The sequence below is a fragment of the Rattus rattus genome, chromosome 1 (assembly GCF_011064425.1).
Source record: "Rattus rattus isolate New Zealand chromosome 1, Rrattus_CSIRO_v1, whole genome shotgun sequence".
In the NCBI taxonomy this organism is placed as follows: Eukaryota; Metazoa; Chordata; class Mammalia; order Rodentia; family Muridae; genus Rattus; species Rattus rattus.
Window position 1 is genome coordinate 212,135,322 of NC_046154.1, and position 72,089 is coordinate 212,207,410.

The 72,089-nt window shown below is 44.1% G+C and overlaps 1 protein-coding gene and 1 pseudogene across 1 annotated transcript; both read right to left on the reverse strand.

Moving 5' to 3' along the window:
- Positions 1-5,203: 5,203 nt before the first annotated feature.
- Positions 5,204-5,399, reverse strand: LOC116890588 (annotated as a pseudogene).
- Positions 5,400-9,071: 3,672 nt separating this feature from the next.
- On the reverse strand, positions 9,072-39,495 carry Fzd6 (frizzled class receptor 6). Its single transcript, XM_032914595.1, has 6 exons — positions 39,294-39,495; positions 19,724-19,920; positions 13,926-14,943; positions 11,922-12,070; positions 10,739-11,167; positions 9,072-9,862 (listed from the first exon to the last, which is right to left on the reverse strand). The coding sequence occupies exons 1-6, from the start codon at positions 39,468-39,470 to the stop codon at positions 9,697-9,699; spliced, it is 2,136 nt and encodes a 711-aa protein (XP_032770486.1). The 5' UTR covers positions 39,471-39,495; the 3' UTR covers positions 9,072-9,696.
- Positions 39,496-72,089: the final 32,594 nt, after the last annotated feature.

Sequence of the window (72,089 nt, forward strand, 5' to 3'; positions counted from 1 at the left end):
GCCTTGTTGGAGGAAGTGTGTCACTGTGGGGTGGGCTTTGAGACCCTCCTCCTGGCTGCCTGGAAGCCCGTCTTTCTTCTGTTTGCCTTCAGAACAATTGGTAGAATTCTCAGCTTCCTCTCTAGCACCGTGTCTGCCTGGATATTGCCATTCTTCTTGCCTTGATGATAGTAGACTGAACCTCTGGACCTGTAAACCAGCCCCAGTTAAATTTTGTCCTTATAAGAGTTGCCTTGGTCACGGTGTCTTTTCACAGCAATGGAAACCCTAAGACAGTGAGTGTTTAAAGAAAAAAAGACACAAAGTTGGGAGGAGTTGGATCAAAACAAATATGATAAAAACATTCTATGAAATCCTAATCCTAAGAACTAATAACAATATTTTTGAGAAAGAAAAGAATTCTACTTTTACCAGTAAGTCCAAGAGAATGAGGACATAGCACCTGGTGTAGTGTTTGTCTTGTGTGTATGAATCACTAGATTCAGTCCCCAGTACAGCATAAACAGCATGGTGGTCACCTCAGCACTGGGGAGAAGGTGGGCGGAGGAACAGAAATTCAATCAGCCTCAACTACATAACAAATTCGAGGTAAGTCTGGGTTACATGAGACCCTGTTTCAAGTGATATTATTAATAATAGGTCTATATTATAAACAATTAATGTTTTCTTTTCCTTCAAATAAGTAAGCTAAGCTGTTGGAGACCCTGGCGACTGGACTTGGATTAACCCATCAGACCTTTCTCTTGGACCTGATGTTCCTGGCTCCGTGAGTAGGGAGATGTTGCCCATGAAGCCTCTGTTGGCAACTGACTGGCCTGTCATCATGGCCCCCTGCTGCCTCAATAATTTCATGGGTGGAATCTTTACTCCAGCTGCAAGGATCACTGAAGCTATAGCTGTTGCTAAAACACAAACTTCTGCTTCAGGAAGATTTCTCTAGCTGCAAGCTTTAGCTTACGTTGGGGATAGAAAACTTCATCTCAGTCATGACCTCCCAGTGGTCCAGCCTGCAATGGGAGACCCTACTCTTGACTGCTTTAGAATTTATAATAGCAGTCCTCAACAGTGTCTGGGACAAAGAAGGGCTACTCTAGCATAAAGCATGTGATTAATGAAACGCAGGCTGTGACTGTGGATCTATTATCCAAGCACAAGTGTGCCATACCTTTCTTCTGGCAATAGTAGAGTTAGTCTGGGAGGCTTCTGTCCCACGCACTAACGCCTGCCCCGCCCCCACATCTTGCCAAGACTTTTACCATTAGGCCCTATACATTCTTCTTTGCCTATTTGTGAAGAGGGCTGAGATGACTGCAGGAAGAAGGGACAAAACCCATAGCTTGTCAGCCCTAGTATGTAAGTAGCAAGAGGGAGGGAGCAGAGGGCCAGTAGGCAGTGGTCTTCAATTTCCCCAACCTAGCCGTGACCCTTTAATACAGTTCCTCATGTTGTGATGACCTCCAACCATAAAATCATTTCTTTGCTACTTCATAATTGTAATTTTTACCAGTTTTGAGTCATAACATAAATATCTGATATGTGACTCCCCCAGGTTGAGAACCATAGCACTAGAGTGTGAGAGCCCCCACATTTCCAGCTCAGGGCTGGAATACTCAAGAGAAGGTTAAGAGTCTTGGTCCCAGACTCAGAGCTGTAACTCGGCCACTGAGTGTAGGCCGAGCCTTGAGCACCCACAGCAAAAACTCCTGGCTTTGAAGGTTTGCAAAGTCTCTATTCCCAGGGCTTGGAGCTAGAACTAATGGATCTGGAAGGCAAGCTTTGTGAGCTGCTGGAACTGTCAGCACTGCCTCTGTCTATCTATGATTTCTGTCCAGACAGAACAGAAAAGGCTTCAGCCAGCATTTGTAACTCGGAGTCTGAGGGCCAATGACCGAGTAGTGATGACTGTCACTGTAGAGGAAACACAGGCCTGCCAGCTCGTTTGTTTTTCTTCACTTTCTATTTGCCCAGAGCCTACCAAGGGGGCAGCTTTAGAAACAGCATGTTGTTGTTTCCCAGAGAGCCAGTCTGAACTGTGGGAGTGAGGAAGAGATGTCAAGTGCCAGCCAGGGTTTGCCAGTGACCAGCTTTGTTTGACAGACCACGGTTGTTTTCATGTAGGCATCTTGAAGGGCAGAAACCACTGGGGGCTGTTGATGCCTAGCTAGAGTGTGGAGTCTACTCGGACTTAAAAATTTTGTGAGTCAGAAACAAATTAACCCGTGATCCCAACACTGAAGAGGCAAAGACAGGAGGATTTCCACAGGTTCAAGGCCAGCCAAGTCCATGTGGTGAGGCTTTATCTAAAACAACAACAACAACAAAATTTAAATAAACACATTATATATAATTATATAATAATATACTTACATTATATATGTGTGCATGGGGTTTAATAGAATCTTCACATAGTTTTTTAAGCTCAGTGTAATTAAAAAATTAGTAGGGGATGCATAAGTCGTGTGCACATCAATAGTGTATGCTGCAAAATAATTTACTTGGAAAACCTTTAAAAGGACATTTTAATTAAAACTTTAAGTAGATTCACCATTACCTCTTTTGTGGTAGAAAATTAGAAATTTTTTCTTTGAAGCATTTTCCAATCTATTTTTCTTCTGGGGATGGAAAATGAAAACCTCAGATTTGGCTCCAAACTTCACTGGTCTCAGCGATCTCTTTCCGTTCTCACCGAGCGTTTACCAGCACACATCTCAATGCCTTCTCAGCTGCCCCTAGCTGGCCTGGCTCCCGCAGCAATGACTCTTGTGAACTTCACTGTGTCGTGTCCCACTGCCAGCCAGCTCTGGGCCCTCAGTCCCTCGTCATTTCAATTAGCCTTTAGACCTTTCCTCGGTCTTTTTATGGACACATCGCTGTTGAAAGTTGATAGCAGTGGGAGTCCTTTGCACATGAAAGATCACAGTGGCTGCTGCTAAGGCTTTTTCCATCTGGAATCACAAGTCTTTGACTTCGACTGTGGGCCGCGAGTTATTAAAGATTATGCTTTCCAAGCAGAAAGGAAGCAGCAGGGCTCCGTGCGGTTATTACAAATTACATCTTTCATTTCCTGGTGGGTGTGTCCACCAACTGTTGCCTTGGCAACGCCGAGCTTTCAGGAGGCAGCTAGTGGACACACCCACCAGCTGAACTAAGGCAGCAGAAAACTGACTTTGATGATGGCTGGAAATTCCAAACTGGTTTTAGTCTGGTTTTACTTGGAAAGTTTAGGTAAGATTTCTTCAGAGCCATGAGTAGTGTGATAGTTATGGGTCCCCGTGGGTGCTCTGGGTACTGAGACTTCATTATATTCTGTGTAATTCTCTTGAGACTGCTTCACCATATCTTGGATGCTTCTGAGAGCAATTGCACACTGTTCATGCAAACTTTATTGCTGCAAATATAAATCCAATGACCATATTATTTTAAGTCAAACTTCTTTAATTAAAAATGCTGTGTAATATCTTTTAGTTTTGTTTACTTATTTGTTGCATAGGCTATTTTGTCTGCATGTATCTGTGCACCATGCATATCCCTGGGATCAGGGATATGCACAAATTTCCCCTGAGATGGCTGTACCATTTGGGTTCTGGGGATCCAGCCTGGGTCCTCTGGAAGATCAACCAGCGCTCTCATGCTATGTAAGTCTTATAAAAGTTAATGTCACTTCTTTCTAAGTTACTGGCTCATTTTTGAGTTAGAGTGACTTCAAAAAACACACACACACCTACTGTTTTCTTTCTAATTAAATCACATTCAAGGTTTCTTCAACACACTTAAAATGGATGTCTTTAAATTTCAAGTTTTCTAAGTACTAAGCCAAGAATAAGAAATGTACACAGATTTTTTTTGCCTTAAATAAATCAATACATGGAAGTTCAGCCATATTTTAAATGATACATTGTGACAAAGAAAGGCTATTGAAGAATTGAAGGTTGTCATTACAGTAATGGGATTTTTCAAACTTTTTATTGATCCTTTGGGAATTTCACATCGTATACCCCAATCCGACTCATTTCTCCATCCCCTCTTACCTACCATCCACCCTTTCAACCTCCCCGCAACCGAGAAGAAATTCTCTCTGTGGAAGCTGTGGTGTGCCGCAGTGTGTCCACAGTGTAGCCTTTTGTCTGCACTTCTTTGCTTGCAGATGTTCATGGCAGTGACTTGTTCTGGTTACAAGGCATCTGGCTACTGCTATTCTGTCAGCACTGGAACCTCACAGGGGCTCTCTGGTAGCCTGCTGTTGCCCTGTCCTGGAGATCCTGTGGTTTTGGATCTGTAGGGCCCGCCCCTTCATGCATGCAGTCCAGCAGTTCATCCACGGGGTAGATGTGCTGCAGTATGTGAGGACAGGGACAGCTCTCCCTCTCCGATGACCTTGGGGCCAGCTCTCCTGCCTTGCCCATGTCACCAGATGGCAGATAAGTAGTAGGGCCAGCTGTCCCATGTTCACGCTCTTGGGGCCAGTTCCACCTGTTCCTGTCCCCAGGGTCAGCTCTATGCACTGCCCAGGCATGGTGCAGGATCCGTTCACCTAAGTGCTGCAGCTGGTGAGGGGCAGGGCCATCTCTCCTACTCCTGTGACCTCAGGGCCAGGTCTCCCACCTGCTGCAGGTATTCATATCCTAAGGCCGTCTCACCTGCAACTCCTGAAATGTGTGTGGTGCACCCCAGTACAGCAGCTGGCTGTTCTCATGTCCCCAGGGCCAGCTCTCCCTCAATGCCTGGGTGAGGAGTGGGGTCAGTTCTGCACAGCTCTCAGATATCAACAAGTCTCTGAGCAGCATCCCAGATCAGAGATGTCTGCCTGGCCTTGGATGGTAACAGACCTCTTCTGCTGCAGGGCCACAGACCCAAACCTGGCCCCGTGGCAGTGCAGGCCAGGACTCCACCACAGTCCTAGGTGACATCATTGGCTCACATCAGGCTGTTTCGTACTACTCTTCAGCCCCCAGTTCTGTCTCACTTCTTCATGCCCACATCCTCCTGTTTCTCTTTGTTTTCCATTTCTCCCCCCACTTGTTCCTCTTTGTGGTGCCTGAGGTCTCTGAGTGTCTGGGGTCATCTCAGAAGTGGTCTCAGGAGTGCTATGTCCCACTCTTGCATTATGGACCTGCATGGCCGGACTGGTGGTTGCTCAGGCTAGCTCCTGTCTGGGCCGCCTGGTGCTGGACTGGTGGTCGTCTTAGGCTCGCTCTTTGCAGGGAACGTTAGACTAGTCACCATTCAGATGTACACAGGTCAGAACACAGGTCAGAATATATATATATATATATATATATATATATATATATATATATATATATATATATATATTTTTTTCCCCTCAGCCTTTCTTCTCTCTGCCACCTACTGATGCTCATGTGACATAGAAGCCACACCGGCAATGCTCTCGGGGCAGAAAGAGACATGCAGATTGATCAAACACCTCACAGGTACATGAAATGCTTTCTGATGACTCACCAAACCTGTTTCCCTCCCATGCACCTTGAACACATCTCTCAGCCCCTCCTGCTGCGAGGTACCTGTCAGGTGGACACATTTCTAACACTTGTAAGATTTGGGGGCTTATTAACCATGGCAGCTAGTTTAAAGTTCACTAGTATGTAGAGAAAACCACATCTAGTAACACTTTATACCCAGCACTGGATTTTGGAAAAAAATGTAAGATAGATCATGGTCAGTCATGCCTGATTTATTATAGAATATGTTGAGTCTTGGGTGACCGCTGCCTGTCTAGTCTAGCATTTTATGCTGCTACTGCTGTTACTAGGAAACTTCCTCATACCCGAGTTGGTTGCATATTCCATTATGCTCTGTGCTTTGGTGTTCTTGGAATCCAAACACAATAGGGGTCAGTCTGAGCTGCTTCGAATAGCTAGCCACAGTCAGCTTGGACCCAAACCAACCGCCCTGTAGCACTTCCCGCACCTATGTATGAGCTTTTACGGCTGTTGCCTTTATAAGCTGCCCCTGGGATGGACCCCAGCATAAGAGAGACACATGTATTACAGGGGTGGGGTAAAAATTTAAGTCTCCAAGACCTCCCTGGGAACTGACATTGTATGGGAGAAAAGAGACATGAACCTAAGTAAGTGACATCCTGGTTGGCAAGTCCAGACACGAATGCCAGGCAGGTTCCCCATCACACGCCAACCAATGGGAACAGGTTAAGTATACAGCAGAGACATGGTCCTAAGGAAGTTCCCTTACGCCTAAGTCCTGATTGGTGGAATAACGTGGCACAGATGTTTGTGGATTTCAGGCTTAAAAGCTCTGTAGGATCCTGGCTCAGGGACTCAGTCAACTCCCAAGTCTGATCTGCAGCCCTGATTGATCAGTTCCCAGGCAAATGCTCAATAAACTATCCCTGTCTGATTAAGATCGGTGTCTGTGTGCGTTGTGGGCTGACTCCTGGACCCCAATAATAGACCACCCCCCTTTTTGAGACAGGATTTCTCTACATAGCTCTGGAACTATGTAGACTAGGCTGGACTTCAACTCCCAGAGATCTGCCCACCTCTGCCTTCTGACTGTTGTGATTAAAAGCATGTGCTTCCTTCATGCATGGCCTGATACACTGTTTTTTTAAAATTACACATGTATGTATTTTATGTGTATGACTGTTTTGCTTGTATGCATGTCTGTGCACCACCTGTGTATTTGGTGCCCACAGAGGACAGAATATGGCATCGGATCCTTGGGACTAGAGTCAGGAAATGATTGTGAATGCTAGGAATTGAACCCAGATACTTCTAACAAGGGCTCCTAACTGCTCGTAATGACTATTCCTGGTTGTCGACTTGACTATATCTGGAATGAACTACAATCCAGAATTGGAAGGCTCACCTGAGATCCTGATCTTGAGGCTGGGAGATACAAGTTTCTGACCTTGATCTTGGTATGGAGATTTTGAGACAAAGTGGCTATGAATTCCATGAGACTAAGGCAAGGAGATCTGAGTTCAAGGTCATCTGGGACAAAGCAAGTCCCAGATCCAGGCATGGTGGTGCACACTTTTAATCTGGGACACACTTGCTGGAGACTTACATAAGGACATTGGAAGAAGGAAGATGCTCTATTCTTCCCCTGCCTGACCTGTGGGACTACAGCTAGATCCTTGGACTTCCATTCACAGCTGCTGCTGACCATTGTTGAGGAGTTGACTACAGACTGTAAGTCATCCTAACAAATCCCTTTACTATATAGAGACTATCCATAAGTTCCGTGACTCTAGAGAACCCCGACTAATACACTGCTTAACTGTCTCCAGCCTCTAGGGTTTGTGGAAGGTCAAGTATGGTGGTGTGTTTCTGTAATCCCAGAGCTCAGGAGGTGTAGGAAGGACAGTGATCCAGAGGTTGGCCTGGAATACACAGTAAAATGTAGGCTGTCTTAGGCCAGTGAACCTGTCTTGAAACAAATTCACAGGGCATAAACAATAACCCTCTTCCTCTAAAAGATTCCCTGTGAGTGAGAACCCAGGACTGCCTTAACCCAGGGCCAGAGTCTGGGCTTTCTCTATCCCACATAGATAGCATGAAGTTTGGGGGTTTTCAGGCAGTTGTGGTTGCAATTCCAAATTTATGGCAGGCATTGGTCCTTTTCTCCTCCTTCCATAACACTGTCCACTTCTCCCCAATGCAATGCTTCATAGCAAATGGTTGCAGACAAGGCAAGCTGCAAACCCTGGGGTTGGTGACGGGAATTCCTCTGCTCCTGGATCAAGCCTGACAAGTCCTCACTTTATTAGCTGTTTAGTATGTGGAAAGCGATCTTGCCTCATTGAGGTTTGTTCAAGTGACCTAATCCACAGCTGGGAGCAGACACAGAGGCCCTGGCTCCCTTTGCCTTATCCAGTTGTAGACAATATGGCTCCAAAACTTACACTTTGGGAAGAAACTGTGACAATATGCAAGTGTTTTCATTGTTTTCTCCTTCCTCTGCTAAAAGGAAGTTTCTGACTTATTACTTATGCCATTATTAATCTGAAAAAAGTTATACTATTATTTGGGTAAGTACTATATATCTTGACACAATACAAGTTTTTATACAAAGAAAATTTTATTGATGAAAAGATCACACAAAAAAGTTCTTGTGTCCAAAGTTTACATTTGTGGAAAAGTCAGTATTTACATTTTCCATACAGTACATGATAACTTTCATTTTAAACTTTAACAGAGGTCCAACAGGCTCAAGGTAGCCAAGAGAACCTTGCTCCAGAGATAATACTTGGGGAGAAACGACATTAAGAAACTCTCTTAGCACTTTAAGTGTCTTTTCACACTGTATTTGCTACACTACACTCTCCCTGACCCACTCTGTCCTCAGAACATTTTCTTTATCAGGTTTAGCTGCAGATAGGAATTTTGTAAACCGTCTAAGAAAGATACAACACAATGTGTCTGTAGCATTCTAAAAACATTTTTTAAGTTTAAATTTTTTAAAAAAGATAAAAGCTGAGTGTGGTGGTTCAAGCCTTTAACCCCAGCACTTGGGAAATGAGTGAGCTGCAGAGGGTGGGTCTCTGTGATCTGCGAAGTCACACTGAGCACCAGACAGCCGAGGAGAGCGACAGTGAGACCCTGTCTCAGGAAATAGAAGAGTAAGACAAAATAAAACAGGCAGGAGCCATTATAAACGGCCATAATTCAATCTTGAGTGGTCATGAAACACTTAAAACAAAAAGGAAATAAACAGAGTGGCCTAATTTGTAAAGAACTAACATCTCACCTGCTAATTTGCAAACATGCAGGAGGAAAGGGACAGTACACTTGGGAGAGACTGTGAGCAAGTTCCTCCATCCAGGGAAGGCAGGAGCGGCTGTGAGAGCTGAGCGCTTCTTACAGTTGACACCTACTCTGTTACTGGAGAGAGGCTGCTGCACAAGCTCCTTAGAATCCAGTGTAATAGCTACCATAGTTGCAAAGTAGCCAAAATATTAATACATCATAAACATATTTGATTCAATTTTCTAGGATTTTCAAAAAAGTTCAAATACTTATGTATCTACATATAAAGGTACAATGATAAGTTTTAAATACTTCAGCAAAGAAAAATCCTGAATTTATATCAAAAGAGTGAAACAGCATAAAATATCTTAAATACTTTAATGAAAGAATCTTCATAAACAGAAGGAAATTCCTAATGCCCTTCCTACCCCCACATTTAAAAAATATTATTAACCTGGACATTCCTTTTTTTTTTTTTTTTTAGGTATAAATGCATTATATTATTTTTGAAATCTGGGCTGTTGTTTCTTTCCAGTTTAACAGTAGACAAAAGGCTGGGCGGTGGTGGCCACACCATTATTCCCAGCACCCGGGAGGCAGAGACAGGCGAATCTCTGGAAGTTTGAGGCTAGCCTGGTCTACAGAGGGAGTTCCAGGACAGCCAGGGCTCACAAAGAAACCCTGAATCAAACAAACAAACGAACAACAACAACAACAACAACAACAAAAATAAAAGCAACAAAAATAAAAGCCAAACCAAAAAACCAGTAGACAAAGCTGGCTTAAGTGCACGGAAGACGGCAACAGTGAACTCTCTTTCCGCTGTGCTGAGAGGTAAACCCAGGTCCTCAAGTATCCCAGGTGAGCACTCTGCCACTGGCAACTCCCAGCTCCACAGTGTTTTTTTATAAGACAAGGTTGTCTCCAGTGTAGTGTACATTTGCTCCCGGGGTAGAGACAGTTTTCTTCAAGTGTCAGAATGGCCGCCAGCACCCTGCTCTTTCCTAGTTCCGGAAGCTGAGCGAACAAGCAGAGATGTGGAACCTTTGAGGCTGTTTGGTTCTGGAGAGCTGGGGATCTGTAAAGTGCTGCACTCCATCAGGCCAGTCCCAGGAACGCCCTTTGGACTTACCCTAGAAAACAAGAGTGTTTAGGTGCACAGCAGAAGCATACACAGGAAGTCAGTTATCCTAACGAGGTTCATTCACACCAAGCAGCTCTAGCGGGAGATAACCCTCTACAGCTTCTGGGTAGCACTTCAAACCACAGCCTGTGCTGACTTCACACACCTTACCAAGTGCTATTTTGGTATGGGCGAGCACTGTCTCTCTCAGGGAGCACAATTACTAAGGCAGGTTCCTGAGTCCTCCTCAGTGCTAAGAGGCCAGTAAGAGTTTAGAAATACATTGCTGGGCATGGTGGTACACGCCTTTAATGCCAGCATTGGGGTGCCAGAGGCAGGCGGATCTCTGAGTTTGAGGCCTCAACTCAGTTGTCTACAGATGTTCAAAACTAAAAACATTTAATTATCCTTGTATAAAGTATCACATTTAGACAGAATGATGTAACATACTATTTTGTTTCCTTGAGTTGTTTCTTTTCTTGCAATTTTTAGAGCCGAGGCTGGCCTTGAACTTGCCTCAAATTCATGACCCTCACATCTCCAGCTCCCCATGCTGGGATTACGGGCATACAGCACCACACTCAGCTAGGCTGTATGAGGATACTTGGTCCTGTATTCCAGACATATTTTAAATACTTACCTAAGTGTCAAATACCATTAACAATTATCAGAAGAAACAAACATCACTTTCCAAATTGAACGTCATATATTAAGATGCTTCTCAAAGCTAAGGATTAAACTTTTAAGTGGCACACTATTAGCTGAAACCAAACTTCCTTAGGTAACGCATCATAACATGCTATTGTTCCAGATAAGTATGTGCCAGTAAGCGATGGGCGACGCTCTATTTCAAATCATGACAATTTCATTAACAAAGTGATCTCACCTTCCTTCACTTGGAGCCCCTTCCGATACGCTGCTTTTCTCCTTCACGCTGCCTGCTCGGCTTTTCCTGTCGATCTGGTCCCCAGAGAGCTTGGAGTTGGACGCTGCTGTGGAAGCGGGTTCTCCACAGTCTGGACCTTTGGCTCTGGGCGTGTTTGCTCGGTCTGCTCTCCCCTCTTTCAGGGATGCTTCTGGGGAGGTCTGGACTTCTGTTGAAGTTTCCTGCCCTAAGTAATCATGGTCGGCAATTGCTACGGCAGAGGTGCCATGGTCTGCGGTCGCGCCCGTGCTGGTTCCCATGGACTTGGAAATGACCTTCAGTTTATGTGGGCCTGGTTTGCCATGCTTCTTCTTGTGCCTCACTTTGGAATTGTGCTTCAGGAAGAACTCACAGGACTCTTGCAGCACTCTTCGGCTCTCACTGATGGGGCTGCGGGAGACCGGGGAGAACTGGCTCAATACATCTTACGTGTTGCAGATGGAACCTTTACCCCAAATCTACTTTGAGTAGTGAGAAGTTCTGTATGGTTTGCATTATCTATGAAATCTGGGGTTCCGCTACAGTGGAGTCTTTTGTGCAAGCACCTATTTGCTTCTGCTAACAGAAGCAGCACACATGTGAGAAACTAAGAGGCCAAAATTCAAAGCTTGAAGGCAATGAAACACACACCAGCATAATGAGACTGATTCTTTGTACCACATAGAAACTGCTAACTATAGGTAAATCAGAGCGGAGGGGACACAGTGTAAGCAATGACCTCTGTTTTCTTTCTAACATTCAAGTTGACAGGGTATAGTAAAGTTATATGGGAACATAGATGTGAGGTAAGCACCGTATCGAAGTTAAATCCTTTGGAGGCCAGGTCTTGCTATGCATTTGAGCCTCACATTTGGCATCTTCCTGCCTGGCCCTTTGGTCACCAAGTGTGGGGCTAAAAGCAGGCTCTGCTTGTTCAGCCACAGTTATGAAATTTGTGTTCAGTAATCAAATCAATTGAAAACTAATATATATGTACAAATACACAGCACATCGTACTATTATAAATAACCAAAATGAACTATTCACTCATTAATATGAACTTCTATTACAGAATACTTCACTTGAACTGTTACCACTCCAGGCAAACATGAGCATTTGACCTGTCTAGTGTAAAGCAATCTGAAGATAACCAGTCGGCTCTTACTCGCGCTTGCGGTTTCGCTTACAGAACCCGGCCCATTCTGTGCACGTCTTTTTGCTTCCAACCCAGAAGACCGCAGAGATACCAACAATTAATGTCATCAGATATTTTATCATAAATAATGCCAATTCTGGTCGAGCTTTTGGGTTTGCCTACAAAAACAAAACAAATACTAACATACTTAAAATAGGAAGAAAAATCTGCATTGTCACAGTAAAGCTTAAACAAATTATAAATTTTCAGTCTGCTTTATTGCAAAAGGTTTGACATAAATAATATGAACAACAATTTTAGTTTCAATGTATTTTATGAAGTTCTGAACAAGGAACCTTTATGTGTATCAAAATATGGCTCTTAAAATAAAAAATACTTCTGAGTGATTCTCAGAATCTTGGTGTGACTTGTTGGCCTTTTCCTCTCCTGTTGGCCTCTCATAATTGCTAAAATATCTCTAAGTATTTACCTAGTCTTCTTCACTATAGTCTACTTTTAAAATACATGTAAAATCTTTAGGAAGATGGCTCAGCAGTTAAGAGCAGTTGCTGCTCTTGCAGAGAACCAGGGTTTTGTGCTTAACACCTACACGGTGGATCACAACTGTCTGTAACTCCAGTTCAGGGGAACTGTCTGTCCTTCGTGACGCCAAGCACACATGGGATGCATATACACACATGCTGGCCAACACTTACATGCATAAAAAGTAAAAATTAAAACAAAAAAGTCAAACTCATATCTTCTAATCTTTCTGCATGAATGCACATATATTAAATATTGTTGGCTACCACAAAACAAGTATTAGTAAGATGTAAAAGTGTAGAATTTCATGAAAAGTAAAATAACACTTTTGCTTAAAGCACACTGGTCTTAATATATTTACTAAATGACAATATTTTCAAACATTATTGTAAGTGCTCAAGTGTAAACATATTCACATACTGCACAGCACCTTGCTTTGTGTAACTACTACTCCCGGGAACGTCAGCACAGGGAGCTTTTCCTGAAGGCCGCTCCTCTGTGAGTTCTGACGTAGCCAACCACGTCCTAGTTGGACACATTAGTGAGGCCCCACCTAGTTCCACCTGCTGGTGATGCGCACATCCTCTTTACATCACGTGAAGTGAGTCTTCAGGAGGAGCAAGAACAAGGAAGAGAGGGAGGGAGGGGCGGAGGGAGGGAGGGAGGGAGGGAGAAGGAAAGCTGGCAGGTGTAAGCCACACAACTGTTCTGCCACTGAACTGCATCTCCAGCCAGATAAGATCTATTTTACTTTAATTAATTAATTTACTTGAGAGAGAGTCTTGCTACATTCCCAGGCTGACTTCAAATGCAACAATCCCCCACCTCGGCCTCCTAAGTATATAGGCACAATGTGTACTGCTTAAATGTATTTTTAAAAATTCCCAAATTTTTATTTAAAAATTCAATTGAAATGCTGTAAGAAATTAAATGTTTTCAGGAATTTATAATTTTTAATTAAAAAAATAGCACCTTATACTAATCATAAGCATCAGAGACACATGGAACGGATTTTCTATTGTGTGTTCTTTCTTAGCTAAGAATGACAGGATGGGCTGCGCAAAAGCCAAGCTCTATTTTTAGATGCATACACTGCACAAAAGGTTAAGCCCAAACTCAGGGTTTCCTACCAATTGAAGACATGGGAAAAAAAACCAAACCTCTCCAATTCAGTAGATTACACTTTTTCTTTTCTCCTTATGACGAGGCCTAGTCTTCCCAGTTGTTAGTCTGCTGTTAGAACCCAGCTTAATTGTTGGTTTCAGTTTAATGTCTAAAATGTTTACAGGAGATGTGCTGTACTGCAGCTAGAGCTGCTGCTTGAAGCATGAGCTCCTGGGAGGGTCCCCAGCCTGGCTACTACACAGGCGTCACTCCCTATGCCTGATAGCTCTGCTCAAACCCAAGTCTAATCTTATGGCCACGACTAATACAAGTGTACTTCCAGGAACAGCGAAGGTAAACAGTGGTCGATCCCACTGACACACATACCTGGTAAGGACACGGGATGCGGTACTGGTGACAGTGATCAGAGAACCACGTCATCTCCCAGGTGACCCTGTTCACTAGCTCATAGACATAGCAACCAAGAAGTGTCACCAAGGGCACAAGATACAGGCCACTGAAGACTCCAATGCGGATCATGAACTTCTTGAGCTTCTCTTGGTTTCGGCCATCATGTTGTATAACTTGTCGAACGTGATTTAAGGAAATGATGCCGGCTAAGAGGAGAGACAGCCCAACAAACACGCAGAGGCACAGAGGCAGAAGGACGAAGTAGCGGGAGGCATCTAAGTCATACAGGCCAACGAAGCAAACGCCGCTAATGTTGTCTCCTTCAACCTTGTTCATAGCGAGCAGCATGACAGTCAGGAACCCGGGCATCCCCCAGGCAACGGCGTGAAACCATACTGCTTTCTGTTCAATAGCTTCGCAACTCCATTTTCTTCCGGCGGCTAAGAACCACGTAATGGTGAGGATCACCCACCACACGGTGCCGGCCATTGTGAAAAAGTACAGAAACATAAACACCACGCTGCAAGCCTTATTCTTTGACCCTAGAACGACTGTGTCCCCAAGTTCCAGCTTCTCATCTGCCTTATTACAAGCTGTGCTATTGCCCAGCAAAAACCCAACAAAGTACATGAGAGAGACGATGCTGTAACAGACGGAGTAGTATATAATTGGTCTCTCTGGGTACCTGAATCTTCTGACGTCAATTAAAAAAGTAAGAAACGTGAACAAAGTTGCACAAAGACAAAATATTGAAACTATTCCTATGAAGCTTTTGGCAAAGTCTAGTTCATCACTTTTAAAGTACATGTTAGGGCACGGAGGGGCACACTGGTCAATTCCCAGAAACCTATAGCCTTGGTCCCCGGAAGTCCTAAGGTGCTTTGGACACCAAAATCCAATGTCCCTTGGGACTTGATCTGTTTTCTTCTGTGGACCAAAAAGCTCTGTGTGTGGATCAGTAGTAACAGGAACAGTGTCATCACAGTACGGCAATCTGTAAAGTTTACAAAATTCAGTATGTGAAGTCATCACTTTTAAAATTAAAAAAAATCTTCATTAATTCAAGGATTTCACATATACATACAATGTATTTTGATAATATTCCCCCTTCCCCTCACTCCTCTTAGATCCACTCCCCACTTTATTTTATCTTATGTTTTCCAAGTATAAACCACGACCCTGTTGCATTCATAATGGATGGGAGACATTTGTGAGGCTGAGGAGACCATCTTCATGGTTGGGTGGAGACTGGAGACTGATTGCAAACTGTGCTCATGAAGCCTCAGCTCACTTAAACATATCAGCAAGAAGACGGGAAAACATGAAAATCTACTCCCACGGACAATAGTCACATCATAATTTCAATTTTTTTTCTGCTTTTAAGACTTTTTAAGAGAATGTAGAATTCACCCAACTCTGTACCAAAGTGCTGGTGGCTTGCCCAATTATGGCCTATGAACCATAAATCCCAAGTACACTGGCTTGTCTTTATCATCCATCAGGTGTGCAGGACTGAATGTGAACGTCCGCACAAGCCGCACAAGCGCGCTTCTTACCGAGCACCCACTGACCCTCCTTCCTTTCTCTAAAGTCCACATCAATGCCTGGTTAGTCATGTGACCAAGGGGAATAAAATCAAGATGGCTAAGAAGAGACCCTTCCCTAGAGTGACAGGACAAAGCTCACACTCTTAAGGACAAGACAACCGTCAAGACACCGGCTCAGAACCAGTTGGCTCACATCATGGAAGTGAATTGGCTGTTTGCCTCCTTTATGGACACACACGTGACACACAGACATTTCTCTTCTGGGTAGAACTTTATCACTGAGTTGCATTTATATACACTAGTATTATTTTGAAGGGTTTAAAAACAGGTCTGAATGGTTTAAAAGTAATGAGAACACATTCAAAATAAAAACAGAGACTAAGAAACTAGAGAGGTGGCTTAGTGGGTGAGAGCATGGCTCCTGACCCTGAGGACCTGGGTGTGAATCCCAGGACCCTCTGACAGGTAATAGCTCTCTGCAACTCTAGTCCCAGAGGATTAGATCCCCTTTCTTAGACTCTGTGGGCACTGTGTGCACATGCTGACGGACATGCAGGCAAAACACTCATACACATTTCAATAAATACTAATTTAAGTTGAGAGAAAGAGTGAGAGAGGGAAGGAGAGGGGAGGGGAGAATGAGTAAGGGCTGACCGCAGTATCACACCTTGTTCCCAGCACTTGTGAGGTAGAGGCAGGCTGATCTCTGTGAACTGGAGGCCAGCCTGGTCTACATAGTGAGTTCAAGGTTAGTCAGAGCTTTGTAGAGAGACCCTGTCTCCAAACAAAGGCAGAGAGGAATATATTCCTGTCAGATGAATGCTAACATCTTTTAGCTCTGTTTAACGACTGTAACTTTTCTGCTTAGGATCTGTAGACAAAGCACGGCAGCAGAGCGGCAGGAGAGGGCTTCTGTCCTGCTTCTTCCTTTCTCTCCTCTCAGAGGAATTAATTGCCAGAAATTCGGTTTTTATTCTCCTCAAGCATTTAAAGGTATTTTACTAGATTATTTACTAGTCATACCCTTACAAAGTAGTTTATATAAAGACACCATGCCGTAACTTCTCGTTCTACATGAACACTAGTTTTTCAGTTTACCACTGACAGGCATCAGTCAGCTGCATCCGTTGTGCCAAGTGTATGGTGGCAGCTCAGTGTGAGTGACCGCAGCCTGCTAATAGCCCCTCATCTGTGAGGGGTGCTCATGTATAGTGACCACAGCCTGCTAATAGCCCCTCATCTGTGAGGGGTGCTCATGTATTTTCTACTTTAGAACACGAAGGCCGGTAATGGTTCAGCAGGGAAAGGTGCTTGCTGCCAAGCCTAACGATCTAAGTTTGATCTCTAGGACCCACATGGTGGAAGGCAAGAGCTAGCCTCCATGAGTTGTCCTCTGGCCCACACAGATGTGCTGAAGCACGCACATGCCACCTACCACAAACACATTTTTGAAAAGGAATAACCAATGATCTTGTTGGTGGCTCAGAATCCGTTAGGAGTCTCTACAGAAGACTTCCCAGACTTAGGGTGGGGCATTTTCAGTTTACCACACAGTACCCCATCTTCCTGGAGAATGGCTTTTATCTACCAGAATGTGTGGATTCCACAGAGAATACTTCCTTCAGCCTACAGATAAAATACAAAACAACAAAACCAAAAAACTGGTCTTCCCCAGGTTACTTTGTGAGGTTTCACCATATAAACAAAATATTTAAAATTCTAAATCCCTAATGTCTAGAGAATAGGAAACGAAATAATTAGTCAAGATTAAAGCGCAAAGTTCAAGGAATCGATGAGGATTGTTCATGAGTTAAGTGTGCTTAAGACCTTCTCTGGTGTGTCACTATGTAGACCAGGCTGGCCTAAACCTGATGCATACCTCAGGCTGTCCTCCAACTTGGAATCCTCCTACCTTAGCATCCTTAGTGCTAAGATTCTATGTGTGTTCCACTATGCCTGGCTTTCAAAATCCTATTTTCTTACTATGAACTGTAACTGCAATTGGTCAAACCTACAAAATATTCATCATATTAATCACATTTATTCATTGTCATAGAAAGGGCCAGACAGAATGAGGTGAAAAGAGTGTATTCCTGAGATTCTTATATCTAATAAAAACAATTTTAACCTTGCCCAAATATTACAGTAACCCTGGTGTGAGTTACAGGCAGCTGTGTGGCACCTTATGTGGGTGCTGGGAAGCAAACTCCTGCCCTCTGCAAGAGTAATACATGCCGAGAGAGCCCCTTCTCAGTCTTCTCTCATCTTCGTCTTCCTCCTTTTTATTATTTATTTTGTGAGCATGAGTGTTTTGTCTCCAGGTCTGCATGTGTGCCTTGTGCATGCCTGGTGCCATCACAGGCTAAAAGAGAGCATCAGAGTTCCTGGAACTGGATTAATGGGTGCTTGTGAGCTGACATGTGGGTGCTGGGAATCGAACCCCAGGTTGACTGCAAACCATCTCTCCAGTGCCCCATATTATCTTTGCACTGTATCCATTTTAAAAAAAACTTCCGCCAGGATAACCCAGTATTTGCTTCCCAAATACATAGGCCTGAGCATCCCACCACTGCTGCTGAGTGTTTCAGCAGACCAGAGTCCACTACAACCTCAGGCTCACCCACATCACCTGAAGGGACGCAGGACCTCTGCAGCTGGCTCACTCTTTCACTCCACATACCTGTCACTTCTCAGATGTGCAGACTCCGAGGCAGGACTCAGCAGGATGCAGACACCAGCTCTTCCCAACAGACACTAACAGGGAGGAGTCCTCTGGGCACCTTGGTAACCATATGACTCTCCTATCTGGAGCCATCCTAACCTCCACCCTACTGTCACAGTGGAGGACCCTCCTGTCCACACTTGGATCCTGTGTCCTCCTCAGACAACTTCTGGGGCCTGTCTCCTTTACTTCCTCTAGGCCTCCCTTTCCCTTGATCCTGAAAGATCTTAGTCAGTTGTTGCTCCTTTACCTCTTACTAAACCTGTCCAGTACAACCCCACCACAGGGAAACTCTACTGTCTGTCTGTCCGTCTGTTCACACCACTCATCTCATTACAGTGAGTCTTCTGAGCATCTCTCTGGCCACACCTCTTGCTTTCTTTCAAAACCAAGTTTCCTGCAGACTGATCACGTGACTGACTTTATTTCCACTTCCACCATTGGTCTCCCAAAGACTATCCTTCACCCCACCACTTCAGTAAGAGTGAAGGCTCCCTCAGAGTGACCACACCCTGCACTACCTCATTCCCGGATCCCTCCCTCCTCTCTGGACCCGCACTCTCATTTCCCACTTTCCTTATTAGTTCACGTGTGACCAAATGATTGACATCTTGACAAAGAAACAAACAAACAAAAAACAAACTCTAAGAGGATGCTGAGGTGAGTGCTGTACTTTCACTCGCTCCCTCCTCAGCAAAGTTGGAAAAGGGAGGAGGCCTAGAGTCCTGAGAGGTAGGTCAGAGCCCTGCTCTACATGGAAGTCACCCCATCCTCACACACCTGCTGACCTCACTGCTCTCAGCAGAAAGCCATACTGGAGGGAGCCGAGGGGCCCAGTCACTGCTTGCCACCATTGCTTGTGCTGGCTTTTCTTATGCTTGCTGCTACAGCTAGTCATGCTGCCTTGCCCTTTTGTTCATTTTCTTTTTAGGTGAGGTCTCACACTACAGCCTAGACTGGCTTTGAGTTCTTGACCCGCCTGGCTCGGCCTCCTGAGCACTGAGATGTAAGCATGCGCCACTTTGCTCAGCTTCTCACAGGACGAGCTCTCTCCTGTCACAAGTGTCTGGACAAGCAGCTCCTATTGCCTGCAGTGTTGTACCCTCCCCATCACCTAAGTAGCTCAGCCTTAACCTCCACTCTTTAGATCAACAGGCAATCCTCTTGACCACTCCCAACCCAAGGTAGGTGAAAAGCACCAGTATGTGTTCTCCTATCATGACCAACTCTCCCTGTTGTGTGACTCAGTCGTTGTGTTCACTAGCATAACCACTTACATCTGCCCTTCGCCTCACTGCAAGTTCCCTAACAGAAGAACTAAGAGTGTGTATGGCTAAGCAGCAGGTCTACAGAGCTCACCTCCACTGTGCCTACCTATAAGGTTGCAGCAAATACGATCAGTCAAACAATGTTAGTGCTATCATGAAACATCGTGCTAACAACACTAAAATGTCATCTGTATTTAGTATTTGTAGTTTTCATTTTCACTGAAAAATATCATTTACCTGTGACATTCAAGTTCTTCAGGCCATCGGATCCCAAAAGTGTCCATTAACTTTTGGCAATCAGAAAGTATTTTCTCACACAATTTCCGACAAGGTGAAACCACATCAATTTGCTCTGTGCAGGTTGGTACAAAAGCTTGGCAAAGAAACATTTCAATGTTTGGTGAACATTCCAGATTTGCAAGAGGCAGAAAGTGCTAGTAAAAAATAGAGAGACCCAGTTAGGAAAATGTGAATCATAAACGCTTTTTAACCTAACCTCCAAATGGGTCTTAAACTTTCAGTGTTTAAATTCTGAGCTAGTAACTTTTTTGTGTTAAATTTATGCATGAGCCCTTCATACAAAACGGAAATTATCATTTTTTAGATTATACCTTTTTCAAGAAGTCATGCTTTGTCATATTCATTCATGCCATCTGCACAGGCATTCATTATTCAGTTATATTTAATATTTATAAGAGACATTGTGGGTAACAGACGGTACTCTAGGCTCTGGGGATGCAGCAGCGAATGGAATGGACCTTCCCTCCTTTCGCTGAATCCTAGTGGAAAGGGTAAACATTAAGAAACGCACGGTATCTAAGGACTTTGTAGATAAAGTGCAGTAAGGGGTGGAACATGACGACTTCTTCAGACTGGCAGGGTGAAGGACAGCAAGTGCAACTGAATGTGGGAGCCACCACCCTCAGCCCAGTGGTAAATTCCGATTCCTTACATCACCAACCAACACACTCTGCTTTCTCTTCCCGCTGGTCTTACAGGGCACTAATTTTTCTGGATTTCACCTCACTGTTCCTCTTTTGATCCTCTATCCGTTACTTCTAGGTAAGGGAAATGCTAGAGCATAGACCCTGGAACACTCCTGCCACAACATTGCTCCAGGAAAAACCAGCAGCCTCATCTCTCTGGTGCACTCCAGATGTGAACATCTGCTTTCCTGACAACTTCATTTGTTGCCAACAAGCCCTTCACACTCTGTCTGTCTGCAGCACGACTCAGCCCCAGTCCTCCGGACAGCCACACGATCATCCTCATCTCATGAGGCTGCTCAGGCTAACGTCGCCAGACTCAACCTTTTCTTTTTTCCTTTCACATTAGATCTAGTCACCAACAAGTCCTACAGTTCTACCTTCAAAATATAGTGCAAATTTGACCACCTGCCATTGTTACCACCCAGTCAAAGGCACTGCATCCTTCCTGGTCCACTGGAAGCCTCCTGTGGGACTCACTATATCCCATGCTTGCTAATCCCACATCCACACCAAGCCATAGTTCTGCCAGTGTGATTACCTGAAACCTAAGTTTGTCCTTGTTCAGGGCTCCACCCAAACACGTCAGGGTCTTTACCAAGCCTCAAGCACCCAGACCCCACGCTGGCTCCAGGTCGTCTCCTGCCACCACTCTCCTTTGCTTCTTTCTCCAGGCTGCTTCTGCCTGGGGCTTGGCACCTGCTGCCCCTCACTCTGCCAGGCATGGCTGACCTTGCTGATCTGCTCCCCTTCACTCGCACAGGACCTCCACCTCCCACCTGAAGGAGTCCATCGTGTTCCACCCCTTACTGCAGTTTGTCCTTACCTTTATCTACAAAGTCCTTAGATACCGTGCGTTTCTTAATGTTTACCCTTTCCACTAGGATTCAGCGAAGGAGGGAAGATCCATTCGCTGCTGCGTCCCCAGAGCCTAGAGTACCGTCTGCTACCCAATGACGTCTTCTCTACGCACAACTGAGTAACGGACACCTGTGCAGATGGGGAGCCTGAACAATGACAATGTCAAACAAACAAACAGACCAAAAAGAAAGAGCACAACCTCATCAAGGGACAAGTATGCCACGTAAGTAATTCTAAACATCTGACCATATATCACGTGCTAGAAGACAATGAAGAAATCACTCTTAAGTTCAGATGGAAAGTCACTTTCAATAAAGAATTCTTTATCTAGCCAAATATTTAGGCGAAGGTAAAATAATGACATTTTGGATCTGGAAAGAATTTTAAAAACTAGTTTTTAAGTTAAAAAGTAGAGTATATACCAAGATGGCTCCTTGTGCTGCAGGTGGAACCAATACTGAGACCCACAGACAGACATTATACGCAAAGAGTGTGACCTTGGACAATCAGCCCTAATAGAATGTCTCCTTCAAATGCCCTCCATCAGAAATCAGGGTCCTCAGCAGGAGAGGAGGGGGAAGGGCTGTAAAACAGAGGAGACGGAGGACACTAGGGAAACGAAGTGCTCTGAATCAACCGGATCTATGCACATATGAACGCACAGAGGCCGAGACAACTTGCACAGGACTGCACAGGTCTGCGTCCGGTGACATCCTAGAACAGAAAGGAGAAATGGGCACACGTCTCCATCCTAACTATCTCCAACTGATAAAAAAAAAAAAAACAAAAAAAAAAAAAACGAGTTTTCTCCAAGGGAGTCTCACTAGGGTAAAGAGACCACCTAGGGGTAGGGTGTGTGCCCAGCAGTACATGCACGGCATCGTCAGTGGAAGGCTCATTGGATTACTCTCTCACGTCGGCCTTTCCTTTTCCTTTTATACAAATTTTTATTTCACTTACATATTTTTCTTCTCTATTTCTACCCCACACATCCCTTATATATACACTGTGGCTTCTGGTTTGTTGTTTTTATGGACACCTGAGTGTCTGAACAAGTGGTCTCTGCTTTGAGCCTTCTCTTGGGCTTTTTTCCTTCGTTGGTTTTGTTCTACTCTGAAGTGTTAGCTTCGATTTCATCACATTATATTATTTTGTTATGTTATAATGTGTTATATTCCCTTAGAAGTCTGTTTTCTTTTCCTATTGAGACAGAAAGGGAGTGATATGGACAGGTGGGGAAAAGAAGCTGGGAGAAGAGAGAGGGGAAATCATAATCAGGATACATTATGTGATGAAAAATCTACTGTCAATAAGAGAGGGGGAGAGTATGTAGCAGACCTCATAAAGATATTGATGGAAACGAAGGAAAATGACAGAGAAGGATGCAGGCCTCAAGGGTGTCCCTTCTTATGCTGAGCCAGCTCTGCAGCCCAGGTCACCGAGATGCACCCACGCTGCTCACTCCCTCTGACTGCTGAGTATCCCACTGTGCTGCTACACCGTCATTTGATAACTGTTCATTGACTGTTGACGGGACGGTCTGAGGGGGACATAGGATATTTGAATACAGAATAACTACGCAGGCAGTTAAACAGATAAGATGCTTCAAGGATATAGATTTGGATATAGACTCGGGGCAAGAGAGATGGCTCAGCAGGTAAGCGTACCTGACACTCTTCCACAGAACCTGAGTTCAGACCCCAGCATTCAAGCTGGGCAGTTTACAACTGTCTGTACACACCCTCAAAACATACACAGACACACACAGACACAGGCACACAAACATACGGCATGCATACATGTGTATACGGCATGTATACACATGCACATACATGAATAAATAATAAGATATAGCTGTAAAAAGAATACATATTCGAGAGAGAGCTCACCACCCAGACAGGTGAGCACTCCTGAGACTACAGGGCAGGAGAGACCACCAGCACTGCCCACCCCTGCCCACATCCCTGGCCCAAGAGGAAACTGTATAGGGCCTCTGGGAACAGGAAGATAGGGGTACTCAACGCTGCAGTCCAGACACTGCCTGGATATGAAGGGACCCGGTCAAACAGCTCCCTGCACCCAAATCCCATGGGAGGGAGACCTAGACCTTCAGAGGGGCAGACACGCCTGGGAAGCCAGAGGAGACTACTCTCTGCCCACATTTCTGACTCCAGAGGAAAACACCTAGCGCCATCTGGGCTCCCTGTGCACAGGGTCCCAAGTGAAGGCGGGGCAGGCCCTTCTGGTTGCTGCCCTCACGGAGAGCTGAAACCTGGCTCTGAGAAGCGACTCTAGGCTCGAGACCAGAGGTAAGACCAACTTTTCTGTTCCAAGTGACCTGCCTGGTGGATTCAGGACACAGGCCCACAGGAACAGCTGAAGACCAGTAGACAGGAACGACTATACACCTGAAAGCAGAACACTCTGTGCCCATAACTGACTGAAAGAGAACAGGAAAACAGGTCTACAGCACTCCTGACACACAGGCCTATAAGACAGTCTAACCACTGTCAGAAATAGCAGAACAAGGTAACACCAGAGACAACCTGATGGCGAGAGGCAAGTGCAGGAACCCAAGCAACAGAAACCAAGACTACATGGCATCATCAGAGCCCAATTCTCCCACCAAAGCAAACACTGAATACCAAACACTCCAGAAAAGCAAGATCTAGATTTAAAATCACATTTGATCATGATGATGGAGGACTTCAAGGAAGACATGAAGAACTCCCTTAAGGAAATGCAGGAAAACACAAATAAACAGGCAGAAGCCTATAGAAAGGAAATGCAAAATCCCTGAAAGAATTCCAGGAAAACACAATCAAACAGGTGAAGGAACTGAAAATGAAAATAGAAGCAATAAAGAAAGCACAAAGGGAGTCAACCCTGGATATAGAAAACCAAAGGAAGAGACAAGGAGCCGTAGATACAAGCATCACCAACAGAATACAAGAGATAGAAGAGAGAATATCAGGAGCAGAAGATTCCATAGAAATCATCGACACAACTGTCAAAGATAATGTAAAACAGAAAAAGCAACTGGCCCAAAACATATAGGAAATCCAGGACACCATGAGAAGATCAAACCTAAGGATAATAGGCATAGAAGAGAGTGAAGACTCCCAACTCAAAGGACCAATAAATATCTTCAACAAAATCATAGAAGAAAACTTCCCTAACCTAAAGAAAGAGATGCCCATAAACATACAAGAAGCCTACAGAACTCCAAATAGATTGGACCAGAAAAGAAACTCCTCCCGTCACGTAATAGTCAAAACACCAAATGCACAAAATAAATAAAGAATATTAAAAGCAGTAAGGGAAAAAGGTCAAAGTCCAGTCTCATTCCCAGCTCCATAGCAAGCAGTGGCCTATCTCACTCTGCCCCCATATCCAGGAGACTAACTTAGTAGATCCAGGTGTAACACCCTACTTTGTCCCTCTTTTGAAAGCCCTCGACCTCACCTGGCCCTTCCCCATCCCAAGCCTCAGCTCCTAATAGCCAGACACATTTACCTGGAGCCCGCAGTGGCCACACTCCAGAAGAATTTCCTACCAGGCAACACATGGCCACCACAGAGAAGAAACAGAAACAAGGAACAAAGCTCCCAGCCAACAAAGACAAGAAAGGTATCAGCAGCTCGATTGCAGTCTTCCCAATCTCAGATGCCAGTGTAAAAACAGTAACACTCAAGAACTGTCTCCACTAGAGCCCAGCAACCCTACCACAGCAGCCCTGAATATTCCAACATGGATGAGCACAATTCAAAGACCTCAGACAGCTTTAAGAATGTGGTAGGGCAATGGCTTATGCTCTAAGATCAAGAATCGACAAATGGGATCTCATAAAATTGCAAAGCTTCTGTAAGGCAAAGGACACTGTGGTTAGGACAAAACGGCAACCAACAGATTGGGAAAAGATCTTTACCAATCCTACAACAGATAGAGGCCTTATATCCAAAATATACAAAGAACTCAAAAAGTTAGACCGGGGAGACAAATAACCCTATTAAAAAAATGGGGTTCAGAGCTAAACAAAGAATTCACAGCTGAGGAATGCCGAATGGCTGAGAAACACCCTAAAGAAATGTTCAACATCTTTAGTCATCAGGAAATGCAAATCAAAACAACCCTGAGATTTCACCTCACACCAGTGAGAATGGCTAAGATCAAAAACTCAGGTGACAGCAAATGCTGGCGAGGATGTGGAGAAAGAGGAACACTCCTCCATTGTTGGTGGGATTGCAGACTGGTACAACCATTCTGGAAATCAGTCTGGAGGTTCCTCAGAAAATTGGACATTGAACTGCCTGAGGATCCAGCTATACCTCTCTTGGGCATATACCCAAAAAGATGCCCCAACATATAAAAAAAAGACACGTGCTCCACTATGTTCATCGCAGCCTTATTTATAATAGCCAGAAGCTGGAAAGAACCCAGATGCCCTTCAACAGAGGAATGGATACAGAAAATGTGGTACATCTACACAATGGAATATTACTCAGCTATCAAAAACAACGACTTTTATGAAATTCAGGGCAAATGGTTGGAACTGGAAAATATCATCCTGAGTGAGCTAACCAATCACAGAAAGACATACATGGTATGCACTCATTGATAAGTGGCTATTAGCCCAAATGCCTGAATTACCCTAGATGCCTAGAACAAATGAAACTCAAGACGGATGATCAAAATGTGAATGCTTCACTCCTTCTTTAAAAGGGGAACAAGAATACCCTTGGCAGGGAAGAGAGAGGCACAGATTAAAACAGAGACTGAAGAGACACCCATTCAGAGCCTGCCCCACATGTGGCCCATATATATACAGCCACCCAATTAGATAAGATGGATGAAGCAAAGAAGTGCAGAAGTGTAGATCGCTCCTGAGAGACACAGCCAGAATACAGCAAATACAGAGGCGAATGCCAGCAGCAAACCACTGAACTGAGAACGGGACCCCCGTGGAAGGAATCAGAGAATGAACTGGAAGAGCTTGAAGGGGCTTGAGACCCCATATGTACAACAATGCCAAGCAACCAGAGCTTCCAGGGACTAAGCCACTACCTAAAGACTATATACATGGACTCTGACCTCATAGGTAGCAATGAATATCCTAGTAAGAGCACCAGTGGAAGGGGAAGCCCTGGGTCCTGCTAAGACTGAACCCCAGTGAACTAGACAGTTGGGGGAGGGGCGGCAATAGGGGAGGGTGGGAGGAACACCCATAAGGAAGGGGAGGGGGAGGGATGTTTGCCCGAAACCGGAAAAGGAATAACACTCGAAATGTATATAAGAAATATTCAAGTTAAAAAAAAAAAAAAAAAAAAGAATGTGGTAGGGGTCCTTAAAGTGCCTGACAGTCAGATTCTTCAGTAGAAAGAATGCAAGCGTACTGTATTGAGTCTAACAGAGAAATCATTTACAATTACCACAGTTACCACAGCCGATGGCCAACACTGATGTCCAGTTGGTGGCAAGATAAGTTACACAAATAGTCACACACATACTTTGAGCTGCAAGTATCTTACGGGACAAAGATGGCAAGTTATGGTAGGCCAAGCTGCCACTGGTTTCCCTGACGCTCCAGCACCCAGCCAGCCACTGCTGGGACTGCCCAGCCCATTCGCAGGGCAAGCTAATAGATCTACTTCCAATACACAGTGTTCTATGGTTTCCAGTCCTGTTGCCTGCTATAGGGACAGTGATATTTATATACAGAAGTGAGTAAACCAGACTTTGAAACTGAGGCCGTTCCTCAAGTCTCATCAGCTGAGAGTCTGTGAGACAGGGAAAATGCTGGCAGCAGCTGCAGTCTACAGCCAGCAGGCCTGTGCTTGGGTGTGAGCATAGACTTGTCAGACACATCCATTTTGCATACACAAAAAAGAGAACCTCAACTGTTAAGTGAGAAATCTCCCAAAACTTTTACATACACATTTTATATACACATTTTATATATACAATACTGTGCATGATAAAGAAGTCATGTCGTTGAGTCAGACCCAATAAAACCACCAACTTCCAACTTCTCACACTAACAAAGGGCCTGGGAGGACTTTTGACTCGGTCATTCTCAAAACATCCGTGTTTAGCTCACCTAGCCAAGAGATGGCTAAGTGGGAAGCTTTTAAAAAGCCTGATATATTAAACAAACAAAGGCACAGCTGCTGTGGCCCAGAAGGAAGCCTCCCTGCTGAGACACTTTTCCTGGTTTCCATCACGACAGTGACCTCACAGCACCTCGCCATCAGACCCACAACAACCCAGCAGGGGCAGCTTCAGATCACAGGAGAAAGTGTGCCAATTTCTTACTGGAAATTACTCTGTAAGGTCTAAAATCTATGCGAATTAGAATCCAAATGCTCTTATTCCAGATTCACTGCTACTCACACCTGAGCCGTGAATTAGAAACCTTCACAATACTATTAATACTTACCATAATATTGTAAATTGTATCCTATTATCAATATGTATAGCAAGCTTTTCAGACACCACAATAATCCTGAGAAGCAGTCCTGCAGATAAGGGGTCAAGCTCTAAGAGGTTAAGTTAGTGACAGAGACAGAAGGAGACTCTAGACCATGTGCCCTCAGCCTGTCCTCTTGACTCCTTACCCAGTTCTTCCTGAAAGTGACTCCCTCGGACAATCACGCTCTCACACCAGATGACAAGCAGAAAGCCTCGTGCACAAGGATGGGGGGGAAACATGTCAGAGGAGGATCTACATGAAGTCACTCTTCAAGTTGTAAACAACAGAAATTCAGTCACACATCAAAGTCTCAGCCGTGTTTACCACTCTAACGGTTTGCAGACCTCCTGAAGCACAGAAAGCCTGGAACAAATACTTCAGAAACAAATACTACTTTAAGCCATGGGTCAGCCACTGTTGAACCAATGCAGCAGTCACATGACCCCGTCAACAGGATGCCAATGTTGTCCCAACCTTTTGAAGTAAAATCTTGTTAGGAATCAACATTTTCCCACCAAATGTTCAAACTCCATATTTGGAAACCAAACCTTTAGATGCAAAGGCTACAAACCTGACCTGTGCTACTTCGTATATCCTTCAGTTTTATAGCGAACTCCATGATATTATAACCGAGTATTTTCACAGAACGCACCATGTATGCCTCTGATACACTCCACACTCCACACTCTCTCTAGGCTTTTTGGTTTTCCTGCTTGGCGAAGCAAGTCAGTTTCCTCAGCAGGCCTGTCTTCAGGGCACACTCACGCACTTTACATTTTTCTATTGAATTCTCAAAGAAACTCACACACTAACAAAGAAGGATCAACAACACTTTTGAGGGTCTGGGTTTAATGATGACTGAAACAATCCTGCTATTGACAGTGTTAATCCTCAGAGAAATGATAAGTAGGTTCCTTCCAGGGTCAGCCCTCCTCAGACACCCTAGACAGAGCTGGCACTGTAAGAACTTGCAGAAACCGGGAGGAGAAATTCTCACCTCTATTTTGTGCTGATGAACAAAAGCAAAAGCAGCTAAACTAGGGCAGATGGCGAGTGAGGACAAGAACACGGGACTGGTTTACTAATCTCAACCGATAAGCTGCCAGTGCTTTAATTCTAACTAAATCCTACTGTTAACTACATGTGTCACTTTAAACGGGTAATTCTGTCTCTGAGTCTGGGGTATTCATTCTCAGAGTGAAATGTGAGAAGATTCCTAGATGACCTCTAAGCACATTCATGATGGCTCGAGTTTATGAAGAATGTAACAGAGACTCGAGCATCAGAGCTAAACTCCAAAGCAATAGAACAACCTTGGTAGCGACTCTGTCTTACGCCATGCCCTAGTCTGAACACTGTCTATTCAGCAGTTCTGTTAGAGCAAATGTTGGGGAATCTAAGGAGGGTACAGGGACACATTCTGGCATGAGACCCATAGGCTGGCCATTTGGATGCCTTAGGTATATGTTTTTTAGAAAGAAAGTAGGCAAAAGAGAGATTTACACAGATTGGGTAAGACAGCTGCAGGGGACCAAACACCTCTGGAGGGCCATAAAGAGGGTCCGGGGTTCAAAGGCCTGGCATGAGTGACAAATGTCCTTTGACATGATCTTATCCATGTTATGGCTCCTTTATCCCTACAGATAGCCCGAATCTGATTCCCCAGCCTGGAGTCTATTAGCTGTTCAAGCTCCATCTGGTTTTTGTTGTTTTGTTTTTCCTGCTTTGTTTTAGCTTAAATAAGCCAAAAGATTGACTAGTATGCAAATTCCATAAAGAATGGATTGTAAGCGATCTCAGTAAGTGGGGAAATCTAGAATTGCGTCCCAGGCCTAACTGGAGGGCAGAGTGGTAAACATCCCATCATCGTCAGAGGTGGAATGTGGCAGCACATGACGGGTAAATGACAGACCGAGTCAACCTTGGAGCCTCTGGGATCCTTGGCACACCCGAGAAGGATGTGTCCAATAAAGACCACAGGAGACAACCGAGGAGCTGCCACCAGGGAACTGAAAAATGGAATGAAGACCAGAAGGATGGTGGTGTGAAGGGAGGGCTCTGAGGAACGTTTAGTCAGAGAATAGAATGATTCATCCGGAGTAAAGCACAGACTTACAAAGGACTGAGAGTGTAGTAAGCAAGTGAAAACCAAGTACACAGTTGTTCCTGCAGGCTGCCAAGTTCTATCAGCGTGGCATGCTTCTGTCACATAAATCATCAGTGACAGCGTGAGGGAAGCAAGAGTGACCCAGGGCTCTGAGCAAGGCTGTGTGTCAGTGGTTTCATGCAGCACTCTAAGCCCAAAGCCCTCGAGGGAAGCTCATCCTCCTTGGGAAGCCTGACTTTGTAAGAAGAAAGGAAACAGCTTTCTGTTCAATCCCCTCACTCTTCAATGCTTCAACCAAGAGGTCCACTCTGGTACGATCTGTGAGGGTCAAATCAAAATAAAATCTGGAAACAAAAAGCTAAAATTAGTTGCAAGACACTGTTAAGATTTATTTCTAAAGGTCCAGAGAAAGAAAAAAAAAGAAGGAACACAATTTTATATATTGATATGAGCTTGTTTCTCAGAGTCTAGACTTGATGTTAGCTTTGGAAACAGGGTTTCTGGAGATCAGACAGTAAATGGGCAGGGGACCTCCAGATCCACCCACCATCATCTACCAAATCTCTTCCTGGAGGCCTTAAATAGCCATATCTAGCAAACATGTGGATGTAAAAGCATATTAGTTTCCTACAAACATTATCACGGGAAGAAAACACAAACTATTAAGAGATCTCTTCTCAGGCATTTGAAGAGGGGATCAAATCCCATTACAAATGGGAGAGAGCCACCGTGTATTGCTGGAAACTGAACTCAGCTGAGCCACTCTACAGCAAGAGGTCTTTTCTCTATCATGATAGAAGATTTAAAAACAAACCAATAATGCAGGTCAATAGGGCGTTCTGAGATTAGTAATCACTACTACTTGCCCATGTTAATGCTGCAGGTGCCTTAAGCAACTCTAACTGCATGGCTAAGGCACCTCTTCACACATAGTTTTCTTACTCCAGCAAACCAGCACACATGCTGGTCTAGCCTGCACACAGAAGAATCAGTGGTGCACGTGGGCTAAGTCGACATAGAAAGGAGTTCCCAAAGAATAGTCCCTAGACCAGAGCACCAGCAACTGTCATGGATGCCTTAGCAATGCAGATTCTCCATCCTATCACAGATCTACTGATTTGGGAACTAGGGTTAGAGCCAGAGATCTACTTGATAAGGCTGTCAGATGGGAACCAGTGCCTTAAAGTAAGTCAGCTCTCCAGTTCTGCATCTCGAGGTCCCTGTCAGAGACCCTGAACCACATGACCACGTCACAGATGTCAGACCACAGTCACACTGAGGATGTAAAATGATGAGGATAGACCTAGACCCCTGATCCATGGTAAGACTAAGAACAAGTAAATGGGTTTAATTCCACTGAATTGAAGGGAGTTTTCACCTTTGTTTTGCTACTGGTTCCTAATGGGGACTGAACAAAACAATGGGATATCTACAGAATCTAAATATCATCTCGACTGCCAACTCTCATCACCTCTCCTGAACTAGAAGCTCAAACTCACCCACTCATGATGTCAGGTGTCCCCACAGCTCTCCACCTTCAAGTGGCTCCCCATAGTTTAAAGACACGGGGCAGAAGCAGAAGCATATCGTACATGTTCTCAGAGCGTCTACTTCTGCCATATTCCTGGCCTTTTCCCCTAAAGTCACTGAACTGGGGTGTATCTCGATCTTGGGCAGCTTGCCTGGCACACCCAAGACCTGCATCAAGCACCAGCACCACAAGACCAGCAAATAAACACCAGCAGCAATGGTGGAGGCTTCCCTTTGACTGATAAGAGGGTCAATAACAGGCAGGTTTATACAGGCTGGCCCAGCCAAGATAAACTACTATATGTTGTTAGCTTTACGCACATATCCCTAGAAATAGAACTTTAACTCTTAGGTCTTATCCATACTATCAGGAGAAAGATAGACAGTCTGAGATAAGGAGCCACACTGATAGATACAGCTCACGGTATGACCAGAAGGGCATTTTCTTTTCTTTAAAAGATAATTTAGTGCATGTGTGTGTGGGGGGGGGGGCATGGTATGCACCTGGAAGTCAGAGGACAACTTGTTAGTTTCCCCTTCTACCACATGGGCGGCAGGGATCCCACTAAGAACAAGCTTGGTGGCAGGCACCTTCACTTGGAAAATGGAAGAACTTGTGGTTAGGAATCTGGAAAGGGAGTATGGGACTCTTTTTTTTTCCCCAAAATGAGCCTATAATATCCAATGTTTTTCTTGTGTGTGACTGCAAGCCAAAAGGTTTCCATGCAGAGGAAGCTCTTGACCATGTAGACTAAATATCCACCCTGTGGATGCCTAACTAGTGCAGGTGCCCTATCCAAGGAAGAAAATAAAAACCCAAGGAGGTCCTTTTACAGAGTAGAAATAACCAAAAAGCACATAAAAGAAATGAAGCAATTATCAGAGCAAGAATAATATTAAAGTGGATTTAAATGTGTGCTTGGTTTTGTTTAATGAGCGGCTGAGGGCAAAGGGCAATCTAAGAATATAAACCTATGCTGAAAACTATAATGAAAAATGGTAAGATGAAACAGATTGTTTTATATTTCTCCAAGAGACCAGAAGTTCCACAAGAGCACAGAGGTTTACTGATTTATTATGTGTGCCCACTAATTGAACAGTGTCCCTGGTATTTACTGATATATGCACTTGAATATTTCGTTGAAAGATAATACCAGCTAATCTCAGTGAAAGATACAGAAAAGGACTTGTAGCTCCCCATGTCACAGTGATAACAGGGGAATCCAGAACGTGGGCCTGGGTCAGTGGTATTAGAGGTACTGAAAAGTCTGGGCTATAGTTTTAACTGAGGCACTGAGAAAAAGAGGTGTTAGTCAGGGCTGGAGCACAGGCTCTTCCACAGAACTCAAGTTTAACTCCCAGCAGCCATGTCAGCTTCTAACTGTCTAAGAATTCCCAAGTTCCAAAAGTATCAGGCACTCATGGGGCTCACTGACACACATGCAAACACCCATACCATAAAATAAATAATAAAATTAAGCCCCTGTTTTGAATGGGCCCTGTCTCCATTCATGCTGAAGAACATCTATCCTGCTACTGAAGCATGGATCAGAATCCTGCTGGTACTTGGCAAGCGACTGCAGATTCAAACTTTCCGGTTAGAACATATGTGCTCTACTCCTGTTTAACACAGAGGTTCTCAACATTTCTAACACTTCCACCCCTCAATACAGTTCCTCATGTGTGGTAACCCCCAACCATAAAATCATTTTTATTACTATTTCATGACTGTAATTTTAATACTATTAAATATGAATCATAATACAATATCTGTGTTTTCTGATGGTTTAAAGCAATCCATTTAGGAGTCTTTTGACACACCCCCAAGGGGTCACAACCTACAGGTTGAGAACAACTGACTTAAGAAAAATCAATCAATTACTGTATTACTGTGTTACAAACACTTTTGCTTACTTTTATCAATGTGTTCAATCTCAGGCTAGTCAGCTTTTTATAACAAATGTTAAATGAGACTTGAAACAATAAAATTAAAAGTGCACACTATTTTTGTATGTGAGGTTTGTTATTTGAAGATATTTTTTGGCAGGGAGCATTATAGCATTTTATTTCCTTTGGAAAATTGGTATGATAGTGTGCCATATTTTACATGGCAACTGTCCAACATGCAAAGCCATAATTCTGGGAAAGCTATAATTCAGGTTCAATGAATATTAATGGACACAATACACTACACAAAAGGGAGAAGTAAAGCCTACCACTACCTGCATTCTACATTCTCCAGGAAGGAGAACAATGACCACAAGAGCCGGGGGACGGGCTCTTCAGAGGGTTTGAATAACAGCATCCCAGACCGCAGGACACCAAGAAACAGGAGAGGAGCTCTGAGCCTATCCACAGAGCCCTTTCTGTTCACATGTAGGTCCCTATACGCTGTAGACCTAGAAGTAGTCAAGGTACTTTTCCTATATCCACGACACATCCCAAAAGAAGGTGAGCTGTGGCTCTGCATCTGAAATACAGTAGCAGCCAGAACACACTGAAGGATACACTGAAGGATACACTGAAGGATACACTGAAGGACACACTGAAGGACACTGAAGGATACACTGAAGGACACTGAAGGATACACTGAAGGACACTGAAGGAGACACTGAAGGACACTGAAGGTTACACTGAAGGATACACTGAAGGATACACTGAAGGATACACTGAAGGACACACTGAAGGATACACTGAAGGACACTGAAGGATACACTGAAGGATACACTGAAGGATACACTGAAGGATACACTGAAGGACACTGAAGGACACTGAAGGATACACTGAAGGACACTGAAGGATACACTGAAGGATACACTGAAGGTATGGTACACTGAAGGATACACTGAAGGATACACTGAAGGACACTGAAGGATACACTGAAGGATACACTGAAGGGTACACTGAAGGGTACACTGAAGGATACACTGAAGGGTACACTGAAGGGTACACTGAAGGACACTGAAGCATTTCCTTCACCTCCGTGATTCCTATTATCACCTGTGGGACAGCTCCAGGCATTTTACACAGCATATCCTAAAAAAACAAAGTGGCTGGCTCAAACTAAGCCACTCTCTTTCAGAGCCGTGTGTGTGTGTGTGTGTGTGTGTGTGTGTGTGTGTGTGTGTGTGTGTGTGTGTGTGTGTGTAAGCACAGAATGAGAGGTGGTAAATGGCAGGACAGAGTCCTCTGGATCCTTCTAAAGGCACAAAACAGCAAATGTCTAAAAAGAGTCACTCTACAACAGACACCCTTTTCTCTTAGACATGTGTTGGTCCACTCCCTGTCCGTCCCTTTTATTTTTAATTGGATATCCACTCTTTAACAGTACATTTGAACATGTGGAAAGGAAAAGGTTTATGGCCCACTTCCTTTAAACTGTTAAAGATAAATGGCCACATGCTGCTCCAAACACAATATATGACTCTGGACCTCAACAAATAATAATATGCTATTCCTGTTTCCATTTTCCCCAGATCACCATCAGTCCTACGGTATGAAGTCAGCCTCTCACAGGATGCCAACCTCCTAAGTTCTAAAGCAAAGCTCTAGACAGAAAACACAATGGAGAGCCAGCTGCCATTTGCTTTCTCACTAGGACAGTTCAACTGGGCTGCACCCTTTTTATACAGCCAAGTTACCAATTCAGAGTCAGAACTTAACTCTTTGTAACACAAAAGACCTTATGAAGGGGAATACAAAATGGGGGCAGGGGGACTGAAGTCTCTTATTTCAAGCAATTTCTGAAGCAAAATTGAAGAGCCATGCTCTTTCTGTCAGATCCTTTAGACTTGTAATAAACTTGACTTTAATCCCAGCACTCCAGAGACAGAGGTGGGCGGATCTTTGTTAGTTGAAGACTAGCTTGGTCTACATAGCAAGTTCTAAGCCAGACAAAGCCATATAATGAGATCTTTTTATTGCTGTGATAAAACCATTGCCGAGGAGACTTACAGAAGAAAGAATTTATTTATGGTTCATGGTTTCAGAGTTAAGAGTCCATGGCTATCATGGAGGGAGCATGGCAGCAGGCGGGCATGGTGCTGGAACAGTAGCTGAGAACTCACATACTGATCACACATAGGCGAGAGAGAGAGAGAGAGAGAGAGAGAGAGAGAGAGAGAGAGAGAGAGAGAGAGAGAGACTAAAAAGGTGTCTTTTTTTAAACTTCAAAGCCCATCCACAATGATACACCCCCTCCAAGCAAAACTATGCCTCCTAATCCTTCCCAAATGGTTTTACCAACTGGGGACCAAGTACTCACCCACATTAGCCTATAGGGCCTTTCTCTTTCAAACCACCGCAAGCAGCAAGATTCCAAGCATGGGAATATGAATTCAAATCCCCAGCACCCACATGCTAGTGTGGCTGTGTGTGCCTGTACTCCCAGGAACAGGGGCAGACAGGTAGATCCCAAGGGCTTGCTAGCTAGATGGCCTAGCTGAGTAAGATCCAGCTCAATGAGAGATCCTGTCTCAAGACAATAAGGTAGAAAGCCACCATACTCTCTCTGTCCTCTGCATCCCCAACACACAACACAAATAAATAAATAATAAAATAATTCATGTGGAAAGTAAGCTAGAACTTAGGTGACATTAAGAATGCACGATAATGTTTATTTGTTCCATGATATACTATCTGTAAAGCATGCTCAAGCACTTAAAGGTTTAGTGAGGTACAGCTCACAGGCCTGTCCACAGCCAATTTTTGCCAACGCATTAAAGTTTGACAGAAACACTGCCATATTAATTCTCTCATATGTTGTCTATCACAGCTTTCCTACCGCAATTGCAAAGGTGAAAAGCTGTGACAGAGACTGCATGCTCTAAAAAACTGAAAATATGTGGCCCTTCACAGAAAAGGTTTACTTAGTGCGTCTTAACTTTAACAATCACATCCTCTGGGACAGCTTGTTACTCCAGCTGTGCACTGTTCTGAGACAACGGTCTCTAGACTGCTCCGAAGCTGCTGCTGTCTATGAACTAAACTTTGAGAGCCACTGTCCTATCTTATGTAATCATAGATTAGCAACCTAATGTCAATAAAAGAGCTCAGCTAGCACCAAATGGAAAGCGAGGCTCAGAAAGAGAGAGGGCTGCCTCGATGAGATGGCTCAGTGGGTGAAGGCATTTGTCTGACAGCCTGAGTTAGAGCCTCAGACTCACGGTGGAGAGGGAAAGCCAACTCCCACACATGCCTTTCTGACCTCCACAATAGCACTGTGCATGCATGGCACATCACATGCACACACACACACATCATGCATATACACACATACAATAACACATTTTTAAAGAGAGAAGTAAGATAAATCTCTTGACTTACATGGAATTCTTGGTAGCTAAAAAGTACATCTGTCGTAGGCATGGAGGTGAGTGCCTATAACCTCAGAGTGTGGAGGCAAGGGGATCATGAATTCAAAACCAGCCCAGGCTATAGGGCAAGTTCCAGGCCAGTCTGGAAAACACAAGAAGGCCCTGTCAATTATAAAAGAAAAGAAGGCCTGCCCTCATGGCACAGACTTTTAACCCTGCCACTGAGAGGGAGAGAAAAGGAGGATTTGAAGTTTACGGTCTACCTGGGCTACAAAGACTGTTCAAAACCAGACTGGGCAACTAAGGAAGATCCTGTCTCAAAACAAGAACTGTTTGCAAAAAGACAAGAAAAGAAGGAAGAACAAGCTGCTGCCATAACCACCATGGGATTCTTCAGCCTTTATCTTAAAACTATTTCCCTGGAAATGCAGCAGGAAACCTGGAGAGTCCAGAAGCCAGGAGTGCTTGGTATGAGAAGATCATATACCAGGAAGAGACTGGCGATGTCAGCCCTCAGAATCAGAAACTTTTTTTTCTAAGAATTATTTATTATATTTTATGTATATGAGTACACTGTATGTAGCGGTCTTAGGACACACCCGAAGAGGGCATGGATCTTATTACAGATGGTTGTGAGCCACCATGTGGTTGCTTGGGATTGAACTCAGGACCTCTGGAAGAGTAATCAGTGCTCTAAACGGCTGAGCCACCTCTCCAGCTCCCACCAGAAACCTGGATGGTGTCAGACATGAAACTACCTGGGAAGCTAGCTAGGTAAGTTAAAACAAACAAACAAACAAAACAACATCAAAACCTTTTAAAGAGTAGAACAGAAACACTTGTCTGAAGAAGAAAACGTGTGCAGCAAACTAGTTGTCACTGCCTTCAAAAGCCTTTAAAACAGCTCGAGTACCCGCCTGTCTAGATTATACTCCTAGGGGCTTCATCTAGGGGCTTCATCCGCTCTCTGTGGCTACAAGAAGGACCTGGAGTGCGAATGTGATGACTTTCTAAGGTCACTGTTAGCACTCAAGCCTAAAATGAACATAAGTACTACAGAGAGAGGAAACCAAATGAAAGTAAGATGCTTTACGAACACTTGCTTTAGTATATACTATAAAACATTATCATCACAGGCGACCAGACTGAACGCTGTAATTATTGTCTGATGGTATCCACTATACACTCATGGTTCTAATTAATCAATGGAAGTCTCCCTGCACCCTTTGTTGAGTGTTCAAAAGAATGCTTTGCAGGGCTGAGGCTGTAGCTGAGTGGGCGAGACCTTGCTGTATTTGAGGGGCTCTGTGCTGAGTCCTCAGTGGCCCTGCCACCTGATGAAAAAGAAGGGGGACTTTGCACTGGTTTGGAGAAACTACTGAAAGATTAAAACCCTACAACTTGTAAACCTTTTAAAATTATATCTTAGTATTTAAAAACTGCCCTACCCAGACAGGAGTCTACAAAGAGGTAGTCAGACAACTAACTCTTCGAGCAGACAATGGAAGGCCTTCAAAGCTGCAAGATCAAAAGTGGTCAGTTTAAAAAATCCATCTAGATTACACTTCTGGGGGTTTCATCTCTCAGAGACAATCTGAGGAAAAGCCTTGACTGGCTTCAGCCTGTCTAGAGAAAGATTACAAAACCTACACTCTTGTCTTCTTTCTTTTTCTCCTTCATGAAACTTATCAACCAAACAGATCTGTGAGGCAGGGCAGGTTCCTGTCTCCACAGGCAGCCCTTTCTTCCCACACCTCCCTGGGACATTTGCATATCTCTAATCCAGAGTCGCTGACTGAGGCACCTGAGGCAATCTTTAGTGTCACACTGCCCTTCCCCACAAGTGAGCTTTCTTTAACAAGTATCTTATATACAGAACACATGCTTACACACTATGCCTGAAAGTCATCTTTTAGTAAAACACCCTCTTTAGCACCAAAACATTCCAATAATTTATTAACTTTGGGAAAACTAAGCCAAATAAATTTATAAGTACTTTGTATAAACATGCAAGTTTCTTCCATTTTAGCTCAAGCAATACAAACTATATGTTCAGTCAACCATTTAAAAATGCAGAATTTGGGGTGAATGTGATGGTGCACACTTTTAATCCCAGCCCTCGGGAGGCAGAGGCAGGTGGATCTCAGTTTGAGTCCAGCCTGGTCTACAGAGTGAGTTCCTGGACAGCCAGAACTACACGGAGAAACCTTACCTTGAAAAACCAAACAAATAAACATTGAAAATTTAAAAATTCAGAAATCACAGTCTTAGAGAAGCAATGACACAAATTCAGAAAAGCAAAACATTTTTATCTGTAACCATTCTTCATTATGAACTCAACTTTTTTTTAAGCAAATTAACTAGCAGCCCAAATGTAGACCAACTATGTCAACGGGAGGGGGGTTTAATTAATTTTCAAAAGTACTTTTAAAAATATGATTGGGGGGGTGGAACTACGTTTAAAGATTAAAAGGTAATAGTTAAGAGAAAAACACTCCGTATAAACTCCGTATCAATATAGGCATGAAAATCCACTCACCTCCATTTCCACAGCAGCAATGCCCTGATCATAATGACCCATCAGGTTAGGGAAAAACGTCATGTTGTAGGCCATTTTCATACATCTGGGAACAGTGATTGGCTCACAGGTGAAAAGGCTGTGCCCTCTTACGAGGGGCAGAAGAATGCAGGCCAACAGAAACGGGGACACTTCCATCTTCTCCAGATTCCGATTTTACCACATGGCTTGGATTACTCTTATGCTCCCTTCCGCATCAAAAGATTCTCAAATCGAGGATAAAATGGACAAATTCCTCATTTCATTATTTTTACCATTTTGAAAGAAGCCGTTTCCTGAAAATGAGTTCTGGGGCAACTGCTGTAAAAACAAACCCAAAGTGTGTCATCTGCAACATTTGTCACAAAATCAAATCCAAGTCAAATTTCATGCTGGGTAACTGATGCTGGGGAAAAAAAACTGGAAAATTCCATCCTAGAGAGACACTTCCACCTGCCCGAGTGCGGAATGTATCATTTTGCTAAGGAAGCCTCAATTCTAGGGAACTGCTGATGAAGGTTTATAGGGTCTGAAACACTGGTTTAGAGAGGCACGGCATAAACAAGTTGGACTGGGAAAGGGGTGCGGTGGTTGGAAGAAAGGGGACTTAGGGGCTCCTTGGTCATCTCACCACATGGGAAACATGAGGACAAGTGGATTCCCTAAGACACAGACAGAGTTCTTCAACTTTAGCTCTCTCTACAATAGCAGTCTCCTGCGGATGTGCTTTTCCTGTTTTTCCGCCAAGGCGAATCAGCCTGCCAGGGTTTACCGAGGTCCCCTGGAAAGAGTGGGCCTGCGTGGTGACTCCTTTTCGATCGTTCTTCACCTCCAGCACCTTCCCCTTCAACGCGCTCACCCCGTGCCCCCCTGTACCCCGAATTCCACCCAGCGCAAACCTCCCATCGGCAGCTCCCCTGAACCCCGGGGTCCTGCGTCGGGGCACCTGTTCCCGGCCTGCAGCCGAGCGGCAGCGTCCCGGGCCTACGGGGACCCGGAGTCACTTCCCAGGAGTTGCGTGGGACTCCAAGGCGACGCACCTGCGGCTCCGATCCGGGCCGCTGCCCGCCCGCCCCGTCGGGCCGGGGACGCCTCACCTCGGGCGGCGGGGGCGGTGGCGGCTGTCTCTGGCGTCGATCCGCCCCGCCACTTCAGACAGCCGGGGCGTGCGGGCAGCGGGGGGCAGCGTCCGAGCTTCGACCGCCTCCGGGGCCGCACGGGGAGCGAGAGCTGGGCGATCCCGCGAGACTGCGCCGCCAGGTCGGGCGGGCAGGTTGGGGCTCGCGGCGGCGGGACCGGCCCTGTGCCCCGCCCAGCCCAGCCAGGCGCGGTGCGGGGGCCGACGAGCCCTCGCCTGCGTTCGCACAGCGGACCCAGGCGTCCGTCCTGGGCCTTAGGGAAAGCGCCCTGCAGAGCACACTCGGTTCTGGAAGCCAGGAGCCTTAGCCGCGGGGATCTGCTCTGTAGTGACTTGTCGCCGGGACAGGGGTTAGCGAGTAACTTCCTGAGTTCTTGGCGGAAAAGCCTATTAACTCCGGGAGTCTGGCCACCACCTTGAACGGCAGGTGCCAGTGGAATTCCAGCTTCGGCTGGTTCTACAACTTTAGTGCTACAAAAGCCCCACAGAAAGTTAACTGCTTTAGTCAACGTGGTTTTGAGAACCAGCTCTGCCATCATCACTTCAGATAAATTACCTAAAAGGGGTGTGTAGATGCTTAGAGTCCTCACTATGTAGACATGAGAAATGCATACGATAATGGTTACTAACGTTTGAGTCCTTTACATTCAATAATGCCTAATCCGTAGGACTCTGGTATGAGGTATAAACGAACTTACGCCTTGGCACAGGCGAAGTGACTTTTCTTCTTGTTCCTAACGGGGCTAGAACCCAGGTTCTTGTGCATAGTGGTGATAGCATGCTTAGTGTGTTAAGTTACAGTTCCATCCTGTAAAATAACTTTTAAATAGAGACTGTTATTAGCCGATTCGCTGTACTGCAGAAAAATATCACATTTCAGTACTTGGGACCCCAGCGATAACCAGACAATATTTGACATCTGCAAACATCAAAATGAAGATGGATTTTGGAGAATTCTCTCCCAGCTTTATCAAAAAGCTTAGGACCAGCTGGTCGTGGTAGCGCACACCTTCAATCCCAGCACTCAGGAGGCAGAAGCAGGCAGATCTCTGAGTTCCCAGACAGCCATGCTACAGAGAAACCCTGCCTTGAAAACAAAACTAAACTAAACTAGGACAACTGTAAAGGACCATACCCTGCTAAAGTCAGTTTAATATTAATTGTCTTAATATTCATACCATTAAAAGCTGGCCAGTGTATGTATTGAAGAATGCATTTCTATGTAAGATATTTCTATATAGAAAATTAACCTTCATGGGAAGAATATTTCTCAGGAAAAAAATTTAAGTTTCTATATAGAAGGAATATTTCTCAGCAGGATGGAGTAGCACAGACCTGGAATTGCAGTACCTGGAAGGCCAAGGCAGAAAGATCTCAAATTCAAGACCAACCGAGATTTCAGAGCAAATTGAAGGTCAGCCTGGGGTACAAAGTGAGAGCCCTTGATCAAAATACAGAAGAATAAATGTATTTGTATCTCCCTTACTCTTACAAGCTTTGTGAGCACTTTTCTGATCAGGCTAGAATACTGGAACCAGGTATCAGCGTTTTGATGTGATACATTTGAAATCCATAAATGAAGGGGGATTCTCTGGGTTCTTTAGAGACTCAGTTGTGTCACATGATGTTTTCCTGGAGACATCTCATGAGAGGACAGACACTTGGTGTTTTCTGGAAGCTGCCTGGAAAAGGGACGTGAAATTTTGCTGGAGCGGGTGCTTGAGAGGACGCGTGATGTTTGGGAAGGGCGTTAAGTGTAGCCCAGCAGAGTGTATGATGCTGTGGCATTGGTTCTCCTTGCCTTCTTCACCAATCGTCATTTGTCATGACTTCGTAGACACAAACACACCAAAGAACTTTCCATGATACTCAGGTGGCTTCTTGCTGATTCTGCTAACACCAACAGATTGGTGGAGCCTAAGGTTTCTTTTGGATGGGCCGCCATTGCTGAGCCATGAGTGGCTCATGTGACTAGATTGAACTATGGCTGCTGATTTGTGTGAACTGAACTGCTGACACCCTGACACCGAAGACTGGAATCTCCCCAAAGAACTATTTATTTCCAAGCAGGTCCACAACCCCCTTTGCCCAATTAACCTTTCCTTTCCACTACCTATGGTGGTTGGTGGGCTAGAAGGGAGGTTATAGGGTTTAAGAACCATCATTAAAGTAGATTTTGAAAAATCTAAGCCTACGCATAAACACAAACTACGTAATTTGGAGGGCGAAATGCCATAAATTTATTTATACAGAAATGCAGTCTATTTTTATCCTTAATTGCTTTGATTTATGGAGTGAGTAGCAATGAAGTAAAATGATTTGGGAACATTAGAGAGTGGATGTGAACCTTTCAGGCAATTATCTGCATTATCCTTGCCTTTCAATATAAAAAGTTTATTTCAATGTCATAAAGACCTGAGAGGTCAGAATTGCTGGTTTGGAAACCGAGCTCCAGGACCTGCCTGCTGTGTGAACCTGGGCAGTGTTCAGCTCCCGTTTGTGTAAGTTTCATCATCTGTAATACAGAATGTTTTCCCACTGTGGTGGCCTTGCTCATGTTTTTCCTCCTCGGTTCCTTCATGTTCCTCTAATCTGGTGCTGAGGATGTGGTCACTGAAAGCTAAGGCAGGCTTTTACTGTTAAGTTGAAGCACAAATTTTCAATGTATAGAATTTGAGATGGGAAGGTGTTTTTCTTTCTTAACAGGTAAAATATTCCACTCCCCTCTTCTTTTTGCACTGTTTCTGATCTGTTCTTCTATAGTGAGTTTTCTCATCATTACGTATGTTAACTATAAGTTGCCTTCCAAGCCTAGTTTGCTAAAAGTTAGATTTTGTCAAATTCTTTTACTGTATCCATTGAAGTGATCTTTTCATGTGAGGAACTATATTCATTGATTCTAAAATGTTAACCTAAGGGATAAATCGTAGTTGTACAATTTTTATGATTTGATCATTTATTTATTTTTTAATTTAAAATTGTGTCAATGTGTGCACGTGTGTGCCTGCTTGTTTTATGTACACCACATGCACGTAGTGCCCACAGAGGCCAGAAGAGGGCGTTAGATCCCACGGAACTAGAGTTGTAGGCAGCTGTGAGCTGCTTGGTGTGGGTGGTGGGAATCAAACCTGGATCCTCTGAAGCAAGTGCTCTAACCTCTGAGCTACCTCTCTATGCACTTATTTTATTTTTAATTATGGGTGTCTGTATGTCTTAGGGTTTTATAAATTTATTATTTATTTTTATTTTATGTACATTGGAGTTTTGCCTGTATGTATGTCTGTATGAGGGTATTGGATCCCCTGGAGCTGGAGTTTTACAGCTGTGAGTTGCCATGTGAGTGCTGGGAATTGAACCTGGGTCCACTGGAAGAGCAGCCAGTGTTCTTAACCTCCAAAGCATCTCACCAGCCCATGTGGCAACTCCTATAAAGGAAAACATTTAATAGGGGCTGCCATATTGGGAATTCCGCGTGCCAGCATGCAGGCAGAGATGAGAGTTCTACATCTGATAAACTAGCAGCCAAGGAAAACACTGTATGTCACTGAGCCTGGGCTTAAGCACTTAAGACCTCAACCCCCAACCCCATCCTGGCCCCCAACAGTGGCACACTTCCTTCAACAAGGCCCTACCTCTAATAAGACCCCACACTCCTTAAAATAAGCATCCAAGCACATGAATCTACAGGGCCTTTCTACCCCCCAACCCCCGCCCACAGTGTGAGTGTGAGTATATGCAGGTGAGTGTAGATACCCACAGAGGTCAAGTGGTGGAAACTGAGCTCAAGTCCTCTACAAGGGCAGTATATATCCCAATAGCTAAGCCATCTCTGCAGCTATCACAGTTATTTTTATACACTGTGGAGTGATATTTGATAATTACTTCTATGTCTACATTGATAGATACTTGTCTGTATGATATTTTTGTCCAACTTCAGTATTGGCCGTGCTACTTTCATGAAATGTGCTAGAAAATATTCCCTCTATTTTATCTTTTGGAAGAGATTTTAGGGAATTAATCTTGGCACCATTGATGCCTTGTATTTATCTTGGAAATTCTCAATCATGTGGCTTTAAATATTTCTTCTGTTTGCTTTTACTTCTTTTCCCTCTGCCACTCCCTCACATAAATGAGCCAGAATCTGGCTACTATGTTACATTGTTGTCTTAGGGTTTTACTGCTGTGAACAAACCCCATGACCAAGGCAAGTCTTACAAAGGACAACATTAACTGGAGCTGGCTTACAGGTTCAGAGGTTCAGTCCATCATCATCTAGGCGGGAGTTTGGCAGCATCCAGGAAGGCTACGAGTTCTACACCTTCATCTGAAGGCTGCTAGCAGAATACTGACCTCCAGGCAGCTAGGATGAGGGTCTTAAAGCCCATGCCCACAGTGATACACCTACTCCAACACGGCCACAGCTCCAAACTGTGCCACTCCCTGAATCAAGCATCATATTCAAACCATAACAACTGGGGATTTTTTTCTTTGCTTTTGGTTTAAATGTTTCTACTGATTTGTCTCAACCTCAGCACTTCTCTCTCTCTCTCTCTCTTTTTTTTTTTTTCCGGAGCTGGGGACTGAACTCAGGGCCTTGTGCTTGCTAGGCAAGCACTCTACCACTGAGCTAAATCCCCAACCAGCGCTTCTCTTCTCAACCAAGTCCAGGCCATTGATATTAACGAGCTCATCAAAGGCATTCTTTACTTCGGTTACAGTGGCTCCTTTAAAATTTATTCTTTTTTTATCATTTGTTTTGCCTAATGTATGTCCCCACAGATCCAAAGGAGGGCATTTGACCCCCTGGAACAGAAGTTGCAGGCAGTCATGAGTCTCCATGTGGTTGCTGGGAACTGAACCCAGGTCCCCTGGAAGGGTGATAAGTGCCCTTAACTGCTGAGTCAGCTCCAGCTCCCACAGTGTTTCCAAGATCTGGGAAATTTTAGTTCATTTTTCCTCAGAATTTCTTAATTTCTCTCTCTCGTGTGTGGTGTGTGTGTGTGTGTGTGTGTGTGTGTGTGTGTGTGTGTGTGTGTATTTCCTACTGTTTTCTTTACAGCCCTTAGTATATTAACTGTAATTATTTTTAAGTTGCAGAGATATTAATTCCAATATCACTGCCATATCTGAGACTTGTTCTGACGCTTTCTCTGCCTCTTCAAGCTGTGGGGTTTGCTGTACAGTGTGCCTTCGACTGAAAGCTCACTGTGATCTGCAGGTGAATGGAGCTGCTGCCCCAGGGCCTTGGTAGTGTGGTGTCAACGGAGGAGAAGCTGTGGTAGACACCTAGGCTTCCGTCTTAGCCTTAGTGATCCAGAGGCTGGGAACCCACGAGAATGCCTTACTCTTTCGGTCTCCTTTGACAGGACAGGCGGCTGGAAGGGGCTGGGACTGAATATTTTACTGCCTCCGGTTGGTTTAGGTTCCTGGTAATTTAGAGTCTAGTAGCGTCCGTTGAGAGCAGGCTTTCAGTTTTCTTAAAAACAGAATTCTGATGTTGTGTCTGTCAGCCTTTTGTCATGTGACAATAGTTTCCAGACGGAGAAATATTTATTTTGGCTCATGGTTTCTGTCCATGGTCACTTGGCCCTGTTGCTTTTGGGCCTGTGGCAAGGCAGCATGTCCTGGCTGATAAGTGTCTTGGAGACAGCTACTCCCCTCATGGGAGCCAGGGAGCAAACAGACATAGGAAAGGGATACACTTTCCCACTGTCCTTGTGGGCACTCCCCGGCCCCTGCCCCTGTGATTTTTCTAAGAGCTCCTAGTAGGCCCTGCCTCTGAGGGGGTGGAGAACGAATTCCATAGGACCACTTGGAAGTCAGAAAACAACTTTCAGGAGTTGGCTCCCTCCTTCTACCGTTAGCACTGTGGAGTCAAACTCAAGCACTAGTACTCACCAAGCCATCCTGCGGCCATCCTGCCTCTGAGAGGGTCACTGTCTTTCAACAGCACTACAGGGTAGGGGCTGAGTCTTTAACACATTAGCCTTTGCAGAGCAAAGGTCTAAATTACAGCAGTCATATTTCAAAAACAGTTATTTCCTCTTCCCTCCTGGAAGTAGAGGGGAATTTTTATTTGACTCCCAGTGGGAGATTCTGAAAGTAAAACTCACAGTAATCGGGGCAGCCCCTGAACAAAGCCCCTTGGGACTTTGGCTCCCATGAGCCTCTAGCAAGTCAGCAGTGGGTGCCCTGGTGTCCCTTCCCTGCACCAGACTCCCCAGAGGACTCTGCTGATGAGTTCTGCTTTGGTAGGTTGGCATTCGTTCTATCCATTTGCCAGACCAATTTGGGGGAGTTTGTCCCACGACCTTACTTCTCTGACAGACTTAAGAAGAGTTGCTAACTTTTATTTGCTCGAGTGTTTATTGTTAGAACAAAGAGACATTTTCTAAGTTCTTTACATGCCAGATTGGAAGCACCCACCATTTCATTTTTTAAAAGAAGCCAGGAGGTAGTGGCACATGCCTTTTAAACTAAGCTCAGGAGGCAGAGACAGGTGGATCTCGGAGTTCAAGAACAGCCTGGTCTACAGAGCAAATTCCAGGATACAGTGCTACACAGATTTCAGCTTTAAGAGGGCAAATTTCTCAACATTATTTAAGAATACCAAGAGGAGGGACAGTGGTACAACTCAGTGGTACAGCAGTTGCCTACCAAGCATGAGGACCTGGGTTTTGTCTCTAAAATACGTAGTTAAAATTACAGTGCCGGGAGTGCTCAGTTAGGAAAGTTGCATAATTTGACATTATTGTTAGTAAAACATTGCTCTAGAAAACTTTTGTCATAGACAGGCTCAGTGGTTCATAGCTATAGTCAATCCCAACACTTCAGAGATGGAGGCAGGCTTGCCATGAGTTTTAGGCCAATGTAGACTACAAAGTGAGGCCCTGTCTTAAAAATTATTGTAACACAAAAATTAAATGATTTTTTTTATTTTGCTGAAATGAATGTGTCAGTGAGTGGGGTGATTATGTCCTCCATAGTGGTGAGTATTTGAACTCTGGGTCCCAAGTGGTGGTTATATTTGAGGAGATTTGGTTAATGAGGTCTTGCTGCAGGGAGGAAGGAAGTCACTGGGGACAGGCTTTGAGGTAAAAAGTCTCTAGACTACTCCCTCTCAGTGCCACGTCTGGTTTGCTTTCTCTGCTTTTGCCTGCAGATGGGAATGGGGCTGCTCAGCTCCCTGCTCCAGCCACTGTGCACACTGCCAGCCATGTCGCCCTCCAGTATGGATCCTAAACCTCTGGAACCAGAAGCCCAAATAAACTCTGCCTTCATAAGCTGCCTTTGTCAGGGTGCTTTACCACAGTAACAGAAAAGTAGCTGTCTTATCTGGGGTTTCCATTGCTGTGAAGAGACACCATGACCACAGCACCTCTTAGAAAGGACAACATTTAATTGGAGCTGGTTTACAGTTTCAGAATTTAGTCCATTATCACCACGGCAGGAAGCATGGGCAGGCGAGATGCTGGTGAAGGAGCTGAGACGTCTACATTCGGATCAGCGGGCAGCTGGAAGGAAGGTTATGGTCATTCACTACACCTGGCTGGAGATTCTGAGACCTCAGAGCCCCTAGTGACACACTTCCTCTAGTAAAGCCACATTTCATTCAGTAAGACCACATCTACTCCAAAAAGGCCACACCTCCTAAGAGTGGCACTCCCTAAGAGTCTATAGGAACCATTTTTGACTCAAACCATCACAGTAACTGATACAGAATATAATAAACATTTGAAATAAATATATAATTCTTGGGAGTTTTTTTTTTGTTTAGTTTAGTTTAGTTTAGTTTAGTTTAGTTTAGTTTTGTTTTGTTTTGTTTGAGACAAGGCTTCTTTGCCTCGCAGAGCCTTGGCTGGCTCGGGACTTGCTGTGTAGACCAGGCTGCCTTTGAACACACAGAGACTCACCTGTACTGCCTCCCGAGTGCTGGCGTTAACAGCATGCCCCATTATGCCCTGTGATAACTTAAAAACTGTAGACGTTGTCATTGCATTGCTTATCGAGACATCTGCGGCCATCACTGGCCTTTGCAGATACATGCAAGAATAAATTCCTTCATCTCTGATATTTTTACCAAGGCTCGCTTAGGAGAGCAGAGTGTTTGCATGGGTCCCCTTCCCCTCTGAAATTCTTTCCCAATTCAATCTTTCCTTCAGCCTTGAAGGCGCTTCCCATGGCTCAGGTTTCTGCAAATGGTATTTGTGAGTTTAATCACGCATTGACTTAAGGATGCCTGTGTGAACCGTACCTAGACATTAGTCTTTCCATAAACATTCACTTTCACATGAAATGCATTGCCCGTTGCCATCTGCTCTAAAACCCAAGTGCTGTGATGTTTGCAGCATGGTAATTAGCCTCCGTATGCATCCGTATAGCTGGCCAGACATGACACACCTTCTAGTGACTACCTCCAGTATGACTGGAGCGTGAACTTTCAGTGCGGTAGGAATGGCACTGTGGGTAGAGCCGCATAGTTTAATGACAGTTTGATGCATAAGCTTGCCTCGTGGGGCTCTGGAATCGCCATTTGCAAACAGAGAGATTTATAACGCTGAAGGGAAACAGCCTCGGCCCCATTAATTCCTTGTTTGAGTCACATTTTTGTTTCTGTGAGTTTACTTCGCTGGGACTTGCTTTCCGTGGCTTCGGCACTTGCCATCTGGTCATCTTTAATATTTAATATCTATCTTTTTTACCTTTGTTTAGCAAAGCAGCCATATTAAGTCAAATAGTAGAAATAGTATTTTCCCTCAAGCTACTAGCTAACATCTAGAAAAGAGCTTCTTGAAACAAGCTTAGTAATTTAGATAATAACTATGTTACTTTCCTTTGATGTGAAAACTTAAATTTATAACTAATTGTATATCATGTGAATGACTCCGTTTGTTTTTTTTTAATTGCCCTAAAAATAGATGGGATAAATTCACAGGGTATTCACAAGTTCACTTAATATTGTTAAAATGTTTTACTACCCAAAGTAATATAGATATATGCCATTCATATAAAATTTCAATGAGCTTTCTTACAGAAATCAAATAATTTGTATGGCACCACACAATTCGTTTGGCATCACACCTGGTGCTGTGATAGAAAAAGAAAAGCAAGAGAAAGAGGTTATTTGGCTTGGAGTTTAAAGATATATTCCACCATGGCAGATAAGTCAAATTAACAAGAGCTTAAGGCAGCTGGTCACGTCATAACCACAGTCAAGAAGCAGAGAGAGATGAATACTGTGTCAGGTCACCTCCTTCTCTTTATACAGTCTAGGGTTCAAACCCAGAGAACAGTGCAGCCCACATTTATGATAAATGTACCCACTTCACTGATGTGCCCACAGGCTTGTTTCTTAGCTGTTTTCAGATCCATCAAGGTGACAACCAAGATCAATGGTTATTACAAGTTTGCTTCTGGTCAATTTGGCACTCAACCACCATAGTATTCTACCTCTTGCCCTCACCTTCTAAAAGAACAACAAAAATGCAGTTAGCCAAATTTCAAAGTCCCCAAAGTCTTTAACGATTCCAACCCCCTTTAAAAGCCCAAGTCTCATCTAAGACTAAGGCAATCTCTTGACTGGGAGTTTCTAATTTTTTAAAATTACAACATATAAAGACACAGAGAAAATATTCCTATTCTGAAAGGGAAAGACAGAGGCATGACCAGGAATTGTAGACTAAACCAAGACTAAAACCCACCAGGGCGACAATAAACTCTGCAGCTCCTTGTCTGGCATCTGGAGCTCACGTGGAATCAACACTTCTCCAAAACGTTCAGATTGGCCCTCCCCTCCAGAGGAGCCCAGAGAGCCTCTCCCCTCTGGAAGAGCTCATATGGAATCAACAAAAAGGCTCAGATAGTCCCTCCCCTGCCCTCCGGCTCTGCTGTCTGTAACGTGTGCATCCTCTGTTGGCTGGCTCTGTTTCCCACCCGCCATTTTCTTTGGCATTTGTCTTATGGTTCTTGCATCTCTAGCACCCATCCTCAGGGCCTCCAGCTTCACCTTCAGAACTTCATACAATGGCCTCTGAGGATCCTAACTTTGGTTGTGAATCCTGGTTGTCAACCTTACTGGATTGTAGATCGAGTAAGAGACACACTTTTGGTAGATTTGTGATTGTATTTTCTGAGAAGGTGAGTTGAGGGGGAAGGCCCTCTAGAGCGGCAGCACCTTCTTGTAGAAGCTCCGGTGCAGGGATCTGAGGGAAAAGCAAAGCTGCTTTTGCCTGTTCACCTTTGCCCTCTGTTGTCAAGGTCATCTATGCTATGACTGACGTTCCCTCTGCTGTCCTTAGATGACACAAGAACCTAGCTCCTTTGACCTTCCAACATGAACTGAGGACTGTTGCCTGGACAGGAACCTAAAGAGCGTCATGCCAAGAGAAGCAAGTTAGACAGAGACTGTTCCTAAATGACAGACTCAGAAGGAGGAATAGAAAGGTGGTTGTCAAGCTAGGGTTTAGAAAAATCAGGGAGTTTCTAGTTGAAGGGTGTGACTTTTAACTGTAAGATAAAACCTTGAAGAGTCAATATTCAGCATGCTGATATGTTAACGATGCTTTACTAGCTATAGGTAATGATTGTTTATTTGAAAGTTTGCTAAGAGAGCAGATCTTAAGAGCACCCACATCCCTACAAAATGAAACCTCTGTGAGCGATGGATGTGTCCCTTAACTTGATTGTGTTAATTACTTCATAATTTCAAGTTCTCGTATTTTATTCCTTGACTATGCATAATTTTTTTTATTAACTTGAGTATTTCTTATTTACATTTCAATGTTATTCCTTTCCCAGTTTCGGGCCAACATCCCCTAGCCCCTCCCCTCCCCTTCTTTATGGGTGTTCCTCCCCATCCTCCCCCATTACTGTCCTCCCCAACAATCACGTTCACTGGGGTTCAGTCTTGGCAGGACCAAGGGCTTCCCCTTCCACTGGTGCTCTTACTAGGATATTCATTGCTACCTATGAGGTCAGAGTCCAGGGTCAGTCCATGTATAGTCTTTAGGTAGTGGCTTAGTCCCTGAAGCTCTGGTTGCTTGGCATTGTTGTACATATGGGGTCTCAAGCCCCTTCAAGCTCTTCCAGTTCTTTCTCTGATTCCTTCAACGGGGGTCCTATTCTCAGTTCAGTGGTTTGCTGCTGACATTCGCCTCTGTATTTGCTGTATTCTGGCTGTGTCTCTCAGGAGAGATCTATATCCGGTTCCTATCGGCCTGCACGTCTTTGCTTCATCCATCTTGTCTAATTGGGTGGCTGTATATGTATGGGCCACATGTGGGGCAGGCTCTGAATGGGTGTTCCTTCTGCCTCTGTTCTAAACTTTGCCCCCCCATTCCCTGTCAAGGGTATTCTTGTTCCCTTTTTAAAGAAGGAGTGAAGCATTTGCATTTTGATCATCCGTCTTGAGTTTCATGTGTTCTGTGGACTATGCATAATTTTTAATTTATCAATGCTGTTTCTATAAAGCTTTTGGGGAAAACATAAAATTTTAATAAGACATAAAGAATTGCACCCCTGATGGGCCTGTCATAATGGTAGTGACAACTTGACAAGTAGAATCAACTAAGAGGCAGCCACTGAGCACACCTGAGAGGGATTTTTCTTGATCAGGTTCACCAAAGTAAGAAGACCAACTTTAAGGTAGGCAGCACCTTCTGACAGAAGTCCGGATTAAGGGAAGTCCAAGGAGAAAGGGGTGTTTGTTTGTTTGTTTGTTTTGTTTGTTTGTTTTGCCTGTTTGCCTCTATCTACCCAGTTTGCCAGTTCATCCACCCTATTTCTGCCACTGGTGTTACTACATTCTGATACTAGAAACCAGCTCCTTTGAGCTTCCAACGTGGACTTAAGCTAAGCAGCTCTCCAGGACTCTCCAGGCCTTCAGCACCAGATTGGGAGCACTGAGGCATCCAGCCTCGTGGACTGAGCAGATATCAGGTTCTCAGCGTTTCCGCCATACAGATGGCCAGTGTTAAACTACCCAGCCCATATCATGTAAGCCACTCTTAATAAATCCCCATCTGCAGTGCATATCTACCCTGTCAGTTCTGTTCTTCTCCAGATGCTGACTAATGGCTTTGCATTGGCAGGTAAGTGAAAGAAAACATGGAACTGAACCCTTAGAAAAAGTACAATTTAAACTCACTCAGGCCAAGAGTTTTTAGAGAAAGTAGGTTTTGGGGAAATACTCAGATATAAAATTATTGAGAGATTTTGAGATCCCAACCTATTATGTGGACTTGACACAATAGATGTTTTAGATATTTTCTCTTTAAGGCAGAGGCCGGGCATGATGGCATACCTTTAAACTCTGGAGGGAGACATAGTCTACAGAGCAAGTTCCAGGTCAGCAACTACATCAGGGAAACCCTTTACGGCAGACGCAGGTCATCTATGAATTAGCAAAACATAAGTTTCTAGGACTTTTCCTGGGCTCTAACTCAACAGGTGATTTTTTTATTTATTTTTCTCTTTAATTATATTTTTGTTCTCTAAAACAAATTTTAAATTTAAATATACTTTGACCATATTCTTCTCCCCTGAGTCCTTCCAGATCTCCTCCTTCCTATCCATCCAACTTTAAGTTCTTTCTCAAAGACTGGAGGCTGTAATGTGTTGATCTACAAATGGTGAACATGAGGCCTGCCCTGGAGTGGTTGGTACACTCAGTGTCACTCTGTTGGAGAGAACTGATATTCTCTGTCTCAGCAGGAGTAAATGGCAAGGGAGAAGTCGGTTGTTAACCTGTCTCAGACTGACTAGGTTTTCTTTTATTTTTCATGTGTTTAAATATAACAAGATAAATATAGTAAGATAAGACAAAAACTATCACGTGTTGGACGAGCCAAACCAACAGAAGGGAAAAAAGGCCCAAGAGAAGGTACAAGAATCAGAGACCCTCATGAAAACACTAAACTGGAGGCCATAATGTATATGCAGAGGACCTGGTGCAGACCTGTGCAGACCTGTGCTTGCTGCTTCAGTCTCTGTGAGTTCATATGAGCTTTGCTCATGGTGATTTAGAAGGTCTTGTTTTCTTGGTGCTCTTCGTCTCTTCATGCTATCAAAAGAGAAACTTAAACACTAAGCCAGCCACAACCCAGTCCTTTATCTACAATGGTCTACTACCTGCAAGATATCTAGGTAACAGTGGCACAAAATTTATGGGGAAACCAACCAGTGACTGATTTGACTTTAGGCCCACCCCACAAGATGGAACCCATATCTACCACTGCATGGATGACCAAGAACCTGAGTCTAGCTAGCCCAGGGATGTAGGGTAAAACCACATAACACTAGTCTACACAAAGAAAATAAAGTAGTGATAAATGACTCCTAATATCCTGCTGGCCACATCAGAGAAGCTTCCTCCTGTAGCTGCCAGGAACAAACTCGGTCCCACAGGCAGACATCACACAGAGAGAGACTTTGGAACACACAGCCCTAAATGGGATGTCTCCATCAAATCTCTCTCCTCACAGCTAAGGGGACCCTTGAAAGATGAAATGGAAGGAGGTTATTATTTTTTAAACAAAGAATGCTTAAACTTCAAGCTACCAGACTGTCATAATCAGAAATAATTGTGGAGTTCAGAGGAAACAAATGATCTAGGTGGGGTTTGAGGCCATCAATGTTGACAACAGTTGTACTGATTTAGAAGAAGAGGAGACGCTTGCATATTTTATGTTAGAAACACATGGTATGGAATAAGCTAACTCTTCTATTCATCACTTTGACATGTTTGAGAGACGGAACCCTAAGCAGGCATACACATGCATGTCCTTTAGCTCAAAGGTCTTCAAGCCAGACAAACAATGCCAGTGTGTTCCTCTACCCTTCTTCCAACCTAGATGCTCTAGTGTCTAGACATTTTCCTCAGCACTGCTTTTCCTAGCCCTTTACTTTATTAAAGATTAGTAAGATTAGCTGTGAGCAATGTCTGTCCATAACTGGGATTTCTCCAACCCTTTCCCATGGATTGAATTTCCTCTCCCAGACCCATACCAACAAATTTGTAAGAAGAAGTTAGCTATCCTCAAGGTGGGCTCAATGCCAAATGCAGTAGCACACATTGTTAATTTTAGCACTAGGAAGATCTCTGTGAGTTCAAGGCCAGCCTGATCTACATAGAGTACCAGGACAACCAAGGGTACATAGAGAGACTCTCAAAGGGGGGGGGCAAATAATGAAGAACTGATGAAAACATAATAAAAACATAAAACTCATTTTAGCTTTTTTTTTTCTTTTCAAACACGGTTTAGAATGATGCTTTCCACTCCATTTTTCTGTAAACTTAATACTGCTCTAAAACTAAAGTCTACTGAGGGAGAAGGAAAGAGAAGGCAGACAGGCAGGCAAGAAAAAGAAAGTAAATTGGGATAGAGAGATGACTCACAGGTTAAGTCAACTTGCAAAGGACCCTGGTTTGTTTCCCAACACCCACATGGTGGCTCACAACCCTAGTCCCAAGGGATTCAATGCCCTCTAGCTGACTTCAAGGTCAACAGGCATGCATGTAGTTGCACATGCATACAGATAGGCAAAAACACTCATACAACTTACAAAAAAATTCATCTTAAGGAAAGATTCTGAGAACTTCCCAGAATGAGGCTAGCATCTTGTTTTAACTCCAATAGGGTTAATTTATAGGGATGGTGGAGTTGGGAGGTCTCTATTGGGGCCTTTAAAAATTATAGGCAAAAGGACTTGATATTATAGGAATGTCCTAAAATGTTAGGCAGTGGATGAGAACCCAAATGAACGCCTGTTTGCATTCACGCTGTGCTGCCTGGAGGAGTCGGTCAGGTCCCTCCCAGTGTGGCTGGGTGGGGTGGTAGAGGCACCCACTGTCCCTCATCAGATACTCATAATTACTGAGTCCTCATATGTTAGATATGGAAAGGCATGGAGTCTCAGTGCTAAAAGCTGACTACAGAAACACAATACGCAGAAAATGGAGTGGAATGTCCTGGTGTAAGAGGAAAACTAGAAGACAAGCACATTCTGGGGCAGCGTCTGTCTTGCTCATGTTTCAACCAGCTTGTCAAATGGAGTTCTCATTTAAGAAATCTTATAGCACAAAGCTATACACTGTTGTGCTGGACAGAGAATATAAAAGGACGCATTCCTTGGCTTTCCTCCTGGACTGGTTTAACTATAGTTGAAGTACTGGCAGCTGTACTTAGCAAGAAAAATAGCAATTTGAGACATTTTCTGACTACCATGAGCTCTGGAGACACTGTATTTAGGGGAGAAACCAAAATTACCTTGGATCTTAGGCATGATTATTAGCTCTGCCTTCATCAGTTTGCCCAGCTTTGATTCCCTGCAAAAGCATTTTGCAAAACCCATCTATTTTTCTCTAAACTTGATTTACAGATGTTTCCATTTCTGGGGAGGATGGAAACTCTCATATTGGGGAACTGGTTTTTTGGAAAAGGAACATTTCTTCTACTTGTTTCTGTGTGTCTGGTAATGAGTCTTGTGGCTTGAATGAGAATGATCCCCTTAAGCTCATGTGTTTGAATACTTGGTCCTCAATGGTGGAACTGTTTGGGAAGGGTTAGGAGGTGTGGCCTTGTTGGAGGAGCTGTGGGGGGTAGGCTTTGAGGTTTGAAAAAACTCCTGCCATTCCTAATGTCTCTCTACCCCCAAATATCAGAGCAAGAGGTGAGCTCTCAGCTGTTTCTGCCACCATGCCTTTGCTCCACCATTATGGACTCTAACCTCTGAAGTTATAAGCCCAACTAAATGTTTAATTTAACAAGTTGTTTTGGTTATGGCATTTTATCACATATAGTACCACAATTTGAATAAATGGTCTTTGTGGTTTAGCATATCGGTGATTAATTCATGGCTCAGCCATTTGCTGGTTCTAATTTAAGCCTCAATTTATAAACATACAGAGTAAAGAATATATTCCTTCATAGTTTTGGTGTTACAGCTATACGAGAGAAGGCACATGCACCCTTTTCCACACCGCCTGTCATTTAGAAAGCCTCTGAGCTTTTCACCGGGTGGAAACCGGATCCTTGTATACTGCACTTCCCTTCTGTGCAGCATACCGTCCTGAAAACAACCCAGAGGAAACTCAGCTCAGCACTGCAGCTCCTGAAGTCTTCCCTACAGCGTGCAAGGAAAGAGGCGAAGTCGGTGTTCCCTGAAGTATTAACGTTGTCACTGGGCATGATGGCTCACTTCCACCTTGGTGGTCCAGTATTCCTTCATCACAGGTGTGGGAACGTCCATGAGATCAGAGCCTCACAGCCTTTCCAGATTGTCCCATAACTGCTCTCCAAGAATGTGCCAAGTGCCCCTAACACTGGTGATCAACTATGACTGTTTGGAAAGTTGAGTTTGGGGAGAAATTGCTGCCTTTTGTCTGAATATTATCCCAGAATCTCAGGTGGTCTTAAGCAGAGTACAGGACTTCAAAGGAGCAGTAATTGAAAAGACAACTGGAAAAGCACTAGTACTGTGAGTTAATTTTCTGTTGTTTGTTTAAATATTGTTCAAAGGTAGAAAAGAAGATCAGAGAAAATGGAGGCTGGAGAAATGATGGCTTGGTGTCTAGGAGCACTGGCCTCTTCCAGAGGACCTGTGTTCAGTTTCCAGAACCCATGGGGGCTAACTACCATCTGTAGCTTCAGTTCCAGGGGATCCGGTGCCCTCTTCTGACCTCCTCAAGCAGCAGGCGTACACATGGTGCAGAGATCTACATTCAAACAACCATCCCTAGATATACATTCAAACAAACATCCCTACACATGAAACAAAGTAAATGAAAAGCTTATTAAAGTTTAAAGTTTTTATAAGGAAAAAAAGATCAGAGAAAACCATTCTCTTCCACATTCTTAATGTGTCAGACTGTCTTTAAAAAAAAAAAAAAAAAAAAAAGAGTCGGGGCTGGAGATGGCTCAGTGGTTAAGAGCACTGACTGCTCTTCCTAGAGATCCTGAGTTCAATTCCAACAACAACTCACAATCATCTGGAGATCTGGCCCTCACAATCATAAAATAAATAAATCTTTTTTTTTTTGGACTGATAGCTGATATCCTAGTAAGAGCACCAGTTTGGGTCCTGTCCCCAGTGAACTAGACTGTCGGGGGAGGAAGTCCAGGGGACAGCAACCCATAAGGAACTGTTTGCCAAATGTACATAAAAATAAATAAATACAAAAAAACAAAAAAAAACAAAACAAAAAAAAAGTTTCTTTTTTCCAAAAAAAAAAAATGGAGTCTTGGCAAATGACTGCACTAACGATCCTCCCAGATACGATGAATAGGTCCAATAGGAGGGAGAAAACTGTGGGCCTTCTGTTTGTTAGTTTTTGTTTTGGTTTGGTTTTGGCTGATGTAACTCCCACGAGTGTTAACTGAGCGTCCATGGGGAGAGCACATGACCTTGTGTAGCTTTGGTAGAGAACCCATTGTGCTCTGGATCTGTCACCACACATCACTAATAGCAGCCCATGGCACTGTCGCTGGCGAACCTCACTATTGTCGGATGACATTTAGAACCCAGCATTCCTTTTATGTCTACCCTTCCCCCAAAGCCTCCCTTACATGTTATCATAAAAATTTAATTTTTAAACATTTAATCATATAGTTGAGCAATTCAGATACAGTTCGTCTTCTTACCCTGTGAGAGAACCACTTCACTCCTAGGTGTGCCTTCCTTCGCAGTGATCAGGCGCGCCTTCAACACAGTTACGAGGACAGATCTGTCTTGTGAAATTTCTGAGATTCCCCTGGAATATTCTGCTTTAAGCAGCTGCCAAACCTGTAGGCCTCTTCAACATTGTTGTGCAAGAGATAAGTCTCCAGAGCACAGCCTGCAAGTGCAGAAGAGACTGTGGGAGAGATGGCTAGACTTGGCACAAAACGTTACCTTTCATAATAAGTTAAGTTTCCATAATACATTAGAACCACTGCAAACACATCTGTACACAGTCCCATCTCTTATCTGACAACTTGATAAGGAAATAACATAAACAGACAACGCAATGTGTTATGATTAAAGCTATGTCATATAGTGCCATAAAACCCAAAACCAGGCTGGGAAGCCAGACAGTAAACGGGAGGAGAAGGTCTATTACTGTGCGAGAGCCAACAAACACTTGACATCCTTATGCACTTCCACAGCCAATGACGATTAAGTTGACTCTCCATGGCATACGGCTGTAACACTGTGGTAATGAGGAATAAAAATACGATCTGTATCGTAACAACAAGAGAGCCTGCAGTTGGCAGCTAGACAAAAAGACAGAGAATAACGTAAAGGGGCAAGTAAAACGTTGATCAGACACATCACGGGATCAAAGCTAAAGAAAGCACATGGAGACATAGCCCACCATCACCTTTGCGCAAACTTCCCTCATCTCCCCACGCCTCCTCCCCTGTGACCGGAGGTCTGGAAATAATTATTTTGATGTAATGATATTGAGCATTTCTTAGGCACGCTCCACGAGTCAGGCATTTGTGGAATACTTTCATAGTTCTGACCATGACTCTACAATGCTAGAAGAAGAGCTTGAGTTTCTCTTTATCTTATTTGGGGGTGTAGTCCAAGGACTCATCATGTGGCAGGAATTCACTGTGTAGGACTTGTCTCCAGCTTGGGACTGCCCGCTCTTCTTCAGTCTCTCAAGTCCTGGGGTTGCAGGAAAGCAACATCATACATAGCTCTATCATTACTGTTTTAATTGATGGCTTCCAGAAACAGAGTATCCTGCCCAAGATTCCACAGTTGGTGCGTGACAAACTCAGGGTGGGAGGCAAGGTTCCCTGAGCACTTATTGTCCAGCAGTCACTTGTCTTAGCAAGTGTAGCCTTCTACAATCGGGGGTATATCACAGGTGCTGGTTCTATGTAGCCCAACCAGATACCCACTAGAGGCTGCCCAGGTTTCAGTAACTTAAATGAAAATTCAGTTCTCTGTCACAGCTGGTATACTTCAAGTACTCCATTGTCCCAGGGTGACTAGTGGATGTTGAACTGTGTTACATGATTAAAACTCATTTATATCACTATAGAAAGTCCAACTGCAAAGAACTGAGTTCTAGATAGCTACAGACTACAGTGCCCTTTGACGATTGAGGACCAAGGACACTGAGCCACAGCTACCAATGGCCAGTGGGTGGCCACGATGATAAGCTTCAGCAGTAAGAGCAATGAATACTTGATGGGCCTTGAAACATTTTCTTCCTTTCTCTATAGTATTGGGGCGATAGCAGATCCCCAGTCACTGATCTCTCAACTATCTCACTGCCCTGCCTTGTGCCTTCTAGCCCTTCCAGAACCATTGTAGCCACTCTTCCTGTGAATCCTCTATTTGAAACTCCTAGAGTATTTCTAACTAACTCCAACCCTAAATTCTTAACTAGTAAATTATGGAAGCAAAAAGAGTTCGGATCTGAGCAAATCAAGGTGGTTATCATTAACTACAGTGACTGCTTAAACAACTAAAATACTTTGGGAAACAAAGATATAACTCTTTTATTTAATAAACATGTGTTATTTACAGAATTCAAAAAAAAAAAAGGCTTAAAGTTCCAAAGCCATAGGTGTGCTCCGAACTTCACGCTTATCATAACTTGCTATGTGATGTATTTGGTACCTTTCTTGCTGTCAACAAAAACATGACAAGCTCAGCTCAAGGAGAAAAGTGCTTCTTTGGCTCACAGTTTGAGGGTCCATCCATCATGGTGAGGAAAGCAAGGGCACGAGCCCAGGGTCTGGCCACACTGCATCCACGGCGACAAAGCAGAGGGGACTGAGAACTATGCTCAGCTTGGGTTCACCATTGTTTCAGTCTGGGCCCCTGGCCCTTGAATATTGTCTCCACACTTAAAGTGGGTTTTCCCACCCTAATTAGCCTAATCTAGAAACTCTCTCCCTGATTTGCTCTGAGGTTTGTCTCCTAGGTGATTTCAGATCCAATCAGCTTGCTGATAATGATACTAAGCATTCCATCTATTTACTCACAGTCAGATTTCTTAGGAAATCACGCTAGCAATGCTAGCACAATTAATTAGGCTGGTTCCACACTTAATCAGCTAATCTTAGCCCTGACGAAAATTACAACCATTGTCAACTCTTCTTAATACATTCGAAGTTAATACTATTCACTAGTGGTTAAAGGGGTTGAGAACACGGAAGGTGGGAAGCCCCTGGAATGCGGTCTTTCCGGTTATTTGTTCAAGAGAGTCTGTCCACAGACCGGGATCTTAGATCATCAGCTTCCTACTTCTACCTCCTGCCCAGCGGGGAAAGGAAGCGAGGACAGGGAAGGTTCCCAGGTAGGAGAAGAAGGAGCTCAGCAGCCGCTCTTACTTACTCTCCTGTATTTACTACACTTTTGTCTAGATGTGTCTGTGTGGGGATGCGTACGCCGGTGTCCGGGTGCGTGGACGTCAGATTTCCCCCGAGCTGGAGTCACAGGTGATTGTCAGCCACTTTACTGTGGATGCTGGGAACTGAACATGGGTTCTCTGTAAGAATAGCATGCACGCTTTTTTGTTTTTAAGGTATTTATTATTATTATTATTATTATTATTATTATTATTATTATTATTATTACTTTACTTACTCACCAGTATGCACTCCTAACCACTGAGCAACCCCTCCAGCCAGTTGATACTTTCACCAATTTAAAAAAAGCAACAAGGCTGGTGAAAATATTTCTTTGCCTTGATCATTCTCTTCTATTCATTCACATAATCAAATATTCATTCACAGAGACTGGACATTACTGACTAAGGATAACACTGTTCAACTTTGATAAACAATTAAATATATTATATAAACGTTGTATCATGTATACCATTGTATATTCCCTAAACTTCATACAACTTATAGTACATCTGTTATATATAACAGCACACCATGACATATAACATACATATCACTTGTCACACATTTTCAAATTACTATAAACTAATATTACTTATTATTTTGGTTAAAATTGTTACTGCACAACTGTTGATGAAATTTGAAACACGTAGTACTATAGGAAAGAATAAATTATAGTACTGTAATGAGTAAGGGAAATAATGAATAATGTAATAATATTTTATTGCCTTTGCATAGTCTCTCTTTCTCCCTCTCTGTTTCTTTCTCCCTTTTACTGTCTCATCTATCTGTTTATCTACCTCTCTGTCTGTCTATATCAGTTGCCTGGAAAACTCATTATTTTAAGTAGTAGTTACATGATAAACCAATTATAGAATTATGAAAAATAAAGAAGTGTTTACATATAATGTAATTAAATATAATTATTAAATGCCAATGATGCTTACATTTTCTCTTTTTATTGAATATTTTATGTATTTGCATTTCAAGTGTTATCTCTTTTCCAGGCTCTCCCCTCTCTCCTCCTCCCTCCCCCTGCTTCTGTGAGGATGCTCCCCCTCCTACCCACCCACTCCCACCTCAATGCCCTGACATTCCGCTACGCTGGGGAAATCATACCTTCACAGTATCAAGGACTTCTCCTATTGATGCCAGACAATGCCATCCTCTGCTATATATGCAGCTGGAGCTCATGGGTCCCTCCATGTGTACTCTTTGGTTGGTGGTTTAGTCCCTAGGAGCTCTGGGGTGTCTGGTTGGTTGATATTATTGTTCTTTTATAGGGTTGCAAACCCCTTCAGTTCCTTCAGTCATTTCTCTAACTCCTCCATTGGGGTCCTCATGCTCAGTCTGATGATTAGCTTCAAACATCCGCCTCTGTATTTTTCAGGCTCTGGCAGAGCCTCTCAGGAGACATCCACACCAGGCTCCTGTCAGCAAGCACTTCTTGGCATCAGCAATCAGTCTGGTGTTTCCCTAGAAAATTGGACAAAGTACTACCTGATGAGCCAGCTATACCACTCCTGGGCATATACCCAAAAGATGCTCTAACATATAACAAGGACACGTGCTCCACTATGTTCTTAGTACCCTTATTTATAATAGCCAGAAACTAGAAAGAACCCAATATCCTTCAACAGAGGACTGGATACAAAAAATGTTGTACATTTACACAATGGAATACTACTCAGCTATTAAAAACAATGACTTCATGAAATTCATAGGCAAATGGATGGAACTAGGAAATATCATCCTGAGTGAGGTAACCCAATCACAAAAGAACACACATGATATGCACTCACTGATAAGTGGATATTAGCCCAAAAGCTCAGAATACCCAAAATACAATTCACAGACCATATGGAGCTCAAGAAGAAGACCAAAATGTGGATGTTTCAGTCCTTCTTAGAAGGGGGAACAAAATACTCACAGGAGGAAGTAGAGGGCAGGAAGGACATGGGAGGAAGAGAGGAGGGAAAGGGGGACAGGGGGTGGGATCAGGTATAAGAGGAGACAGGATTATATACAGAGGGTCAAGAATTTGAACAGAGGTATGTAGCAATGGGGGATAGGGAACTGGCTGTAGCCACAAGCAAGTCCCAGATGCCAGGAAAGCAAGAGGCTCCGAGGACCCAACAAGGATAAGATTAGCTGAAATGCCCAACAAAGGGGAGGGAGAACCTGTAGAGACCATATTCAGAGGTTAGGCAAGGACCCAGGTTGGGGGATGGGACCACCCATTCTTCTCAAGTTTTTAACCCAGAATTGTTCCTGTCTAAAGGAAATACAGGGACAAAAAGTGGAGCAGAGACTGAAGGAAAGGCCATCCAGAGACTGCCCCACCCGCAGATCCATCCCACATACAGCCACCAAACCCAGTCATTATTGCTGATGCCAAGAAAATATTTTTAAATGTTTAGCTCTGGGTAACTGCTGCCTGTATAGCTGCCATTTTATGCCCTTACTAATGTTACAAGGAAACTTTCTCATGTGCTGTTACAAAGAATCTTTCTCATGTCCGAGTTGGTTGCATATTCTGTTATGCTCTATGCTTTGGTGTTCTTAGAAACCAATTACAATAGAGGTCAGTCAGAGCTGGTTTGAATAGCTAGCCACAGTCAGCTTGGAGAACCAACTGTCCAACAGCACTTCCTGCACCTAGGTATGTGCTTTTATGGTCTTTGCCTTTATAAGCTGCCCCTGGGATGGACCCCAACACATGCACCAGTATAAGAAGCCTTTTGGAGCAAGGCTTCCATTTTAAGTAGGGTTTGAGTAAAATTTTAAGTTCCCAATACCTCTCTGGGAATTAACATCCTACTTGGAAAAAAGAGACATGTATATGGAGAACTGGTTGGCAAATTAAACCATGAATGTTAGACAAGAGTCTTCCACCACAGATGAAAACCCCAACCAATGGGGACAGGATAAATGTACAAGAATGACATGCTTCTAAGTCCTGATTGGTGGAATAGCTTGGTGCAGATGTTTGTGGGTTTCAGGGTTTAAAGCCCTATAGAATTCTGACTCAGGGTTGCTATGAGGTCCTGAGTTTGGTCTGTAGCCTTGATTGATCTGTCCTGGGGTGAATGCTAAATAAACTATCAATGTTTCCTTGGTTTGTGGAGTGACGCCTGAACTCCAACATAAAAATTAAAGTCTCTGAAAACAATTATGGTATAGATGTGAAGAAAACCACCTCCTATACCATAAAAAAAAAGCACCTCATATGCTAAAGGCTTGGTTTCCGACTGTAGCCATGAAGAAGTGATAGATAACTAAGGTACTGAGCTCACTGACGGGTTCCTAGCTGACTGTGATTCTAACTGGAACAAGTAAACTGTTCTTGTGACATTAAGGATGTCCCTTACCCCTGTTATCTTCCTCTCTCTCTGCTTCCTAGATGACGCTAGGTGAGCCATGGCATTCTGCCACCATGGTGCCCCCTTCCTCAGCCCAGACACAGAAGCATGAAGTCAAGTGAAGTAGACTGAAACCTCTGAAAACATTAGCCTAAGGAAGTCTTTCCTCCTTTGAGTTTTCCAACCCTAGATACTTTGTAACAGAGATGAAAAGCTAACACACTGTGTAAAGGACCCGAGGTAATGGAGAAACATCCACTCAGGAAAATCCGTTTGCTGATGGAATGATGGCTCGGCATTGAAGAACACTTGCTGCTCTTGTAGAGGACCCAGGTTGGTTGCCAGTACCCAGGTGGCTGTAAGAGAACTCTATGGATCTTTCTCTGGCCACATTTATGCCAACTTGACACAAACTATAGTCACCGGAGAGAAGAAAAACCTCTATTTAGAAAATATATCTATGGTTGGGGGATTTAGCTCAGTGGTTAGAGCGCTTGCCTAGGAATCACAAAGCCCTGGGTTCGATCCCCAGCTCCGAAAAAAAAGAACCAAAAAAAAAGAAAATATATCTATAAGACCAGACTGTAGACAAACCTGTATGTAGGTCATTTTCTTAATTAGTGATTGACAGGGGAGGGTCCAGCCCATTGTGGGTGTGTCATGTCTGGGCTGGTGGTCTTGGGTCTATAACAAAGCAGGCTGAGCAAGCCATGATGAAGAAGCCAGTGAGCAGCACCTCTCTCTTCAAGGCCTGTGTCATCTAACTGCATGCCTACTTTGTGGGTTCCTCGTTTCTTCCTTCCCTCTCCACCTTCTTTCCACCCCTCTAACCCTCTAACACTAGATAGGAGAGAAAAGGATAGAAGGGAAAGTGGGAGACGTCATTAGACCACTTCCTGCTGGCTAGGGGCATAAGGTCCTTGGGCCAAGTTTGACCTTCACCATCAGGACATCTAATGTCTTCTTGCTGTTTCTTCTCTGTGGACAACTAGTTAAGAAACTGAGACCAACAGCGACCAACCAACAACTCACAACCCACACCGCCTCTCGGGACCCTAGCATTTACATACCCTCTGAAGAGTCCCCAGAATGTCTAACATCCCACACTCACAGAAACGATCTGCAGTTGTCAAACCACACTTCGGCTAGAGCACGAGGTCAGCCGCTGTGGAGAATCTGAAGCAGCCCCATACCCCATACCTGTGATTAAAACCAAACGTATTCTTATAATATTTCTGTGTTTTTTAGAGAAACTGAATTTCCCAGTACACGCTCCAGCTTCCTCGCCCCTGCAGCGAGCTGTAGCAGATCTACTCATCTTCCGGAAATCCCCACGATAATTAAGTCCTGCATTGCTCAGGGAAATAGCCTGATCATTAATGAGCTTTATGCTGGCTAGTTTATAAACAATATTGGAAATATTTGAGATATAATACCTAAAGGAAAAAATGCAAAAACTCTATATATGGCATGATTATACACGGCACATAACTGGCACATGTGTACACACACAGTAAAAGAAAGAAACATGAAAATAAATATGCCACATGTTTATAGTGGTTCTTTTTGGGTGTTGAGATTTAAAGTAAAACATTCTTTCTTACAATTTTTTTCTTTTTCAGTTTATACCTGTGTTGCTTTTTTAAAAAATTAGTGTGTGTGTTTGTGTGTGTGTGTGTGTGTGTGTGTGTGTGTGTGTATGTATGCGCGCGCGTGCACGTGCGTGTCCCGGCTCGCATGCGTGCTACTGTACCTGCTATGGGATATGTGAGAGGGAAGGGGACAGCTGAAGGAAGTCGATTCTTTCCTTCACCCATATGGGTACCAGGACTGAACTCGGGTTGTCAGGCTTAGCAGCAGTGCCCTTTACCCACTAGCCCTGTATTGCTTTTTAAAACCAGAGTAAAACATGTTAATGTGCTTGGAAGTCTGATGACTGTTTTGCCTTACGGCCTTTAAATGTATGCTGTCAACCTAAATCAGTAGCAGCAGCCCTGGGCCTTAGCAGCAGCAGCAGCAGCAGCAGCAGCAGCAGCAGCAGCAGCAGCAGCAGCACCACCACCACCACCACCACCACCACCACCACCACCACCACCACCACAACCACCACCACAACCACCATCACAACCACCGCCGCTGCTGCCAGCAGCAGCAGCAGCTCTGGGCCTCAGCAGCCGCCGCTGAGAACCTGCTGGACTCTGTGTTCTCAGCCCCTCCCTGCACCTTCCCAATCAGAAAGCTGGGGTGGGACCCCGGCGACCTGTGTTTTAAGAAACCCTCCAGGCGATTTTGATGCTTGCTCAAAGTCTGAGAACGGCTGAAAACTTTCACATACCTGTAGATCTCAGCAATGTTCCACAGAGTGGATCCACAAAGTTCAGTCACATAAAATGCAAGATTGCATCATTTCAAGATTAATGAACTGACGGAGTGGATCTCCTTAGTAGAGAGACAGCTCAGAGCACTTGCCCTGGTCTGAATTCATTGCGAGGAACATTATGTCTAGGTTTTATGATTATTATATTTGTTTTCAGGGTATAAACATTTTATGTTGAAACCCATGGTCCATTTAATAGACAGAATACTACACTAATTCGAGTCTAGTCCAGTGATTCATCATGGCCGTGTGACACCGTAGTGCTTTACAGGACTGAAGCGAGCTTCGGTTATTTTTAGTCCTGCCTCTACTTGCCTGATGGCTGCATTCCCTCAAGGTGGATTTCTCCTCAGTTCTCTTTTCTCTGTTTCTATATAAATGGTAGATGTTGACGCTTTCTGCAGAACATCACACACAGAGTTTACGAGACTCCTTCCTTCGTTCCCTCAGGACGTTTTTGTTTTGCACTCTGCTTAGGTCACTCTCCTCACCCACAGCCCTTACATGCTGGCCAGCTACCTTACACGTCTGCTCCATGAGACAGGGCTGACGGGCGAGTAGACAACCTTTGAAAGAATGAATGAACGGACACTACAGTTCATGAATCACGTTCATTTACTAGCATCAGATTTTCATATCGCAAAGTCTAACGTAAGAAGTGCAAGCCAGGAACATTGCCTGCCGTGCTGCGACTCTGCAGAGAACAATGAACTTAAAGCAGCGCACCCTCCCTTGTTATGCCGCTCATCTTAGCTCCGTCAATTGTCCAGGAACTTCCAGCAGATGGCACCAATAAATACCGCCTTCGGACTGGATTGGTTGGTATTTTTCAACATGGACTTAAATGTCAAACTGAATAAACCTTCTTAGTTCAGCTAATAACAATGACAGGCATTATTTGGCCCCTTTCCACTTACAAAGTGCTTTTAAATCCTTGCTCGGTTCTGTCTCAGACTCTGTCAGCTTTAAGAAGCTTTTACGCACTTTGGGCCTCTGTTGACACGCCGTCATGTAGTCACAGCAGCGGTATAATTTATGTTAACAACAATGTTATTTTTATATTAGTAATAACACCCGTCTTCCAAAGGCCAGATTCTCTGTGGATAATTTAGGCATGATCCTACATGTAAAGACAGAGCAGAGCATTAATAATACATCAGCTCTTTCTCTCTCATTAAAGGGCCCTGACCCCTCCCATCTGTGTGCGGCACTGTAGATCCAAGGCCTTGCAGAGGCATGGAATCCTCTGACCCTGGAACAATCTTAAGCTATGAGAGCAGTGGCTATCAGGCTGTGCATAAAGAGAAAATGGTTCCTTCCCTTCTACTCCACCCTTGTCTCTGCTCCTTGACCTATCACTCCCTTCCTCAGGGAAGTTGACTTCATGCTTACTCCCTTTTCCCCCTCCATTTTCCCCCCTCATATTTTATGTATATAACTGTTTTGCCTGCATGTATAAATGAGTACCATAGATGAGTGCCTGGTGCCCGTAGAGGCCAGAAAATCTCCAGATGCCTAAAAGCTGCAATTAAAGATGTTTGTGAGCTGCATGTGGGTGCTGGGAATTGAACCTGGGTCCCCTGGAGGAGAAGCTGGTGCTCTTAACCACTAAACCGTCTTTCTAGTCTTCAAAGCTTACACTTTAACAGCCCTCTGGGACAAATTTATTTGTCTGGCCTGAATGGGGAAATTGTGATAGACAGGACTGAGTCATGTAAAGAAATCTTGAGTGCCTGAGATTGGGTTCAGCAAAATTTAGTCAGGTTTCAGGACTAGAACTGAGCCTTGCAGGAAGACCTCAGCTGCCTGACTCAGACTATGAACAAAAACTGAACTGAGCTCAGTGGGTAAGACAGGTTGCTAGAAGACGAGGAATTTGCATTGAGGTCAGGTGGTGAAGCTGGACATAACCACACCACCGGAGATGCCAAAGAGGGCCAGCGAGTTCTGTGAGGGCACATATTACCTCTGGGAGGGTGTGGTTCCACCTGTTTAGAAACTGGTAGAAAGGAAAAGAACATATCTTCAGAATAAATTGTTTGCAAGGAAGATAAGTTGGCCCTTAAAGGACAGGATGGTTGGAAACAGAATATGTCTACCTGTGGTGAAATCTCCTGAGAAAGATTAGTAACCACTCAGGCCCTCTGGAGGCTCTGACTGTAAACTCTGGAGGCATCCAGAAAGCCTTCCATTTGCCTTTGAATTTGATCAATGCACTAAAGCATATGCCGCGTGTGGTATTGTGTTTGCTGGGCCAGCAATCTGAACCTATGTGTGATTGGCAGGTAGTCAGGGTTTTTAAATTATGATAGTTGAAGTGACAGATACTTAAAAGTGACTTGACACTGTCAATAAATGTAAAATTAAAATTGTCATGGGTTGGGGATGTAGCTTAATTTGTAGAGTGCTTTGGGGGCTGGGTAAGAATTCACAGAACTCTTACGCTGTTTGTAAGACAGCATAAACCCAGTAAGCAAACAGGAACGGATTGACGATCAAGCAGACACTTTCACACGGTTTCATGCTAGGGTACTATGATGAGGCACGTGGAGTTTAAGTCACTCCTTAGGGTTGATTCAAGCGAAAGCTCTGTGGTGGAGCATTTGATGGACAGCACCAGACACCTGAGCTAGAACCACAAACTCTAACTATGAACGTAAAGTCAGTGACAAGCCTGTGTTCAAGGAGCCAACGGGCAGGATGTTTGTGGTGATGTTTTCTGAAACGCTGCATTTTATTTTATTTGAAAGACTCTCCTGCGACATTCAAGTTCCCATCGCTGAGAGTTCTGTATTCCACAACCCATCCTGGAGTAGACAAAATGAAACTCTGTGTGCAGATGTGTTAGATGCTGACTGTGTAGAAAGACAGCCTTGAACCCCATGGGAGGGACCACACCAAGTCCTTCTCAATACCCACACTGCATTAAAGCTCTGGCCCTCCAGACAGCCTTGGGTCCTGCTCCAAACTAAGACACAGACAGCATGGTAGCTATAGACAGACGGCGTCTTCTGAGACACTGACCAAGACTTCTCATCATAAAGAGACGCACACCCATCCCAACTTTTCCTTGTGTAACATTTTTTCACATGACAGGGTTACACCAGTGAGCACACTTCCATGAATTTCTTTAAACCCTGAAAAGGTCCTACTGTGTTAAACAGATTAGAGAGGGGCAAGAGTGCTGAGCTGAGCAATCATGTCCTCCAACACACTTTTCCCTCACTGTTAACACGTGAAGGCCTGTGCATACAAATCCTTCTAATAAATACACGCTATTTCTACCTGGAAAGTAAAGCAAGGGGAAATCAGAAGTAAGAATGTAAAAGCTGCCAAGTATAATGTTGGTCTGCGTGTGAACCAGAGCACTACCGGAGTGTCACTCAGGGAAGGCAGATCACAGTCTAAATAAGGTAGGGGGTCCCAGCCCATGTTTCTCCAGGTGAGAAACCGGGGGTTGGGAAAGATGCTGTGTCTCTTAAACTCCTGTGAACCCACATGCTGCTGGGCACCTGGAGGAGTTGAGATGGGAAAAGTCCTGCTTGGCTCTGAGTGAATTCCGAAGGTACCAAGGGGCTGGAAGAGAGGCCTTCGATGGGAGATTTAAGCAGGCTCTGTATGGCAAAGGCCCCCACCTCATCCCCTGCAGCGGTCCTTAGTGAAGGAGACGGTCCTTGCTTGTCCAAACTGTTTTATTCATGGTAGATGAAAATGCATACGTCTTATTCAGGGTGAACCAGGGATTTAATACCTTTTGCAGGAAGGGATGCCCAGGAAGGGAAGCTCAGTGGTTAAACACGGGACCTATCTAGATGCCTCATTAACCTGGAGAACTCTAGGATACAGTGACCAGTTGTCATGGACCTCTTAGTGGGTGTCGTGTCATTGTTACATGCTTCAGGACAAGTAGAGTCTGGCCAAGAACTGATCCTAATGCCTACCGCTCTCAATTATGAGATTTACCAGGGTTTCGAACCTTCCTCAACCTTACCAATTCTTCTGTCTAGTGGCATGGTCCACCTGCCCTGCGGTGTAACTTTTTAATCCCTTGCGTATGGCCTTATGGGTAAGAAGTTTCATGGCGATAAGTGCTCAAGTTCTTGAGAAGTAGAACAGCACGTGTTGATATTGATTTTACAAGACGCAGGGTCACACAGCACAGCACATGGCACACGGCACAGTGTACATGTGGAGGTCAGAGGCTAACTTACAATAGGGGTTCTCTCTTTCTCCTCTGTGGGTTCTGGGGTCAATCTCCAGGCTCGTCAGCATGTGCCTTAACTCACTGAGCTGTCCGGCTAACCCAAGACTGGAATCTTTACAGAATAGTTATGAAGTGTATGCAATTATTATAATTCAGCACAGAATATTTAAGTTGAATTTTGTTTGTAACTAACAAATAATTCCACAGGTTTATAGAACTTAAAAAGTTAGAAGATATAAGTGACCTTCAGCAAGCTAAGAAAACAGAACCAAGGTGGTGAGGGATCAACCCTGGGTCCTTGCACACGAAGACCCCAAGTTCAAAAGACTTAGCTGTTTAAGCAAGAGCTGTTGATGGTGAAGTTTCATGGCTTATTTTTCTTTTCCCTTCCATGCTTAAATTTTCAAATCTGTGACCTTGTAATGGGGAGTATCTTCTCCTACTCTGTCTTAATGATGGATGGATTTCTTAAGTCTTAAATCAAAAGCAGTGACTTTGAAGTTGATTCTTTTAGATCAGTGAGGGAATTGATAGATTGCTGATTTCTGGGTTGTGTTTAAATGTCTTAGCATGCCCAGATCCGTGTCTCAGGTCTTCATGTGACTCAGGAGACTTCCCTGTCTAGCTGTGCTCACGTTTGTGACTCTCTTAGGTAAGGTCATTTGTACTGGGGAGACTCCTTAGAGCTCAAGGTGCCCACTTGCACTTCAGGCCTCTGTTTCCATTGTTGGGAGAGCACGTTTCCTTTCTGTTTAGGGGTGGAGCTAAGTCAGCTTGTTGCTCTAATTAGAGGGGGATGAGGTCATGGCTCTGCCACCTGCAGTAATAATTCTTCAGGAATGTATTGATAGGTTGTTCTGCAGCTGGCCCTGCCCTGCAAACGGCTCAGGTACACGGGGCACCTTTGCCCAGACTTGCCTCGCACTCACAGGAAGCCTCTCTTTTTCCACTCTTCCTTCCATGGGCCCTGACATCCTTCCCATATCTCTACTTCCTCTAAAAACAAAAACAAGCAGACAGACAAACCGACAAAACCAAAGCTGAGGCACGGTTCCCATATAAACAGACTTTAGATAAAGTTTTTTTTTTTTTAAAAAAAAATGGTTTTCCTGGTTTTATCAAAAAGAGAGCTAATATTATGTGAAATTTTGGAAACTTAAAACTCTTAGGGCTGGACAGTTCAGCAGTTAAGAGACTGGCAGTTCCGCCAGAGAACCCAGTTTGATTCCTAACATTCACATGGTGGCTACAGTCATCTCTAACCTCAGTACTAGGGGATCTGACACACTCCTCTGGCCTCTCTGGGGAATAGACGTGCATGTGGTACACAGACATATATGCAGTCA

Bases quoted from the DNA above. Each gene is read 5' to 3' on its own strand.
- Fzd6 (XM_032914595.1), bottom strand. From the start codon at position 39,470: ATGGAAGTGTCCCCGTTTCTGTTGGCCTGCATTCTTCTGCCCCTCGTA. The intron at 12,071-13,925 runs GTATGTGTGTCA...TTGTTTTTGTAG, and splicing joins GCATCCCGTGTCCTTACCAG to GCAAACCCAAAAGCTCGACC. The intron at 11,168-11,921 runs GTAAGAGCCGAC...GGTCTCCCGCAG, and splicing joins AAGCGAAACCGCAAGCGCGA to CCCCATCAGTGAGAGCCGAA.